The sequence below is a fragment of the Chenopodium album genome, chromosome 1 (assembly GCF_948465745.1).
Source record: "Chenopodium album chromosome 1, dcCheAlbu1.1, whole genome shotgun sequence".
In the NCBI taxonomy this organism is placed as follows: Eukaryota; Viridiplantae; Streptophyta; class Magnoliopsida; order Caryophyllales; family Amaranthaceae; genus Chenopodium; species Chenopodium album.
In genome coordinates, this window is record NC_137834.1 from 3,599,251 (window position 1) to 3,669,758 (window position 70,508).

At 34.0% G+C, this 70,508-nt stretch overlaps 7 protein-coding genes across 10 annotated transcripts; 5 read left to right on the plus strand and 2 right to left on the minus strand.

The window, feature by feature from the left end:
* The first annotated feature begins 2,006 nt into the window (after positions 1-2,006).
* Positions 2,007-6,887, plus strand: LOC145640222 (F-box/kelch-repeat protein At1g67480-like). Of its 2 annotated transcripts, XM_081691525.1 has the most exons (4): positions 2,013-2,160; positions 3,503-3,567; positions 3,801-4,642; positions 5,999-6,887. In XM_081691525.1, the coding sequence occupies exons 3-4, from the start codon at positions 4,137-4,139 to the stop codon at positions 6,624-6,626; spliced, it is 1,134 nt and encodes a 377-aa protein (XP_081547651.1). In that variant the 5' UTR covers positions 2,013-2,160; positions 3,503-3,567; positions 3,801-4,136; the 3' UTR covers positions 6,627-6,887. The 2 variants fall into 2 exon arrangements, with proteins under 2 accessions (XP_081547657.1, XP_081547651.1); XM_081691531.1 differs by lacking the exon at positions 3,503-3,567 and having other exon boundaries at positions 2,007-2,160.
* A 3,038-nt stretch (positions 6,888-9,925) lies between these two features.
* On the plus strand, positions 9,926-17,424 carry LOC145640215 (nuclear pore complex protein NUP54-like). Its single transcript, XM_081691521.1, has 9 exons — positions 9,926-10,488; positions 10,629-10,682; positions 11,175-11,234; positions 11,366-11,476; positions 13,423-13,488; positions 13,594-13,680; positions 13,983-14,084; positions 14,175-14,324; positions 17,163-17,424. Exons 1-9 carry the CDS (start codon positions 10,009-10,011, stop codon positions 17,277-17,279), a joined length of 1,227 nt encoding a protein of 408 aa, XP_081547647.1. The 5' UTR covers positions 9,926-10,008; the 3' UTR covers positions 17,280-17,424.
* On the minus strand, positions 17,387-33,083 carry LOC145640191 (mannosyl-oligosaccharide glucosidase GCS1-like). 2 transcript variants are annotated; one of them, XM_081691495.1, is made up of 22 exons: positions 32,607-33,083; positions 32,320-32,393; positions 31,393-31,644; positions 30,496-30,670; positions 30,057-30,143; positions 29,552-29,620; positions 29,319-29,415; positions 28,279-28,361; positions 26,850-26,957; positions 24,231-24,349; positions 24,009-24,116; positions 23,857-23,930; positions 22,596-22,721; positions 21,222-21,289; positions 19,548-19,697; positions 19,420-19,470; positions 19,175-19,231; positions 18,951-19,097; positions 18,525-18,616; positions 18,246-18,355; positions 18,076-18,139; positions 17,387-17,982 (listed from the first exon to the last, which is right to left on the minus strand). In XM_081691495.1, the coding sequence occupies exons 1-22, from the start codon at positions 32,895-32,897 to the stop codon at positions 17,820-17,822; spliced, it is 2,565 nt and encodes an 854-aa protein (XP_081547621.1). In that variant the 5' UTR covers positions 32,898-33,083; the 3' UTR covers positions 17,387-17,819. The 2 variants fall into 2 exon arrangements, with proteins under 2 accessions (XP_081547621.1, XP_081547624.1); XM_081691498.1 differs by having other exon boundaries at positions 31,393-31,634; positions 32,607-32,651.
* Positions 33,084-35,688: 2,605 nt separating this feature from the next.
* On the plus strand, positions 35,689-37,741 carry LOC145642568 (uncharacterized). The gene is made up of 3 exons (XM_081693969.1): positions 35,689-36,162; positions 36,483-36,553; positions 36,853-37,741. The coding sequence occupies exons 1-3, from the start codon at positions 35,689-35,691 to the stop codon at positions 37,739-37,741; spliced, it is 1,434 nt and encodes a 477-aa protein (XP_081550095.1).
* Positions 37,742-39,416: 1,675 nt separating this feature from the next.
* LOC145632897 (uncharacterized protein At3g27210-like) lies at positions 39,417-41,793 on the plus strand. Its single transcript, XM_081685237.1, has 3 exons — positions 39,417-39,810; positions 40,231-40,311; positions 41,367-41,793. The coding sequence occupies exons 1-3, from the start codon at positions 39,675-39,677 to the stop codon at positions 41,675-41,677; spliced, it is 528 nt and encodes a 175-aa protein (XP_081541363.1). The 5' UTR covers positions 39,417-39,674; the 3' UTR covers positions 41,678-41,793.
* A 3,969-nt stretch (positions 41,794-45,762) lies between these two features.
* Positions 45,763-49,779, plus strand: LOC145632947 (uncharacterized). Its single transcript, XM_081685288.1, has 10 exons — positions 45,763-46,431; positions 46,529-46,653; positions 46,764-46,883; positions 47,222-47,309; positions 47,660-47,751; positions 47,841-47,945; positions 48,732-48,841; positions 49,189-49,276; positions 49,366-49,401; positions 49,520-49,779. Exons 1-10 carry the CDS (start codon positions 45,885-45,887, stop codon positions 49,601-49,603), a joined length of 1,395 nt encoding a protein of 464 aa, XP_081541414.1. The 5' UTR covers positions 45,763-45,884; the 3' UTR covers positions 49,604-49,779.
* A 7,608-nt stretch (positions 49,780-57,387) lies between these two features.
* On the minus strand, positions 57,388-69,901 carry LOC145640250 (pre-mRNA-splicing factor ATP-dependent RNA helicase DEAH7-like). 2 transcript variants are annotated; one of them, XM_081691556.1, is made up of 17 exons: positions 69,688-69,901; positions 69,010-69,040; positions 68,369-68,489; positions 66,558-66,764; positions 65,524-65,793; positions 64,748-64,909; positions 64,512-64,657; positions 64,268-64,365; positions 63,955-64,063; positions 63,260-63,437; positions 62,932-63,161; positions 62,632-62,808; positions 62,134-62,205; positions 61,563-61,739; positions 61,269-61,330; positions 60,953-61,105; positions 57,388-59,238 (listed from the first exon to the last, which is right to left on the minus strand). In XM_081691556.1, the coding sequence occupies exons 2-17, from the start codon at positions 69,013-69,015 to the stop codon at positions 57,645-57,647; spliced, it is 3,762 nt and encodes a 1,253-aa protein (XP_081547682.1). In that variant the 5' UTR covers positions 69,016-69,040; positions 69,688-69,901; the 3' UTR covers positions 57,388-57,644. The 2 variants fall into 2 exon arrangements, with proteins under 2 accessions (XP_081547682.1, XP_081547680.1); XM_081691554.1 differs by having other exon boundaries at positions 66,543-66,764.
* Between the last annotated feature and the right edge of the window lie 607 nt (positions 69,902-70,508).

The following is a 70,508-nucleotide window of genomic DNA, read 5'->3' on the forward strand; positions in this document are numbered from 1 at the left end:
CGTAGATCTCTTGATTCCTCTTTTCAAAGGGCTAGGGTTTTAATATGTTTATAGTATGGGGCCTTGTCGTCTTAAATCCATACTATGTACCTACAATGTTTGGTGACTTGTTCCATCTGAGCCTTAAATTCGACCCTCTTTATAGAGAGAGTCGTAAAGTAAAAGATAATAATTTACGAGATCCTGAACATAAATATCTTATATTTTTTGATATTATCTCCTTATTTACATATATATGACACCTAATAATTAACAAAATTTCGGTGTCAACAAATGCCCCCTCGAGACTCGTTGCGGAGATTTGATATCGGATGCAACTTGGTCTCGAAATTTTCTTGTAGAATTTGAAAGCAAATTTGGCATGCCCCCATGAAATCTACCAGTTTTGAAATTTGGAGAGCGGAGATGAAGAGCGAAAATTGTTCCACTGAGCGTGCCAATTTATAAACCATAAAAATTCAAACCTGCAATACATAATTAAAGAGGTAGAAAATATACGGAAACAATGATTTTCATTGATAGTTTGTGGATTACAACTCTTGTAGATCTCTTGATTCCTCTCTCCAAAGGGCTAGGGTTTTAATATGTTTATAGTACGAGGCCTTGTCGGCTTAATCCATACTTTGTACCTACAATGTTTGGTAGTAGGGAGAAGATGGGGTCTTTGTGACTTATTCCAGCCTAATTAAACCCTAGATTCCTCTTTTATATATAGAGAGAGTCGTAGAGTAAAAGATAATAATCTTTGAAATTTAGAAGATAAATATCTTATAATTTTTGATATTATCTCCTTATTTACATATATCTGACACATAATAATTAACAAAATTTCGGTGTCAACAGTCCCCATTCGCCCCAACTTCACAAATCGCAATTGAATCATTCTGGAGTTCTTTTCAACTGCGAAGCTATAATTGATAGAGTTATAACTTGTGAACTTATGAAGTTATGATTAGTGCATTTTCGAATAATTGGTAAAAAACCCCTATGGTTAAGTCTAATCAAATGTAAATATAGAATATTAAAATAAAATTTGTGCGAATTAAGGGCATGTTCGGCAAAATATAGCTGTGAAGGTAGCTGTAGCTATGGAGGTAGCTGTGAGCTGTGTATGTAGCTATTAGCTGTCAACAAGCTGTTAGCTGTGAGCTGTGTATGTAGCTATTAGCTGTCAACAAGCTGTTAGTTGTGAAGATAAATAATTTACATATGAGTGTTCGGTAAAGTAGCGGTTGACTAGCTGTTACATATAAAAATCAACATTTTATTTTTAAAATTATACATTAAATTTTTAACAGCTACCTCAAAAGCTACCTCTAATTTTAAAAGCTAATCTTTCTAACTTTTCATAAAAGCTACCTCCACCACTAAAAGCTATCTTAACCACTACTTTGCCAAACACCCACATTTTTTGTCAAGTAGTGATTTAACTTGGTCAAACCACTAAAAGCTACCTAAAAGTTACCTAAAAGTTACTCAAAAGCTAGCGCCGAACACGCCCTAAATATAGAATAAAGAAGTATTTTGCTACCGAACGTCATGAGGACATTAGATAAGCATTTTCAATATTTCTTAAAGTGATATTAATTTAGGAATGAATATCAAAATTTCCCGTGATACATTATTTCTATTTTTAGTTATCTTATTCAACATTCCCATAACGTTCATCAACTTCTAATAATAATACTTGGTAAATGTAATGCTTCCTTATTTAATAAGTTCAAACAAAATAATGCAACCTTATAGTTATGGATCGAAAGATATGCCCAATCATCAATTCATCTCATCTAAAAAAAAATCATAAATTCATCATCTCTCCAACCCAAAACCATGTTTTATCCACTGTAACATGACTCGAGAATCTTACTCTATAGTCCTTGTTAATCCTGACGTGTCGGTCGACCATGTCAAAATTTTATCCATGTCTACCCCACGCTCCTTTATCTATTTTTTTTTATTTTATTTTTTTTATTTTAATTTTCCTCCAAAAATTAAAATATTCTCCACTCCTATTTTTGAGGCTCTATAAATTCACACTCCAAATTTCTTCATTACATTCTGATTTCCTCCATATTTCCTATCCTCTACTCTAAAACACCATTTACTCAAATTATTTAAAAATTTCTCTGTTATCATTGTTTCCAACTTCCTTTTTATCAGGTATATATTTATCTCTCTCTTTTAATTAATTATTATTAATTTTTTTTTCTTCTAATTTTCCTGTATATATTTAGATGGGGTTTAAGGGTGCCTAAAATTTGATATTCTAATTATTGTGGGTGAATAACCAATGCCATTGATTTTCAAGATTGCATCTTTTTAATTTCTGATTATATTCATGTTAATTTATCGAACTGTCTGTCCGATACAAGAATTTGAATTCCTACTTAATGTTATTGAGTTTATAATTTCTCCAATATGTTAATTTTTAATTATAAACCCATTATTAATACAATAATACACCATTTTCTAGCTGAGTTGGTTGAGTTGTTTAGAAATGTATTAAAATCCTTTACCTTTTATGATTGGATAATGCCTCATTTGGGCAACTGTTTTGATCAATTTGAGGTCTTAATATGCATTTCATATTTTTATTTATTTTATTTTTTTAAAGGGAAATTTAGATTGTTTAGATTTTTTAAATCATTAATTTTATATGTACAATTTCTTATTAGTTTATGACTATTCATATTAGCCGATCCAAATATTTTGGAGTTAAGGCTTTCTTGTTGTTGCTGTTTTCAACTTCTCATGGCAGGACATTATATATGTTAAACAAAGAAAATAAAAAAAACAAGAAAAAAGGAAAGGGGATCTCAATTTTGTTGAGTTTTATTTAGTACAAAAGGAGAAACTTTAATTGACTAGTTCTTACAATTTTGATCTTTATGGTTTTTCAATGTTTGTTAGTGGGGTAGGTAGCTTATATTAGAATTTCATTTGAGATCTATGCTTGTAATTTACTTTACTGCCCCATGTGCTAGTTTTTTACTTTCTTGCATCAAATCTACCTACCACAACACCCTTAACATTGCATCCATGTTCTTATAATGCATATTGTATGGAGTAATGTGTATAAACGAGATTTCGTCATTGAATACCACCCCTAAAACTATACCAACTATGCTATTTGCACTCGTATATGTTCTGATTTGGTTATTGAGACTTTTGATTTAACCGGTAACCCTATATAGTTTATTTGGACAAACCATGACTCATTGGCTCTCATAAAGAGGTTTTAGCTCGAACTATATGGGCTACGTATAATACGAAGTATAAGTTTGGAATCACCTAACACGGAGTTAACGGTGGAAGGGGAGAAATGTAGTGCTCCTATGTGAGTCTAATTACAGCTTTCTCGTGAAGGGTTTTTAGGACATTTCAAACCTTGTTAGTTAAGACAAATAGGCTTTTTATCATGATTTGTCCATGTTTAACTCATTGCTGGTGAAATACTTAATTGGTTATCTTGTCAATTTTGACCTTGTATGGTTTTTTACAGTTGATCTTCCCTCATAATGGAAGTCGCTGCAGGATAATTCTGGCTACGTTTTATGGCATTGACTGGTATTATTTGCTTTGATTAATTGCTTATGACTCATTTTACCCCTGCCTTATGTCTTTCATGATTTTGGTTGGTTTCTAGACTATGTATGAAGAATTGAGAATACGGGAATTACTTTTTTGTCGAATATTAAAAATGATCACTTTTGTGTGTTAATAGTAATTTGAATGTAGTGTAGCATATGCTGTTATTTCATAACTGTTACTGAGTAGGTTGCAATTGTAACATATGATAGGTGATTGGGCAATGTGTGGAGGGAGAAACTACTCATTGACAATTGGTAGCACCTCTAATCTCTACGGAACAGCAACAAAAGATCTTAACAGTGAAGGTTTTGGCATGGCCAATGGGCTTGATTGGACAAAGCATATACCGTCTTCTGTACAGAAACCCTTATTGATTTCTTCATCTCCTTCTTTCATTCATTGGTCGCGTAAAATTCCTATATGTGATGGGTATCATGAGTTTCTCTAGCTGTTGTTGATAATTTTAGTTTATAACTGGAACTTAGATTTTGAGTGATAACTGGTTACTTTGTAAAAATCAGATAATAAGGTTAAATAGCTGGAACATGCCTGGTTTTATTAGTGAAAAGAAAAGATTAACAGAGTCAAACATGTGCTTTGCAAATCACTCAAAAGACGCTCGTGGGACTAGGCCTCGAGTTGTGGATGATTGCTATGTCCCCATTTTGCCGGGACTTCCTGATGATGTGGCGAAGTTATGCCTTGCACTCGTCCCTCGAAATTCCTTTCCCTCAATGGGTGCTGTGTCTAACCAATGGAGGTCATATATTCGAAGTAAGGAGTTCATTACCATCCGAAAGCAAGTAGGACTGCTGGAGGAGTGGCTCTATTTGTTGACCATTGACGAAGAGGGAAAAGAGAGCCAGTGGGAGGTATTGGATAGTGTCGGTAACAAACACCGAGTTCTTCCATCCATGCCTGGTGAATTTAAGATGGGATTTGGTGTCGTGGTTCATCATGGCAAGCTGCTAGTAATGGCTGGCTGTACAGTCTCTGAAGGGGTGGCATCTCCCACTGCTGAAGTTTACCAATATGATTCCAGTCTCAACAGGTACGTTTGTATCTTCTATGTTTGCCTGTGTGCTTATCCTCTCCTGCTGATTAACATTTGTTATTGAAATATTCGCCCTACTAATTCAGATAGATTAATTCCATCTTAAATTCCATCTTAGATTTAATATGCCTTAAAAACTAGTTACATATTTAAAGCATAGGTTCATCTTAGTGTTTACAGATTGTGTTAACAGATTTAATATGCCTTAAAAACTAGTTACATATTTAAAGCATAGGTTCATCTTAGTGTTTACAGATTGTGTTAACAGTCATGTGCAAATAAATAGTGAAGGGAAACTGGGAAAGAACTTTTAAGGTCGACTGGGGGAGGTAGCATATATAGAACTCATAATAAAAACAATAAAACATCTATAGATTTATGCAATCAACTTTAAAATATAAAATATCTCTTATGAATAAAACTTAATAGAACTACACATAGATGCAATTCGAAATATTGAATAATGTAACAAATTGAAATTTAATGGTGCATCGATATATTTAAAAAATTATTTGAGTAATAAACCTGTTAGCTACAAATATAAAAATAATCTAATTAGTGAAAATGATGGATGAGATCAACAGCCTTAGTAGCAAGCTAGCTGATCGAGTGGTGTGTCGTGTCTTGATGATATGGATGTCATCAACCCTTTTGAGCATGACATCTCTAGCATGTGATCTTTACAAATAATTTGTGCAGTGATTGATAGCATTAAGCACTGTCCTTATATTGTTCTCCATGCTTAGCCTCTTCGACTCTTTTTCTTGCTTATTACCGCTACTTAAGTCATTGCTTGCTTCCAATGCTTGGTTCAATCCCAAGACAGAATCAGCGATCACGCTACTGCATTCATTAAGGAAATTGATTTCATGGTTTTGAGTTTAGGTTGTTTAGCCTAGTGGGCAAGTTTGCTAGACACAGTTTGAACCTCAGTTATGAATTCATTAAGAGGAGGACAAACCCTCACTATTTGAATAGAATTAGGATTCTAGGTTGGCTAGAAGATAGAATTGTATTGCAAGCGGTATGAATCTATATTTCTAAAAACTAAAATATACAAGTGCATAAATATATCTAAGAATATTACGTATGTAAACAATTAAATTTAAAAGTCGAATCACCTATCTAATACATAAAACATTATAACACAATATTATACAAAGTATAAACCCGAGGCATCACCCGGGCCAAGTATGAGTTAACTCTGTGAAATATTATGATCTTGATGCTGATTTTTGTAAAGAAGTTGTTGCTTATCTCAAACTATTATGTGTGTTGTCTGCAATATATCTCATCTTATGTACTTTGAGTCTATCTTTAGTTAAATTAGTTCTGTAATGTCTATGATTTCAGCTGGAGCAAACTGTCAAGTATGAACGTTGCACGTTATGATTTTGCATGTGCTGAAGTTGGTGGGATGATTTATGCTGTGGGAGGCTATGGCATGGATGGTGAGTCTCTGTGCAGTGCTGAGGTATACAATCCTGATACTGACGAGTGGACTCTGATAGAGTCCCTTCGCCGCCCAAGGTGGGGCTGTTTTGCCTGTGGGTTTGAGGGCAAGCTGTATGTTATGGGCGGGAGGTCAAGTTTCACTATTGGACACTCAAAGTTTGTCGATGTGTACGACCCAGATAACCACACTTGGTGTGAGATGAAGAATGGTTGTGTTATGGTTACTGCCCATGCCGTGCTAGGAGAAAAGCTGTTTTGCATGGAATGGAAGAACCAAAGGAAATTAACTATATTCAACCCTAGAGACAATTCATGGAAGATGGTACCCGTGCCAGTAACTGGAAGCTTGAGTATTGGGTTTCGGTTTGGTATACTTGATGGTAAGCTTTTGCTCTTCTCGCTTAAGGATGAGCCTGGGTATCGGACTCTGCTGTATGATCCCGAGGCAGCCCCAGGCTTGGAGTGGAAGACCACCGATATCAAACCCTCAGGTGCATGCTTGTGTAGCGTGACTATGAGGGCATGAATATAGATGGCAGTTTGTCATTTGCTGCCTGACATGTATTTCCTTTTCATGTTGTATCTGTGTAACTTGTCTCATTGCACTTGTACAATTGTTCAAGTTGCTTTCGAGTTTGTATGTTCCTGATGTTTGACGTAGTCTACATGTATAACTTAACCCTTTCGATCTTTGCCGTGGAATTTAGATTTGGTGTGTTTTTTACTGTAAAATAGGCACTCACATGATTCAATAGCATATGTTGCAATTTCTTGTATTTCTTACTAAGATTGCGAGATATGGCAGTCATTTTTTTTTAGATATAACGATACCGTTCATATGTTGATGTGCAAATTGACAATATTGGTACTTAGCCTCGGAGTCATGGGGATGCATAGTCAGGAGTACATGATTTTGAGTTCAGTTTCACCCAAGGAATGAAGGTATGTGTGCATTATAGAAAAGGGGAAGAGGCTGGATTTGACTTTGAGCACTTGATCAGCCTTATGTTATGTGTCCATAAAAAATAATCAACCAAGCCCTCATTAAGCAGCCACTTGAAATTACAAGCCTGAGTCTTACTAATGATGCAATTATAACTCTATAAGTAAACTCCCCTAAAATTAATAATGTAAATGAATTAGTGAGTCGGTGACTATATTTGTAGAATACATCTATACTTAGTATTTAAAAAGACAAACCACAATTACCTATATGACACATGTCATCATAATTTACCCATATGCCACATAACACATCTATTAATATTTCCTCTTTGTAAAATGTTATTAAATGCTAAAGTCTTTGTGCATTTCTAACTTGCAATTTTGAGTAAGAAAATAAATGTTCCATTTTCACAATTAAAAAAAATAAAAAATAAATAAATAAAATAAAATTGTACTCCTCTCTATACCCCTTTTAATGTAAAAGTTAAAATAACAAATTATTTAATGTTAAAATCTTTATGTATTTCTAACTTGCAAATTATAAGTAAGAAAATTAAGCAAATTATAACAAAAAATCACAGACACATACAAGACAAATAAGCAACACATTTCAAGAAAAATAAAATGAGCTACAACCCGTCCGTTCGTTGAACGGGCCAAAATGCTAGTTACTTGTAAATTGGTAATAGCATGCTATAGACAATACATATTCAATTCATATTAAGCCGCAATTAAAATAAAAATTCTCGCAACAAATGTTTTTTGCATTTTAAGGGAACGAGTTTGGGACCACGATATTAAGATTCAACTATTTATGTACAATAATACAATGTTTTAAAGGCTCAAATTCAAAACTTATAATCTATTAACTATTACTAAAACAGAAGTTGCTGACGTCACTATTACCCACGTGTCGCTTTCTCAATAAAAAAATTCCCGCCTAAATGCAATGATGATGTCATTTTTTTAGTAGAGCTATCATATTTAACATTTTTGAAATTTAAATATTGAAAGCTTACATTACAACCAAAACCAATCAATTTATCATTGGAAATTGAAACAATTTTAAAAAGCACACTAATAAATGACCTCCTACATTGAACTATAAATTCGACAAAGTTGAACAGATACTATATCATAATTTTGATTAAAGTAAAAAATTTAAAAATTACAAAATACATGTAATTTTTATTTATATTCATGTATAATAGCGATTTATTTTTAAAGTGTATAAATTAAAAATATATAGGCTTTATATAAATTGTGCAACGCACGGGCTTTAACCTAATACTCTATACAAAACAACTGCTTTACTAATTGATTTAATCACTTGTTGGTTAACGAAAACCATTATACTCTGTATAAACATACTCCATACTTGATAAATTTACAAGATATTAAAAACAAATACTACATACATTTTCATTTTCAATAAATTCATCCATCACTCACTAATCACTTGACAAATTAGGGAGAAGAGAGAATGAATAGCCCGATTATTATTCATCGATAGGTAGAGTATTTATACAAAACCTACGCTCATAAAATAGGAAACAATATTTCTAAAGATATACTAACATAACCATAAACCCTAAAGATATATTCTCAAAATAATATCTTAACATAAATATCCTAATTAAATATATTATTCTCTTAAATGATATCTACGGAAAATATATTATACATATATTTTCCGATATCTCATTTCTTTTTAACACCCTCCCGCAATCGTAACGGCAGTAACATGAACGTTGCGATTGGAAATTCTTCAATTTGTTGAAGTCGAGATGCACACTCTTGTGATACCTCCTTCAATTTTTGTTTCTTCTTTTTCTTCTTTTTCAACGATGAGAACGTTCATCTTTTCGAACTCATTAGTCATCAATCAAACAGGAACGTCATTATTTTCGAACCTGCAAATATAACAATTTTGGTTTTACCAGAGCAAAACCGAGCTCCAATCAAATATTGGTTTGTCAGAGTAAACCACACTCAAATTTCTTATTGGTCTTTCAGAGTAAACCACACTCAAATTTCTGGTCTTTCAAAGTAAACCACACTCAAATTCAAAGGAGCAAAATTATGCTCGAATCAACTCACAAACCTTGTCTCACGGCACAAGGAGAACCAATTTCTTGTCTCACGACACAAGAGAGCCGAAAACTTTTTTTTTCTTTTTTCTTTTTTTTTTTTAATAAATATTGCGTGAAGCATAACACTATTTAATTTCTTCATCTCCAAAGATATGTTATAGTGGAGGAAGTCCACTCACATACTCCCAAAAAATTCTCCGAAAAAAAAAATCACATACACATATATGATGATTAACGTCATAACGTGTACCGACCCAAAAAAAAATGTAAAGAGTATTAATATTGCGTAGTGGAAGCAAAATTTTGAATCCCACCGGTGGGTTTAACACTCTAACCCACCGGCAGGGGGGAAAATTTTTATTTTTGTGAGCGGTCTCAAGATTTAACCTGCTCTTGGTACCATGACAAATTAGGGAGAAGAGATAATGAATAGCCCGATTATTATTTATCGATAGGTAGAGTATTTATACAAAACCTACGCTCATAAAGATATATTCTCAAAATAATATCTTAACATAAATATCCTAATTAAATATATTATTCTCTTACATGATATCTACGGAAATTATATTATTGGGCTTGTTTTGATTGACAAGAATGAGTTGAACTGAACTTATTGGAGCTGAAATGAATTGAATATTTTATAAAAGACGGAAATTAAAACTGAACTGAATTTATAAGAAATGTACGGAAGTGAACTGCACTGAAACCGGCTGTAAGATTTACAAAGTTTATAATCAAAACTCAAAAAAACCCTCCAAAATCCAAAACCAAAGGAAACAAAAGAAAAACCCTTTTCCCTCAAAAACCTCAATCAATTAACATTTTTTACACTCTCTCGCTCTCTTTCTTTCTCTCTCCTCCGCAAAAATGTTCGGAGCAACTTCCTCCGCCTTCGGCACACCGTCGTCAACTCCGGCATTCGGCACGCCGTCGTCAACGCCGGCCTTCGGAACGCCGTCATCAACGCCGGCCTTCGGAGCGCCGTCATCAACGCCGGCCTTCGGAACTCCATCATCGACTCCAGCTTTCGGAACTCCGTCGACGCCAGCATTCGGTGCGACTCCTTCGACGCCGGGTTTCGGAACTCCGTCTTCGCCTTTTCTCGGATCTTCTCTCTTCAATACTCCCTCTCCTTTCGGTCAGAATACTCAACAGCAGCAACAAACGACGCCGTTTTCGCAGCAGAATACCGGATTTGGGTTCAGTTCAACGCCGTTTCAGACTCCTCAACAGCAACAACAACCACAGCAAACGACGCCGTTTACTCTTTCTGGTGCTCAGCAGCTCACCACTCAAATGGCTCCTGTTGCTCCTTTACCTTTCTCCCTCGCCGAGCGCGACATTCAGGTTCGAATTACTTTGTAGGAATTTGCCGCATTTCGTTTTGAAACCCTAATTTGTCGATTTTCTTTAATTTGCTTACATTTTGATTTTGTGTTTGATTGACTATTTGTGTGTTTAATTCTCGATTCTTTTTGATGATTTAGACTATTGTCGATGCATACAAGGATGAGCCTGGAAATTCTAAATACGCGTTTAAGGTTTGTTTCCCGCCTAAAATCACTCTTAAAATTAGCGTTATGGAATTCTTCAATTTTGATTCATAGAATTGTCCTTCAAGTTTGTGATTCCTTTATTATTATCTAGGATTACTGAGAAACGAAATATTGTCATATTTTTAGGCATCAGACTGATGTTTTGTAAACTATCAGTGTGAGCTTAAGTTGTCTGAAAATTGAATTAGTCATATGTATATACATGTACAACTTTTTGGTGTTTATGTTCCGACGAAGATCATTTCGGTTGTATTGATGGATGTCCGGAATAGATGCGAGAAATCTGTGCGTGTGAAGGTGGAACTATGTATATATAAAAAAAATTATACACTAACTCTGTTACTGATATACTTAAAAATTAATCTATTGTTTAGTGTCCTGCTTAGTCTCCTTATAGAGAAAAAATGTATTTATTTTTGCATGTGCTTACTCCTTTTGGTTTTGACGTAGCAATAAATGTTTTTGTTGATGTTTCAGCATTTGTTATTCAGTGTGACGGATCCACAATTCAGAGTTAAGCCATCTGGTGTATCAGATGTAAGTTTTTTTTAATATACTATGTGGTATATTATGATGAGCTATATCTTTTTTCTTTCGGTGTATGTTTTCTATTGAAGCACAAAATGTAGCTGCAAGTTTGTAAAATTGTATTGATTTGGTTGTGGCAGATAATGTGGGCTGAGGCTATGGGGAAACTTGAGGGCATGGATAGTACGAATCGGGAGCGCTTATGGCCTCAGCTTGTAAAAGGCTTCAAAGATCTATCAAATCGTTTGAAGGTAGTCATTCTATGTGTTTTTTATTTATTTATTTATTTATTTATTTTATTTTTTTATACTTCAAGAAGACCAGTCTTGTCTTGTCGATTATAAATACGTTCTTGCGTAAAATCCGTTGGTTAGATTGTTTGATAATGAATTTATGTGTAATTTATCAAGCAAAGTAGCATGGGTGATACAACTCCATCCTTAGTTTTCGAAGGCGTGAAGTGCAAGGCCAAAGCGTGCGCCTTTCACAGTGCACTTAAAGTGCCAAAAAACCTCCAAAATCAATTCTGGATATATATTGTATTCAAAACAACATAACTCTTATACTCCCTCTAGTTCGTAATATACTGTCGATTTCATTTTTCACCGTCTTCATCTTAACAATTTATATCTCTAATTATTTATTAGAAAAATAATAGAAACATTGTCATATTAAAATTACATTATAAGACAAATCTAACAATATGTCATGGCTGTTTTTTTGTATGTATTAATGAGAATTTTTGGTGAAATCTTAAAAATATCTAACAATATCTCGTGAAGTGCAAGGCCAAGGCATTTGCATCTCCTATGAGCACCTTATTTAGTTATATATACGCTTTAATCGGAAGGAAATGGAAAAGTGAGTGTTAGGCATGTGGCCCTGACTAGGCTAATATTTGATCAGGTGGTGTTAGTAACTTCTACATGTGGTCATTTTGTTATGTTCAGTTGATTTTAAGAAACTGTTCTTAAATAGGCATCTGTTGTTTCTCTGAACATTTCATTCCAAAATTCACAAATTATTGCTGAATGCCTTGGACTATGAGATCTTGAAAAACTGGAATTTTATCAAGGTATAAACTCCCCCCCCCCCCCCCCCCTCATGATTAGTTCATCTTGATTAGTTGATAACAATTTCATACTGTATCTTGGCTATGGCAGGTCCTTAGCTCTGCTTATTGAGTTGAATTTGCGTACCTTAAAATGTTATCTAGTTTTTTTCTGCTGTGGACCTGCATTTGTACTCTTCTTATTTGACTCATAAAAATAGTCCTTAGAAGTCTCTAATGGTGTGTTTGGATAGAAGGAAATTGAAGGAAAAGAAGGGGAGATAAATGGAGAGATGTGATATCTTTGATTTGGATAACAAATGAGGAAGTAAGGGAATTGGAGGGGACATAAATGAAGAGATTAAATTATAGGAAAATGATCCCTCCAACAATGGAGAGATTTGGAAGGAAAACTCACCATTCTTCTCTCCCCTCCTCTTCTCCTCCCTCCCCTTCTTTTCCTTCCTCTAATGTTATCCAAACACACTGTAAATATGTATGACTTTCTTGAAATGAAAAAGGGGGTGAAAAAGGACTTGCATTCGTTAGTCAACATAGATTGTCCAAATCTTGCTGTTCCTGATTGATTGTGCTCTTGCACTATTTTGATTTACTCATGAGTAGAATCCATTTGTACTCTTCAACTAATTTGCATCCCACCACTTTGGCTGTAGCTATGTTTGCCGGTAAGATTTCTTAGAAAGGAGACTAAATACAGACATTTTGCTTAGGTGGTTTGGGAAGGGAAAAGAACATGTGAAGCATCTATTTACGTGTTGTGGAAGTTTGGACTTCCACTCATTTGAGGTTATAATGTAAATTGTGTTAAACGTTTACAAAAATCAGTGAAATTGGATGCATTTGCAGTGTTGCAAATATTTGTTGTTCTATGAGTGTTCTGCCTATCCTGCAATCTTGATGCCTTTTTGGCTAGAGCATGGTGATGGATGTGGGTTTGATGTTGGTATGTGATCATTAGCTGTCATTAGATATACAAGTATGACCTTTGTTTTTGCATGTCAAGGGGGATATCCATGCCTCCTATATGTTTCAAAGGAGGTTTAGGAACTATGATCCGCCCCATGCTGCAATCGGATATTTTATTAAGACGTCTTCAATTGATTGTTCTGGTCCATATTGCTGCAGCTTCAAGATGAAGTTATTGTTGCAGATGCAGAGAGATTGCGGATGACTCAAGGCAATGTGAAGACGGTACTGTTTATCTGTCTGCTTGTGTTCATTTTGGTATGATCATTAGTTGTGAAATAGTTGACATTTTTTTTTTTTTTTTTGGTAATGTCATTCTACATTATGCAGCTTCAAAGGCATTTCCAAGCTGACACTCTACCACGTATTGAGAGATTGAAGCAGAAAGAGCAAGGTCTTCAAAGACGTTTATTAAGGGTGGGACTTATGATTTTTATTGGTTATTTTGGGAGATGGTGGGGAGAATGAGGCTTCTGCTGCCATGTATGCTTATAGCTCAGAAAAGTTTCTGATTAATTTGGTTTATCTTTATAGTCTATTCTTTTTGGCTAAATAAGATGTTTTTACTGCCTGTTGTACAATTCATTCAAAGAAACTTATGTCCAGGCTCCACTTATCTGCCACTTTTGTTTGCTCATATGCAATAATAACCAGCAACCATCTGTAAAATGCAATAATCCTAAATGCTGATACTGTTGTTTGCTCATATGCTTTATTAGGTAATGAGAATTGTGGAGGCTCTTGAGGGAAAAGGTTGTCGTATGCCCCTATTGAAAGGGGAAGTTGAATTGGCTGAGAAGTTGGCTGCTATAGTTAGACAGGTATGTGGGCTTACTCCCCTCTCATCCCCCACATCCCTGAAGATTATTAAAGTTTTGAGGTGGCTTTTTCCTGATAACTTTCAACTGCAGCTCAAAGGATCTGGGGCAGAACTTTCAAGGCGAGTACAAAACCTGCTTACAGTATCTCGTGTTCAGGTGAATTCCAATGGTGGTAGTATCTCTGTATACCTTCCAGGTTCAACTAAAATTCACGAGCAAAGTCTCACCGACATGCAGGAGGTTAGCATTAAAGGATCTCTTATTTTTCTGGAGTTTATGTTATGCATGAGTGGTTTGAATGTTTGATCTATGGAACAATTGCTCCTTATAGGATGACCTATTTCTGAATACTATATCAAATATACACACGAGCAAAGTGACTGCTGTGTGATTTTGTTATGAACTGGCTTGACTTGACAGTTCTAGTGATGTTGATTTAATGTGAAATGATGGTGATTATGATTGATAAACTGGTAATGTCAACAAGTGACCGATACACACAAGCATTCGAGAGGCTTGCACTCTCCCAAAATACAAACGAAAATTCAAAGAGAACTCTCATCCACATTCATCTGGAATGACCTATATCTAATTTTCTGCTGTAGCTAGTCGTAACAACTTATTATGCACTACCTATAATGCCCCCCTTAGGTCGGTTCATTACATTACTGGCTGCCCAAACTTCCACCTTGTCTTCAAGGTGGATGATAATTAGATGCATTTGCTCGATGTTGGCACTGGAGATCACCAACTCACCACTCTAATCGGCCAAAATAAAAGCCACACTTCAGATTGTGTTGTAGCTCTTCTTTGTTGAGTGTTATAGGCTGTCCTGGGGAAGTAGAAGATTTTGGATGGTCTGGGAGAATAAATTGTGAGGTATTTTGGTCTTAAGTTTTATTTTCAGCTGGAGATCCTTAGAATGCTCTAAGGCTTTCGCGTTGTTGGTGATTGTTTTTTTTTCCTGATAAGTTTAGGGGTTATTGGCAAGCAATGACAAGATTATATGCCACAAAAGAGAGCTTTTGGTTGATCTAAGATCTTCAATCTGAAGGCTTACCCCTACTTAAGTGTTTGATTACAAGAATTTCTTGAATGTTCTATTATGGAATATATGTAATATGAGTTTGGTGGGTTTACATTTGAAATTCAAGGATACCAAATAGGTTTATTAAGGCAAGTTGAAGTTTGGAAATTTGGTTCTCAGGAACTTCATGCTTTTAGATATTTTTTAAGATGGTCAAGGGAATGTCAAAAGCAAATATCTCTATGGTGTAACTGGGTTTTAGATGGTGACATCTTGGATGAAAGAGGTGAAGTTTTTGGTTTTAGTTTTAATGGGATTAGAATTTTTATCTTCTAACCAAAGGCTACACCTCAAAGCAAATGCAGAGGGTTTAGATATCACAAACCAAAGGTTATGAAGGTGGTTTGGGGGAATGTTATATGGATAAAGATGCTTTGTGGGGGTTATATGGTTTGAGGTATCTCGCCTTAAAGGTGAAGGCTGGAAAGGTGCCTGTAGGCCATTATTGGTAAGAGGTGCTTGTTTGGTAAAGGTTGGTTGGTTGTCATATCCGAAAATACATTTTATGGTAATTACGAATGATTGGGAGGCTAGGTAAATAACTTCCCATGTTATGCGGGAATTCCACATTCCCAAGGAATTTGCAATTTCTCCATTTTGGAAATTTTATGTCAACCAAACTAGGTCTTTGGTGCTACTTCATAGATATTTTTTGCATGATTTCAATTGTTGTTGTTAAGTGTGTTAACCACATTTTTTTGGCTATCAATTAATGTAGTGACTATTCTAATTTGCTTTTATTTTATTCCCTCAATAATTTTCTTATCAGTAAATGAAATCATCGTGACTGTTAGTACTAAATACCAAGAGATTAATCTTAAAGAGGTGATCTAGGAGGATACAAAAATCTGATGATACAGATTTTCTGAAACCTGAAAGAGAGCTTTGGGGCGTTGGGAAAACTCTGGTGCTATTTTGAAGCATAAACTTTTGAGCCTTTAAAACCTCTGGTCCTTGACCTATAGCTACGGAAAGAGTTTATTAATCACCTCTCTGTATCTTCTTTTGTTTCTCTGTGGTACTTATTCTAAAGCTTTGTTGGGGATCTACTTCGTTAAACATTGTAAGGGAAAATATGTTCCTGTGGAAGGGAAATAAAGGGTGAATTTTTTATTGTTGTTGCATGGAGGATGAATTTATTACTTGGAAAGAAATTAGCTTGTGTTGCTTTAATGGTTGAAATTGGTTGAGTCTTAAGAATCCTGAGGGTTTTTTAAGAGAGCTTATTTGCTTCAAAGATTCAAATTTGATGTCTAACATAGGATTTACTAGTGTTAAGAAAAGCATGCCTTTAGTGCTGTGGTATTGTATTTTGATTAATAAGAAAAGTACACCAAAAGTTAGAATAGTCTTCTAGAAAAATAGAAAAAGAAGTTAAGAGTAGTCTTTTCTCAAGACTAGAACCTATCTTTTATGAAAAGAAAATACTACCTCCATTACATATTATGTGTAATGACCCAAAAGTTGCACATAATTTGTAATGGAGGTAGTAAAATTTACCATCAACAAATGAATCTATACCTTGGTGGGTAGGCACATGATGTTCAAGAGCAACAAATAACAGCAGCTTCATTAGGTTCTGTATGATATTATGACAAGACTCCACTTCCTCAAAGTGTGTGCAACTTGTGGTTATTGTACATAAGTAACTCGATTTTCTGGGGGGCATTGTGCTTGGTGGTATTGTCTTTGGTTCACTGCTTTTAAGTCTTAAGATCTGTCATAGGCTCACCGGTTGCACTAATTTTCAGTTTTGTGAACTTAGTACGATGATATGTTTTTGGATAATTTAGAACTTAATTTTATGCGCTAGTAAATTAAGAGATTCTCCATATTAATTGTCTACTTTTTAATTTTAATTTTTTATATAACAAGTTATCACAAGTTTCATATCATTGTCGTCTCACACGCAGTCTTCATTGCAGTTTAGCTTCTAAACCATATGCATCAGCTTCTTTCTTTTTTCTTCATTGGTACTATTGATTTGGCAGGTTTTACAGCAGCAAACTGATGCCATAGCAAGACTTGGTAATGTATTGAAGCGAGACATTCGGGATATGGAAATTATTATGTCTGAAGATACTGAAATGATTGAAGATGGTAGTTGATTAAGAGCCTTCTTGAGATGGACGGGTTTGCTTGCACCATTTTTTTTTAACTGCAGATATTGTAACATGTACGGAGTAGTTTTTATTATTGTAACTTTATATCAATATTACAATGGTTATAATCGTACTAGTGAGTAAAATGTGATTATAGTACATACTAGAGAGCTGTTTTCTCTATACATGTATGATCAATCCAGAAGAATCCAGCTTGCTTTGAATCTCGAAAGTGCAATAACATCACATTGATCAATCCTGAAGAATCCAGCTAAAGTAATTGTAAAACCAGAACCAGATTCTGTGCTTCATAAGTCTTACTACAGCTTGCTCATTTTAATTGTGTAATTAATTGATATGCGCAATTGTCCAGTTAGCACAATGCCTGTTTCCAAATCTAAAAAGTTTACACTACAGTTTTGAATTTCACAATGAAACAATAATACTAGTGGCGAAATATTATCAGTTAACATAAATGAAGCACAGTGTAAACTACTGCAAAATTTTTGTAGTTGATTATATTTCCTCTTCAGAATCTCTGGCTGATCATGAGTTTGACATTCCCCAACTACTGCTGTAACTTTCTGACATTATTAGCACCACAAGTGATGACCAACCTGTAAATTGCCGGACACCTTTACCCTTTCCTGTCGTCTGATCATACTGCTCCCATATATAGCCAGTCTTGTAATAGTTTTGAATGATATTTCTGCCACGTTGAATACAAATTATTACGATTATGTACTACTTTAGATGTAGCAATTGAGCATATTGGCATTACATGGGTAAACATTACTAGTACCTTAGAAGATTGCTTCTTAAGTCAGAATAAATGGTTTTAGCTCTCAATTTATAGGGCCCATCAGCTGTGAATCGATACAGCCATAAAATACAAGTGTCACACCCAAAAACTAAACTTCATGTAAGCATATAGATATTCAAAATTTAAATTTCTGTATCTTAATCAAGTACCTTCAGAGTAGTGGTGGAGAGAAGAGAGAATCATGTAATTCATGTTTATCCAAATTGTCCCTCTCCAGTACGGTGGGTCATGCTCTGTATTATATTTCATGTATATGGAGCTGGACCAAATCAAATAAGTTGCTTAGTCAGAATTTTTGTTGTTTCAAAAAGAAAAAAAAAAAAAAAAAAAAAAAAAAAAAAAAATCTAAAAGTATCAGAGTGAGAAGTGCATGAATTTGACAGCAATAGATCAAGAAAACCGGTCAACATATGTGAAAGGATTACCACCTTGATTTGGAAAGGGAGCGAATCCCATAATTGGTCCATAATAAGCTTCTATTTGAAATAAGATCGAGCTGTTTCCCTAAAATCCACGACTCCTGTAACATAATTGTTACTCTTATCAGTAGGGAAAAAAACTACTTCAGAGAAATGCATTTATGAAGTAAATTATGAGAATAACTGTGAGCATCTTAAACCATCCAATTTGGAGGTAATTAAGTGAGGTAGTCCTATCTAAAATCTTCTTCCTTGGAGTACGTGTCAGGTACCTAATAGTTGACAACTTGACGGATGGGTAAGAAACTCTCATTCAACCAAAATTTTCATTTTAAACATGGTCAGATGTTAATACATGTAACATGTACACTTTTCTCATAACTGATAAACACCTCAAACCATCAAAATGATATATCAAGAAAACCTGCAACTTACAGGAGGTATAAGTTTTCCCATTAGCGGAAAAAAACTGACATAGCCAAGGTGAGGTACAAATTGAAGTTTTGGTTCCTCAAGGACTTCTCGGACCATCTCTTGTCTGGCATGATTTCCATTCATCTTCAATTGCGAACGTAAACGAACCTACAAAAGGAAATATACCACAGTTACAAGCTATCAACAAACAAGTAGCTGAAAAAACATTTAAAATAGAAGCATACCTTTTCAGTGTGGTTGCCAAAATCAAAATATGCTCCAAAAGCCTCATCAAGATGCATCTGTATAGAACATGTCTAGAAACGTCACAAAGTATATATAGAATAACAAAATTCTCCAAAAGCAAGCTGAAGCAAAAAAAATGTAATGCTAAATGCTCATGGCCCTTACACGAGAAATAAGAATGGATGACAATCACGACATGCTACACTAAAATAGAGAATTTCAGAATGTATTAGAATTTACAGACCTTGTTGAGAATTTCAAAATTTGACAGCTGATTGACAGTGAAGCCATACTCCTGCAGTGATCCATTCATGAGGTTTACTAATCTAACAGACAAATTCCAAAGCCTGAAAATATTTCACACCGTTGTACCTTCCCCAATTCATTTGACATTTCAGTAACTTTGACAATGGTCTGTAAGCAATCTGCTGCAAGAAGCATCCAGCATCTGAGATCCAAGTGGCGTTCATCTTCGTTGGGATGAGAAGCACGTGGATAATCATCCAACCCGGATGACAATGTCTGAAAATTCCACAAAGTAATAATATTACAACATGAAATATACAGCAAAAAAGCTTGCAAGCAGGTTTTTCATCCTAACCTGCATTTGTGTAAGAAGGTTTAAAAAATAAAAACAATATACAACAACAACAACAAAGCCTTAGTTCCAAACTGATTTGAGGTCAACTAACATAAAAAAAAAAAAAAAAAAAAAAAAAAAAAAAAAAAAAAAAAAAAAAAAAAAAAACCATATGCATGAGCAAAAAAAAAGCAGCATGTCCCTACAATCGAAAACATAATACAATCTTGGCTGACCGCAAAAAAATAAAAATAAAGGAAAATGCGATACAAAGCCCTTAGGGCTACATATAAGCATTAAATACACTCTAGAAAATTGTTTAAATTTAGAAAATCATGACAACACACTAATTACACTAATTTACGCGTGTTTTTGTCATGAATTCCTAATTTTATATAATTTTTAAGAGTGTATTTAATGCTTATATGCAGCCCTAAGAGCTATGTATAGCATTACCCAAAAATAAAAATAAAAACCTTTAAAAATTCAACCAATTTTCAATATTACTCAAGCAAGTATAAGAGTTTTTCAAAGAGGAAGGTATTAGGTATACCATAAACTTCATAGAAGTCACACGCACGCACCGCACACATACACACATTGTCATGCCTAAGACAGGTTGAGGATAACCATGTGCATAGGAAAGCCATTAGAAACACTTGTTATGCTCCATGCAAACAACAAATAGGAAACAAAGGAAGAATTCACACGTAGAAATGACAGTCACAAGTTAAGCTAAAATTAATAAAGTCCTATTAGAAACTCAGTAAAACAGGCCCGTCAGAAGGTCTGGTTAGCTAGGAACTACATATACTTGCGAAGCTCATGCAATAACAAGAATCTGATACTAATCCAAGATATCTTTAGGGCATCCAAACATCACTTTTTCTATTATTTTTCAATCGCAATGTTTTCACACTATTCAAAAACACTCCTTTGACCGTCTTATGTGATTTATACATAAGGAAAAATATAATAAAGTAGGATTTTATTAGATTTATCTAGATATATACTTCCTCCGGTTTTCAATACTTACTATACTTCCCTAAAATGGAAAGTGTCACAGCACTTGCAACATATTACAATTGGAAGGTTTTTTTTGGGTGAGAGTTGTACTATTACTCTTAATTAAAGCTCATGGCCCACTTAATTATAATCCTAACAATCTATCAGCCTCATTTTAAGTGTGGTAAATCATGTGGTGACCCACTTTTTCTCAAGTACCGTAAAAACCAAAAAATGTGTGTGTTGCAAGTAATAAAAAACTGAGTAAGTACATTTTAAAAGTATTTAACTTTTAAAACTTTCCCTACAATACAATTAAAGATACTAAAGGTATAAAATACACATTGGTTGATTGGCCCCAATGAGACTGCGTTGCAATTTAAAAAGAACGGAGGAAATATAACTTTGAATAAAAGAGAGGCGGATTTAGTATAAGTGTAAACAGTGACTACATGTCATACTTTTGGATTCAATTCACGATCAGTAATATTGTCTCTACCATGCCAAAAGTAGCTATTTGGGTCTTTTCCTGCAAACGAAGACAGCAATAGTGAGCAAATATATTACAACATGCAGAACTGTAGAAATGCTTAAGTTAGATTGGATGAGAATTGAGAATGTTTATAAAAGACATAATACGTACTACACAATAAACAAAGAGCATCCACAAGAAGGAAAAAAGAGAGAAAAAGAATATATATGTCAGAAAAGGATGGTAGCACAAACCTTTATACTGATTCATTAAAGCTAAAGTTTATTACACCTTCAAACATGTCCTACAGAGTATAGAAGCTTGTTTTTTTTTATACTCCAAGTAGTTTATGAGACTGAGCAATGCCCCAAATTATCTCAGTGATGACATGATTCAAATCCTTATTTATATATAATTTTGAAAAGAAAACATGTAATACGGGAATAGCTTAGTGGTTAACATTTTAGTTTTTCACTTCAGGCAACTATTGTACAATAGTACCACATGGCATGTAAGCTTGATTAGGAACACATTATTAAATAGTAAACTTTGGAAAATTCTTGAGTGATTTTCTATGGGGAGTCATTTTCAAATGTTCCTTCCTTACACTAGCTTTAATGATAAACATGTTCGGATGTTCCTAATTTCAACATATGATCAAGGCATATGTAAACACATTTTCCTCTATAATATCATTCTTCAGCCCCCAAGATCAACACTATTCAGACCCAATACTCACGTAAAGGATGGAGTACATCCACACACACACACACTAACAAAAAAAAAAAACAGAAAACACACAAGCATCAAGTAAACGAGTTGAAGAATATGACAGATAACATACAAGCATCAAATAAATTCAGTTGAATTTCTCCATGATACAAGAAGAAAAATATCTTCAACTGCTCCTAAACTCCTAAGACAGTGAAATGCAAACCAATCAATAACGTTTTGTTAATTGGAATGGCAACATTTAGCAAATTTCAGTAAAGATTACCGGCAAGAACAATTTGATCATTGACAATCCAATCCCTATTAACTTTGACTTTCAGTAAAAATCGGTAACTTCAAAGAAGGATTATTCCAGACAATCAGTAAAAATAATACAAGTTCAGCAAAAATAATTTAAGTTCTGCAAAATAAGGTAAAGTAAATAGGGCCTATATGTCAAACACAACATACATATGACACATATATGACCTATCTACACAAAGAAATGCAACAAATCACATAGTCACATGAATAAGCATAGACATCCAGTTTTCTTTTTAAATGCCAGCAAGTTCCCCTCCTTGGAGGTTGTTTTTTTTTTTTTTTTTTTTTTTTTTGGGGGGGGGGGGGGGGGGGGGGGGAGTAAGCGTACCTGATTGTGATGCATTGAACCACTTAAACCATGCATCAAGACGAATATATGCATGCTCTAAAAAGGAAGAGATCTCACTGCTTTCAGCTGCACTGAATTTACCCATCTTGATGCCAAAAACCAGATCTGATAGAAGCATCATATAGATTCAGAAAGTGGGAGGCATGAATAGGAAACTTAAGTCAGATACTTTGATTAACTACCACAAGTGCAGCTTAACAGCATCCTTTATTGTTTCTTACAAAACCATGGCTGCAATCCATGACATATTTTTAAAATTCTTTGAGCATTTGAATATCATATATAGTCTTTCATAGAATTTCAAAAATAATTGAAAGTTCAAAAACAATTATTCATCAGCAAATGATTACCACATGAAAAAACCTCAGTCAACTCTAGCAAAACACAGTTAGAGAACTCCAAAAACTTACTGTGTATGTCCTGATTCATCCTATTCATCTTAAACTTAGATGTCTACAGAATAAATATTGTGCATATGAAAAGAGCACACAAGCAAGAGGAAAACTTTGGCAAACTGTGATGGATCAGGCCACCCATTCCAAGCCTCATATTCAAATATCCAACAGAATAAGCCAGAAGAAAGGCAAGATGGAAAGTACACTTCATTTTACTTGAGATTCTGTTATGCATTGCACTGGGCAACAAGAAGAGGGAGCCAAAGAATCTAGATTTTAGGAAGCTAGTTACATGCAAACAAAAAAAAAACCTCTTTGTTCTTTTATTCTATTACTCAAGCTGGAAGAAAGTTAGGTAATGGAGCGTTAGCCAACGAGATTTAAGGATCACATGAAATCCCAAGATATACTAGATTTATTGATGGCAATGTTATAAGCCTCATAACAAACTCAAGCATTATGCTTGCCAAGATTCATCCATGATTACATTTGTACAAACTTATACCAAAGTTTTTTAGTGATGTACTTGTGAATTGTGGAATTAGACTATTATACTCTATAAAATCTGTAGCCTAAAATTTAGCTTTATTAATCTTATTGTCACAACAGCATAACATCTTCATAGCACAAAACACCTTACAATATTCATAGGCACCATAATAGCAGTAACATCTAACAGCTTAGAAATCAACAACAATGTCAAACCCTCAATATCAATAGGATAGGGTCAGCTACATGACCAATCATTTCAACTCAGCAAACAAAGTTGTGAAATTAACTGGCCACGACAAGCAAAAACCATTTAAGTAGTTAAAAATATAAGCTGATTCAACAGAGAAAAGTACCATGTAAAGCCAGAAATAATGTAGGGGGATTGCCATTTGTTGGGTGCTGGAGAACAAATTCTTCAGGTACTTTGCTGCAGAAAAAGGCCAAGTTGAATAACAAATTTCATGAAAGCGATAAAGACAGTAGCTAAACAAAATGTTTCAGTCACCTTAAAGCTTCAGCGCCCAAAATCATTTCACGAGGAATCCAACCATCAATATTCAATAGATCTAACCAGTGGCCAATGACGTCCAAGCAAATGCGGACATCCCAACGCCTATTATGATACACAGATCAATCAACAAATACAGTAGCACTGTCACATAATTCACAGCGACAATCGGATAAAACTTTGAATTCGTAGAGACCCAAAAGGCAGCATGTATCTTACCAAATCAGTAACTGATGAAAACCTTCATCCCACAAGAATCCCCGTGGGAAGACACCACGACTAGGAACAGCTGTGTAGAGCTCTGCCGGCCAGTACAACAAATAACCATCACCCTTTATCTGCAAGAACAAAGATGGTATGCATGACTACATTGGAAAAAATTGACATGACCCAAGAAAAGATGACTTACACTGATTGCATTTTTGCACGTAAGCACTGTATGTAAGCATTCAGAAACCACATAATCGGGACAGAGGGGAATGGCTATAATGATAAGCACATTCAAATGATAAGCCATACACAAAGTTTTAAGGAACTAGCCAAGCCATATTGAGAACCAAGAAAAGTCATGTAATGAACTTTAATCAAATTACTCCCTTTTTCCCAAGATATCAATCAACTTTGCACACATGTCAATGCACTAGTTTGACTTTGCTTTAAATAATTAAATATTAATGAAAACTATTTTTAAAATGGGTAATGCTATATGCAGCCCATAAGCATTTAATATACTTTTTTTTTTTTAGTATTAAGTTGGGAATTTATCGACAATTCACGAGTAAATCGGTGTAATAAATGTTTATTTATTGTCAATTCTTTCCAATTTTAGCTTCTTATATGCAGCATATATTTTTTTTTCCTTTAAAAATTATATTATGAAAATTTATATTAATACATATCTAACAACATTTTTTATGATAAAACACGTTTTTATCATGTTAGTAAAAATTATAATCAAGCTAATACATGAATTACAAAACCAACGTTTTGGGACGGAGGGAGTAGTATGGAAGGGAAACCATTATTGACTACTAAAGGCGAAAGTGGTGAATCATTAACAAGCTTAAGATTCAAGCTTATTAAAAAATTTAGCAACTATAAGACAGTTAAATTTGTGGGTATGGAGTACGTTATTGAGGTGGAATCTTATATATATCCTTGTGAAATAGATATGTTATGTTTGTTTAAAGATGAAGGCCTTTAATTGGTTCTCTTTTGACTTATTCAGAGACTCATGGTTTCGACATAATCTTTAATGTTAGGGATAAATTGACGAGGAGATCCCCCCTCCACGTCTTTCGGAAACAATCTTTTCAATAGACTTTAACTGGTAAAGAAAAAGGTTATTTGCATTCAAATCTCCCCAACCTCACAAGGATTTATGTAAAATTCACAAAGAAATACATGAAAAATTGTTTGCTTGCTGACAACTAGTCTTTTAGTAAAGTAAATTTTGCCAACAACTACCTTTTAAATGACCACTTTTGAGAACAACTACCATTTAAATAATTTTTTTTTGAAAAAACTACTACAAAGTCACAAAAACTTTTAGTAGCACTATCTTTCGACAAAATTCTCCGGTTAAGGGAGCCTATTATATGAAATTTCATTCAACTGTGGTAGATTAAACAAGGGATTTCGATAAACGAACACAATTATAGGTAAACCGTCTTTAATTTCGTATTTCAGTTGATTTGATATCTCAATTGAATCTTAAAATTAAGCCGTGTTCATGGTCAAAATATTGAATGTGGCGCAACAAAAGTGATATTACCTAACTTAGGGTTAATCTAAAGCAATGTTGTCATTTAATTTGGGTTTTTTGGAGGGGAACTTGATAAAATAGGCCCCCAAAACAGAGATTTTTACTGGAAAATCTAAATGTAATAGTGTTACTCAAAATTTTTGTGTTTTTGTAATAGTTTTTTCAAAAATAAAATTCAAATAGTAATTGTTTTCAAAAGTGATCATTTAAGTGACAGTTGTTGACAAAATTTCTTTTACTAAACCTGATCTCTATGATGGTAATATATGTCGTCTTTATCACCTATCACCGACGTCATGAGCTTGCTCATAGCCAATATACAGATTCTGGTTATTTCACACACACAGAATCATACTACCAATATCAAAGTGAATACTGCTCCGAGTTGTCAATTTGTGTAGTTAGTGGTCATTTAATAATTAATCTGATATACTGCATGCCTCAGTTTCACATTGTACGAGATCTACCTCTCTCATCTGTCAAGAGGAAATAGGATTTAGAGAGCTGACAATTTATCTATTGTGTCTTTATAGTGCATATAACCAAGAACTGAACACCCATTTATCTCATTAATATTGTCCACCTCATCTACTGTGACTCCCAAGTCCTAACACTGTTGAGTATGTAAATTTCAGTTAAACATTTCTGGCAGGAAAACGGAAACAGTTTACTTTAATCCTATTTTACTCAAATAAATGAAATGGTAAATATAAGCAATATGCACAGCAATACAAAATTAAACCACAAAAACACTTTCTCTACACACACGTGTTCTTTGTTCTCACTAAGAACATGGAATGAACATGGAAACTTCAAAATATCCAAAGCATAACAAGCATTAAAGACTTAAAGCACATCCTTAGATGCATATATTCCTTATCTCTAACAAATTGAATATGAATGGATTTGTAACATGATCATTGTCCCCAGTAGTGACACATGTGGAATTCAACTGCCTCTTAATAGCATGATCTCTAAACCAAGACATTCAGAACTAGAATTTTTGCCTAATCCTTAACGTTTAAAGAACAAACGTATCATAAGAAAAGGTACAGTGTTGACAGCTAACTTACATCAGTATTCTTAGGCACAGAAATTTTTGATTGCCCGTAAAAGTAACCAATCCCACCGATCAAATTTGCAATTGTGGCTTTACCAACAACAATAGCTTCTGAATCAACCTGGACAAACGGAAACAGACTTTAGAAATTTTTTATGTTATTAATTGAGAACAAAACATGGATTCAACTTGCCATTGCATATCACCACTTTTGAAGTTCTTCCTAGTATATTTACATTACTTCAAAAATTAGCATTTGAAATCATAGAGATTTGGAGATGTAATCCCTGAGTTGATCGTTCACCTTTCACACTTCCTATTCAGATTTTTTTTTTTACTTGCATTTCAGATCAGACATTTGAAAAAGATATTGGCCTAAAAGTGGCTAGACTTCTAGTTTCAGTTTGTATAACATTAGATTTGAATTCAAGAATATCATAGTTTTAACCAATGTTCTTAATACATATTAAGGTATGAGAATCCTAAGTAGCTATCTTATAACATACATAAAATGTGTTTTCCAAATAGCCAACTCTATTTTAACCCTGATGACCGTGCTTGGTATTTCTATTAATCCCTTCATTTCTTTTCTTTTTTTTTTTTTAGTGACATACTACTTCCACGCAGATTTTAAGAAGTATATGGGGGGGGGGGGGGGGCGCTAAAATATCATAGTAGTGAGGTTTGTGGGAAAATTTAACTAGTGAGGAATGTAAGATTGGAGATCACGAGGGAAGAGAAATAATTTAAATTGTTGTAGTATGGGGACCAAAGGAGGAGAGAGATATATTTAAAATGTCAGAAAGTTTTCAAATTAGGGAAGTGCTTTCATTTATGCATCCCTAATTCTGTCATCACTTGAAAAACCAATATGTTATTTTTTTACCCCTAATTCTGTCATCTCTTGTAAAACCAATATGTTAATTTTTACTGATATTGTATCCAGAATTCTGTATCAGATCTGAACAAACTCTGAGTGATAATCCTCCTCAATTTCATGAACAAGGATCAACATTAGATTGATCATCATCTGTCCAAAAGTATACAAGGCTCAATCAAGATCAAAGCTCAGTATTCAGGTCTATATTTCTAGAGAGAAGTATGTATCTCTTATGAAACTACTCCCTCGTTGTTAAATACTTGCTCCACTTCCAATTTTCGGCCGTTTTTAAATACTTATTCCATTTCCTTATTTGGAAAGCTTTTACAATACATAATTCATTTCTCTCAACAGTGGACCCAACATAAATCATATTTTATTAATTCCATGGAGAAATGGAGCAAATATTTAGAAACTGAGGGAGTATAAGCATAGCTGTATCTAGCTAGAGGAGATGTAATGCAAAGCTCAAGCAATATTGCAGACAAGTATAATAGGATACATTGAAAAAACTCAACTTCAAAATAGTGAATAAGAGGAGAAGAAATTACTGTGACGATACCTTCTCAGTCAAATCGAAGCATCTTTGAAATTTATCGTCATATTCATTCTTCTTTTTCACTAGTTGTTTGGTCAAGTTTTCTCCTGAAAATTCATATATTTTATGCTCAGTACTTGCCCAGATTATATAAGCAACTTTGTAAGAATAATATCACAAGTAGAATACACATCTCTCATATCAGTCAATCCAACACTCGTCCAATTTTTATAAACCTCAAACATTTAACCAACACATATTAATTGGAACTTTTGAAGTCATGAAAAAATATGAAGTGATTTTTATTTATATTTGTTAATTTGACACCACATTCTGCAAAAAAAAAAAAAAAAAAAAAAAAAAAAAGAAAGGGGCCCTAGATACCATTTTAATTTCATTTCTTTTGCAAATCTTATGGAAAGTATTGTTTAAAGAAAAAATAAATCTCAACAAGATTCTTTAATTTCAAAAGTAGTGTTGAATAAGCCTTCAGTATCAAAAGTAGATATTGGTTAGAATTCTTAGGAATTATATTTCAATAACTTTACTGTCATTCTACAATTTCAATAAAATGTCATTAAAAAAAGACTGAATTCAAACCTTTAACCACTTTTCTCTATAATCCTTGTCATCAATAAATGAATTAATTGTGTTCTTCGCACAACATTTTTCAAACAAAGTGAAATTTATCTTTCCAATATTTATCATATAAGAATGGCTTTAGCCATTATACTGTTCCTCCTTAGCTCAAAACTCAAAAACAATACAACACTTATTTGAGGAAGGATTATAACAAATAAGTGGCAAAGTTAGACAAAAGTTATATATCAAACCTATAGGTAATATGGAGTGATCATGCTACCAGATAGAACCTTCCTTTTGATATAATAAAATAAGAATCCAACATGCATAATTTCTTCTATGATACTAAATACAGATACCAAAACTCACAAATTCACATTTCACAATGTACTTCGAAGGAAAATGGTGTGACCAGTAGGTGGTAGCATTCAATAGTTGGCATAAAAGAGAAGCAAGAAAAATATATATTATAAAGAAAATACCTGTAAGGCTACTAATGCGTTCATCTATCCGTGAATTTTTCATGTCAGTTCCTGACACAAAAGCAAAGTCTGCTTTGAAAGGAACCATTGCAGAAATCTGCAAAAATAAAATAGATTAAAGTAAATAAAAACCAGGCAATTTTTTCTGACAGAACAATCTATATCACAGCACAGTAAATAATCAACATATTCCTTCTCAGAAAATATTACATCAACACAATCCATAAAATCACCTGAAACACGAGAATATTAGGAGATTGACCGGGATTGTCGGGAAGCTGCATATAGCCAAAGCTTCTGATCTACAAGATAAAGGCAAAAGCAACGGTCATCTTTTCTTCGGATAAGAGCAAGTGAGAAACAATGTTAGATCTTTGACTCTTCACGAAATAATTGTTTCCTTGTCATCTGAGGGAAGAAATGAGGATGCTAAAGCAGTACCATCAAAGGCCCAAGCAAAGTGATATTCTCATAGTGTTTCAGTGGGTGCTTAAGGTTCGCAATGTGCTAAAATAGAGTTCTAAGACCTACATGCTACAAATCTGAAGGATACCATCCCTTGACCACAGAAGCAGCAAACTAAGTTCTATACAAAGTAGCTTATAGCTAAAGGCAGCATCTAACTAAACACAAACCATGTACAATACTAATTTCATACCTTAACATTCACTCTACCACTGTGATTAAGTAAATTTCACCACATTCATAATTTGGAGCAATGAAAAGCCTATTACATACCTGATGTGCCAGAGTTACTAGGACAAGATCAGACAGGTTGTGTATGTGTGGTGTCTTGAAACCAGAATAATGAATTTCCGGATTGTCCTGACATAAGGACAAAAGATGAGCACTACTTCAGAAACAAATTTTTGTAGAGAGAGAGAACATCATTTAGAAAGCAACACATGAAGGATGAAAATATGTAAATGGCTAAGTAACCAAATAGTTTACAAAAGCATCAAACCAATGCATAAAGAAGAATTGAAAAAGGTCCATATCCTGCTTTTTTTTAGCATAACAGTATCAGAAGACCAGTCATGTGAAGCACGGAATAGTTATAGCAATACAGAATTGAAACTATCATGCATGCATAAAATAAAGTCACAACAGGCTAAACCAAAAAGGAAATAAAAAAATTAGCATATCCAAACATAGTCTAAACCATATGATAACATACAGCTGATTCTAGATGCAACTGCCAGCCTCCAACATCACTTCGTGATCCTGATGCCAGTAATGAGCTTTCATGAACGTCCAAAACATCTCTACTCATGCTGATGGCATGTCCACCTTCATCAGCCATATAGAAGAAAAAATGACCAGTTCCCCAACTGTCCTCATCTGAGCCTGACCTGTGTCCCAAATATGAATGTGAATAATACAAGTCATGGATTAGATGCAAAGAAATTAAATTCTTTACAGTAGGCAACCCATGTTATAAAGTCATTTACAGAACATACTTACAGAAGGAACTGGCAAAGAATTAAATGATTCACAAACTACACTTGCAAATAAAGTAAATACTGAAACTGTAAAGACTAAAAAGACATAAAAAGTATAAAAATAAGTTTGTTAAGTATCAAAGGATTCAAACAATAACTACAGGACAAGAACTCGGGAAGGCGTAGACAGGGGATTATTCCCTATCCGTGTTAGGATGAAAGAAATCAGTATCTTTCTGAATTTCCCAGACATTTCCTCAACTCAAATGAAACATTGTGCAATATCAATATTTTTTCTCACCTCTCAAACAATACATATGCTGCCAAAAAACCATGAGATTAAGATCTGCAGAGAAACACATTTGCCGAATTTTCTAGTCTAGATTTTTTTTTTTTTTTTTTTTTTTACATCAACTACACATCGGATCAGGTCTTTAAAGTTTGAACCTAAATAATTGGTTGCCAGCTTACCATCAATTGATTCATACAAATTGAGTAGATAAAAATTAATCTGGGTCAGATCATTTAGCTATTTCAACTCAATTTTGCAAACCAATCCAACATAATTTAATAGCAAAGCTAAATTAGCATACTTCTTAAGCAAGCAGCCATAACCAGATGAGAACATTTACTTCTTGCTCTGCAAATCAATTCGAACAGCCCAATCCCCTCCATAACCACTGCCTTTTTCTCTCAATTTTAAGAAACTGGTCTCCAAGGTCAGCCCCTGATCAACTATCAGCTGCCTTCCATAATCTCGCCCATTGTGATGAGTCCAACCATAAGTGTTAAGGTTATCGGAATCTTGGCAGACATGCCGCATGACATACTGTCCATCCTTGACACCAATCCACATTAATCCCGCAATCAGTGACTGCGGAGTCCTGCCATTTACAACCAGTTATTATCACTCACAATTTCACATGCAAAATCAAAACTTAACATTCAAGTAAAATTTCAATCATACGTCAAATGACCAATCCAATAGAAAGGAAAAGTAGTCCTAGCTGAAACACATACCAAAAAAAAAAAACAAAAAAAAGCATAAAACAGGGAATGAGCCATTTGAACTAGTATCTCATAAACCAAAGTTTGTCCTAGCTAGTAACTACTAAGCCAAGATCCCGAGATTTCATTGATAAGTTGATGAAAACTTCTTCAACGTTCAACCTAACAATATAGTCCTTCGAAACCTAATCAATTTATACATCTCAAGTATGACTATTGATAATCATATGAACAATAATCCATCGTCTAAATAAATACTACTCGTATAGTTATAATTCGCAAGTATTCATTGCATTTCAAAATATAAAGCATATCTACAAATTCAAATGTTCGACAAAACTAAACTAAAATTGCGTTGAGAATGTAAATCCACATACTATTCTATTAACATGAAGTAATGAAGTATACACTACTCCGTACAAGCTATTGACACACTTTTGTTAGAATAGTATAAGGCTAACAAATTATACATTGGTTCTGTTAGGCAATTAGCGGATAGTCGATAGTATTAGCGGATTACTAAACAAAGATTACAAATCATACTAACTTACCTTGCTCGAATACCAAGATAAACATGAGGCCGATAAGTTCCCCAATACAAACTTTCCTTGTGTTCGCCTTGAAACTACAATCAGCAAAACAAATTCATATCCTCAAATTCCAATTGATAATAAACATAAACTTAGAAAAATTAAACGCATAATTGCATAAAAGCATTTGATACATTTTGCGTTAATTTATGAATGCACGACAAAATCACACGTCGAATGGTGTAATTAATGTATAATTTAACTATCATTTTCCATTGAATATCATCTTCCATTTGAATGAAACTAACCTGAGGAAGATCCATGAGTTTAGGAGCAGGAAATGGAGTGATAACCCTAGGTTTCCGACTTCCATAATCAGTAGAATTCACGACAAAATTATAAACAAAATACGACGAAAATGCAAAGACGAAAACTGCGAAGAATACGAGCAATAATTGGAATTTGGAAAAGCTGCGAGGCTTGATTTTCTCTCTCCTAAGCTTTGATTTCTTATCGGTGTTGATCGGATGATGATCTTCATCAACATTGATGGAAGATTTAGGTCGATTTCGAGCATTTTTTCTACTATTTCCTGTCATTTTACGCCCTAAAGATTTTTGGTGGATTAATCTGAAATTCTGAGAATTAGGAGATAAGTTATCTGGAGATGATCGACTCCATTAATGGAGGATGAAGGTTGAAGGTGAGAGAGAGTTGAGAGAAATTTTGTCGATCATAGGAATTGGAGAGGAGCTGAGGAGCACGAATGATTTTTGGACACTCCAAAAACGTCACTGAATAAAAGAGTGTTTTGACTTATTTTGTTTATACTGTGGAGTTAGGGCTTGTTTATATTTACTTAATTTTAGTTTAATTCAGTTCAGTTCGGTTTAGTTCAGCTCCAATCAGTTCAGTTCAACTCCTAATTTTCCTCTCTTATAAAATATTCAATTCAGTTTAGCTCAGCTAAGTTCAATTTAGTTCACTTCAACTCAGTTCAATAATGTGAACAGACCGTTAGCGAGTTTATTTAATTTGAAATCAATTAATCCAAAAGATAATTTATGTTTGATTTTTAACTCACTTTAATAAGTTGGCCTCTTACAAGTTTAGCCAGTTCACTCATGACCTTAAATTCATAAAGTGAGTTCCCCACCAATCGGTGATTATTAACCTTTTTTTTTTGTACAGAAATTATTAACTTAGATTGGTTGTGCATTGTTCTCTATGCCTCTATCCTATACGAGTATATATCAAATCATATGATAAAACCCTAAAAAATCTACTTCCTATAATAGAGAGTAAATTTATCTTTAATTTTCTTTTTTTTTTAAAAAAAAAAAATTGCAATGATTAGGATAAATTAATGTAAGACTATTAAAAGTTTCCTACAGTTTTAAAGAAGTTTGAAGCCTTAAAAAATTAGAAAACAAAATGTAGAGTAAATGATTATACTTAGATTTTTTTAAAAAATAAAATAAAATTATCTTATCAAATGTAGAACAGTGTGATTAGGATGCTAATTCCTAATAATCCTACGATGATTTGAACTACTATTTTATTATATATATTAACCCCTTCATTACAAGATTTGATGTATTTCATATTGATCAAATAACTTCAAACTTTCATTTACCTTTTGTAAGAGTTTGAGAAAATATGGCGCAAAAATATAAGGAAAATTTGCAAATTGCAGCCATTTAAAGTTCGTATTTTGCAAATTGGAGCCATTTAAAAAAAAATTGCAAATTGCAGCCCAAAAGTTCATATAAATTGGAAATTGCAGCCCGATTCAACTTTTTCATCGGTTTACAAGTTGAAAAATCTTCGCTTAAGGTTTTAGGGGCCATTTTAGCCTTTAGGGGTCCGAATTGAGCTTGGAAATAGCAAAAAAATAACACAAGTATATCGATTATTGGGAAACTGTAAATATGAGACACTTACGTTATTTTTTTGCTAATTCCGAGCTCAATTCGGGTTCCTAAGGGATAAAATGACCCCTAAAATCTTAACCGAAGAATTTTCAACATGTAAACCGATGAAAAAATTGAATCGGACTGCAATTTACAATTTATACGAACTTTTGAGCTGCAATTTGCAAAAAAAAATTTAAATAGCTGCAATTTGCAAAAAAAAATTTAAATGACTGCAATTTGCAAAATACGAACTTTAAATAGCTGCAATTTGCAAATTTTCCAAAATATAACCTTATAATGTTTTTAATGGCTTGTCAGAAGAAATTAAGGCTTTGTGAGCATGAGGTTGGTACTCTACACTTAACATTTTTTTTGAGGGGACTCTACACTTAACATTACTCATCTCAATCTTTTGTTTCTTCCTTTATTTTTCTTGAATTTCAATGGTGCTGTTTTTTAGGTAAATAATTTCAATCTTGATTAGAAGCATTGATTTTATCATGTGCGATTTTTTTTTATAATCTATATATGTAATACATCTCATATAATATGTTTTTGAACAAGAATTGTTCTTGTTTATTTAGACAAGTAGAAGACTTGCATATTATAACATACATGTAATATGATGAGATATGTAATATAATGAGATATGTAATATAATGAGATATATGATGTAATACGAGTAAAAACATATGTTAAGAGAGATAATTGCATATATCATTAGTAGTTTAGGATAATGAATGGCAACTCCACAACCTGATGCTGCTGCGCTTCCTGGGCCTTGTATGGCTCCTCACTATCTGCAAACCTTGTTCTGTTTTAATACTGTATAATTGTTCGGTTTCTTGGTTAAAAAAATTCGGCTATTTCACCAAATGCCACTGAGTACTTAAAAAATTCACCAAACGCCATTAAGGTTTTCAAAATTCACCAAACGCCATTAAGGTTTTCAAAATTCACCAAACGCCATCGAGTATTTAAAAAATTTACCAAATACCATTGACTAACGGCCATTAACTCCGTTAGTCATTAAGATTAAATCTTGACACGTGTCATAATATGATTAGTTCATTTTAATTATTTATTTTGATTAATAAAAATAATATATTTTTTTTCTTCATTTTCGTGGCAAAAAATTGCTCGGGTATAGTTGTGTGTTGAAAAATAGTTCGACTAGCGTGTCGTTATTTTTTAACCATCAAAATTGATCGGGTAAGGTTTTGTGGCTCATTTTGATCCTTTATGGATTCAAATTAAGCTTAGAATTGACAAAAAAAATAACGTAAATGCTCCGCTACGGGGTATTTACGTTGGTTTTTTTTTTTTTTGCCAATTTCGAGTTTAATTTGTACTCATAAAGGGTCAAAATGACTCCTAAAACCTTACCCAAACAATATTCGTCACGAAAATTGAACAAAAGTATTATTTTTATTCATTAAAATAAATAATTATTGTGTATTAATTTTAAAAAGTAATGGCATTTGTGTTCCTCTTTTGTATGGATATCTTATCAAGAATGCTAACCCTGGCTGAAGACATAAACCAGATTAAGGGCTTAAAGATCTCAAGGCAATCTCCATCTATCTCCCACCTCTTCTTCGCAGACGATGCTATGCTTTTCTTCAAAGCAATTGAGGACTCCTGTCGTTGTGTTCGAGATATTCTCCACCGTTTTGGGAATGCTTCAGGGCAGAGGTTAAACCTTCAGAAGTCCTTTGTAAAGTTTCCCTCAGGTATGCCAGAAAATGTTAGATGTTCTCTTAAAGGAATTTTGACTATGTCTGGGACCACAAATGTGGGAGTGCACTTGGGCGCTCCAATTGATATCCAGGGGAAGAAAAAATTATCCTTCCAATATTTAGTGGACAAGGTAATGGAGAAGATTGTCTCCTGGGCCTCCTTACGTCTCTCCCAAGCGGCAAAACTGGTACTTATCAACACTGTCTTGGTGAGTATCTCGGCTCATGTCATGATGAAGTGTCTAAAGCTCCCACAAAGCATTGCCAACAAAATAGACTCCCTCATTACAAAATTTTGGTGGTCGGACAATGAAAAAAGAGGTATGCATTGGGTACGAAGGGAGATCATCCAACTCCCGAAAAGTATGGGGGGGCCTAGGTATCCGGGGCATCTCAAACCTCAATGAAGTCTTACTTTTCAAACAAGCTTCAAGAATGCACCTTAACCCTCAACTCCTCATCTCAAAGGTGCATACTAGTTTCCAACCATGTGGCATTTGCAATATCACAACATCGTTAAGAAGGGCAGGGAATCCCTCTATGGGAAGAGCAGGCTTACAGAAGGTGGTTTCCGCTTTCAAGGAAGGCTTCGCTTGGAAGGTTGGCAACGGGGAGAGTATAAAAGCTATTAGTACACCTTGGGTGAAAGGGCAAATCCCAATTGCAAACTCAAACCAAACCCTAAGGGCCTCTATGGGGTGGATGGTAAGTGACTTCATCGACAGGAATACTGCTTCTTGGAACCCGGGTAAGATTAGACAATGTTTTGATTGGAGTAGTGCCAAAAATATTCTTTCTATGGAGCTCCCGGCTGAGCCAAAATAAGACTACTTGTATTGGAAATTCCACTCCTCTGGCAAGTATAGTGTTAAATTAACTGGCTATTATTTCCTCTCAAGAAGCCAAGTGACTAACAATTTCTCGTTCTCCACCGAAGATGAAGACTTTGCAAAGATAATCTGGAGGTTGAATATTCAACCAAAATGGAAGATCTTCATGGGGAAACTCATTCATGATGGCATAGCGGTAAAGGTAAATTTGGCTAACAGGGGTTTACATATTGATGCAATGTGTGACTTTTGCAGTATGGATTTAGAGGATAACCAACATGTGTTCCGCTTCTGCTCTCTAGCAAAGGCAGTTTGGGAGACCAATCCCACTGTTATATGCTCTGATTTCACTGGTATCCAATCTTTACGGAGTTGGATCCAACACTGTATCCTGCTCTTTTACAGCGAGGATGGTAGACATAGCAACCGAATCACCATATTTATTGCAGTATTATGGGGTCTTTGGAAGACTAGAAATGCAAGAGTCTTCAAGGGCATTAATGTAACCATTGCAACGGTTACAGAAATGGTTAGTCTTGCAACCCAAGAAAATGAGATCTTCTCTAAAGAGGCTAGGGGGCAAGACATAAATGAGCTTGAAGAAAGAGATAACACGGCTACCTTGCCACCAGGTTTTAACCATGTCCAGTTAGGAGAAGAGAAATCTGGGTTTAGGAATTTTATTTTGCAGATTGATGGCTCCTGGGAGAAGGTGTCTCTAAGGGCAGGCATAGGGTGGGCTATCACGGGTCCAAACCAATCCTACACTTTTGATGGTGGAGGCAAACATGGGACGACATCCTCAGCCTTACAATGCGAAGCTTGGGCCTGCCTTGAGGCGCTAAAGTGGACTGCATCACAAGGAAAGGAGGAAGTACTAATACTCTCTGACTCGATCCTTCTACTGGAAAATCTGAAGGACTCTCGGGCAAGGACATCACCATTACTTGGATGGTAGACGACATCAAGAAAATTGGAAAGCGGTTTAGAAAGTGTACTATTATTAAGGTAAAGAGAGAACAAGTACAACGCGCTAATGACATAGCCAAAGCTTGTCGGTGTTCTCTTTCTAACTTAGACCTTTAGTTTGTTGTTGCTCCTTTGCCTTTGTCAAAAAAAAAAAAAAAAAAAAATCAAAGTAATGACATTTGGTGAAATAAGAATTGCATAAACGGAAAACTAACGTCCATATGCTATTAGTGGCACGAGGTGTCATTGTATTGTTTGTAAGTGTCATTTGATGAATTTTGAAAACTTTGATGGCATTTGGTGAATTTTGTAAGTACTCAGTGGTATTTGGTGAAATAGCCGTAAAAAAAATTAGTTTAGGATAGATAGTCCGTTATTCCAAGTAAAATAGGATAATCTAAAATTTGTTGTAAAAGTGTAGTCATAATGCCATATATTTACCTATTTTGTCATTGAGGACTTGTTCAAACTTGTCCGTTATTTTCTTATTTTCACAATAATCTTTACAATGAAAGCATGAGCAACAAACACTTAGAGTCTGTTTTCTTCAACTTAATTTCAGTTCAACTCCAATCAGTTCAGTTCAGTTAAGTAGAACAGACCCTTAATTTTGTTTTTGTTTCTATTTTTGCAGTTCGCTTTGTATAATCCATACTACAATCCTTTGTCACGCACGTCTAATTCAAGTGGCCGTGATGCTGCACTACTGAACGAAATAATGGCAAAATTCTTTCCCAAATCATCAAGTTGAACTAAGCCGCACAGATTGGTCTCCCTTGGGTGATGGCATAGTCGGCATTACAATGCAATTACCCTCGTTGAGTAATGAGACTTCTTCAAGAAAAGCTATTGATGAGTATATATGTAATTTTCTTTATGGTCCCATGCAAAAGAAGAAGCTAAGACTCCCCATTTTTATTGAAATTTGGCCCCCAACAAACAATAACTTTATGGAAATGTACAAGAACAGTACGAGTATGTATAAACTTTGTGTAACACTTGATAATTCAAACTTTGATATACATTTTCTTTAAACAAGATAATAAATTACTAGTGACCTGAATCAATAACTGTTTGATTTTTTTTTTCTTTATACGGAGTACATGTTATTTTACACATCACTACAAATTTACTATGATCTTTCTGTTTTACACGTTACCAGCAAAATTATTTGTCACCATAACCTTGAATTTAAATTAAAGCATGACTCTTGAACTTGCTAAGAGCATTATATTACTCACCAATTTCGCCTTACTCGCTTTATACTCGCTACATGATCATGTATGGTAGATGGTGATCAATATTTTTCGGTTTTTCCTCATGACCATTTCTTCGCATTAGTAGTCGTATTAGGTAAAATTAGGGGTTGAACATGTTTTTTTAATACTACTCAAAAGCTAGAGACAAGAGAAGATCAGAAGATCTTCAAATTTAGTTAGTAGTAAGTGTCACACATTTATACTTGTTATTTAAGTAGACCAACTTGATTGATACTTCCTCATAAATAAGTGACCAACTTTAGGATATTATACACTATTCAAAAATGGACCCATTGGTGTGATTATGGAAACTAGATCAAACAAATTAACTTCACTTTCAAGACTAATTTCTTCTTTATTTCTCCCCAAAAATTATGGTGTACTGTAGTAATGCTGTGTTCCTTACCTTTCAAGTGGAAGCCCACTATTCCCATCTTTAGCATAAAGCTACCCTTAATTATTTGTCCCCTTTCTTTTTCTTTCTCCTTGCTCTAAAGTTCAAACCAACCACCCACATACCCCCTAAACAAACAAATTTTCAGTTTTCAGATTTTTATTTTTATTAAAAAAAAAATAAAGTATTTTTTGTCTTGTTTTTAATTAAATTTCTAAACTTTACTCTTTTTTTTTTTTTTTCTTAATCTCTTATTTTGAAGAGAAATTATGAAAAATATGAAGAGGGTGTTCTTGTATTTGGGGATGAGTTCATGTGTTTCTACCAAAACTAATGAATCTCCTTCTAATTTTACCTTGGAAAAAGCTCTCAATTCTGTTCAATCCCCTGTTTGGGAACCTGCTGGTAATTTACTTCTCTTAATCTTCTTAATTACATAGTTTAATATTATCAATGACGATAAAATTTTATTTCATGTAGCCGACCCCATCATATGCTTCGAATCTTAAATATTGTTGTTGAATTTCGCATTCTCTAGTTTACAATATTTTTTTGTTATTATGATCTCAGTTAGCCTTAGAATAAAGAGATGATTATATTTGGACTTATAATATTTAAATTCTGAATATAGATAAAGTTATACGTAGTCTATAAGTTTAAATTTGTTGGATTTTAGGAAGTGTGGAAATTTATAGGATTTGACGTATTTTCGAAACTCGAGTCGTTTACTTGCTACATAAGTTGGAATTAATTAGCTAGATTTAATAATTAATCATCATGATTAGTGAGGTTAATTATACTGCATAATTATTATAAATGTTGCAGGTAGTAAAGAGGAGACCTTTTATGATTCAAAGCCTTGGCTAGATTCAGATGATGAACAAGATTTCTTCAGTATCAATGGTGGTAAGTATTGCAAGATTGTACGGAGTATTTAACTTAGTTTAATACTACTAAAGTAATTCTTAATATGCATTATCAATTAATTAATTAATTATTAATTTAATATATGTGATATTTAAGGGGATAAAGGGAGGTTAATCTTATATCCTCATGATTTCATGAATCGTTACTGTATATCTTTGCATATATTCCTGAAGACAAAGGAATTTGAATATTACAGTTAATTACTACCTTTGTTTTATACTTTGTATGGAGTATTAGTTACTTGTGAACTATTGAAATACAGAGTATTGATTTTGAACATGTATTTTACTAAATATACACGGAGTAAAAGTCAAAAGTTTTTTGGATTATAATTAAACTTTTAGGTAGATTTTTTTTTTTAAAAAAAGGGTAAAATTTCAAAATATAAACTATTATATAATCATTGCTATTAAATGATTAATGTTCAAAGTTATACATCGACAATTACGATTACAAAAGGTTTTCATATTGCAATTAGTAAGGAGGAAGTATAAACAGTTTTGTAGTAGGTAAAATAATTAGGAATTAGTAGTTTTATACCAGTCTAAAATTGATAATTTGGAATCATGGATGATGTTTCATAAGCTCGAGTTGATACCGAATCACGCAATGATTGCTCCTGCGAAAAGGGAGTATGAATGAACAATTTGGGGGCAGCCCTTTCTTCATTTATTTTAGAGGCCCACCTTGCAACTACAAGTCAAACTACTATAAATTCAACACATTGATGAATAAGGTCGAGCCACACTAAGGTGGGCTCGCCGTGTGTTTCTATCCACCTTATCTTTACTTATTAAGAATTACTCTGTGTATGTGAAATGTTAGGTAAATAGAATACAATCGGGTATTTAAAATAGCTATTTTTTTTACTCATACAAAACCTATGTGAGTATGTGACTCTATCATATACCTATCACTTATCGCCTTTATGGCTCTATTATATACTCGGGTGTATCATGCATCTACTTAGGTGTGTGTAATGTGTATGTTTCCGTCATTGTGGCATTGTGCATCTAACACCTTGTGATGTTCAGATACGCCTCCGTATAAGCTAACAAACAAGAACGAAGATCAACACCAAGGAAAGAGGCTGTCCGAGCTATTCAAGGACAGCAGCTTCAGCAGGGACAGCCTAACAAGTGCAAAGGCACAAGCAGCAAGTGAAGAAGGAAAAGAGACGCCAACAAGTTCAAGTAAAAATACTCCTAATAATAAGATGGACAAAGCAGATAAAAAATCTGGGGGTAAATCTGTTAAGCATTGTTTACCAAGTTTAGTTAGAAGTTTAAGTTGTGGTGATCGCAAAAAGAGGCCAAATCCTGCTCATATTGCTGTTGCAGGTTGATGAACACAACACACAAACATAAACATAGTTTGTCTTGATAATTTATATATGTATGGATTTGTAAAGAGAGTGATAAATATTTATCAAAGTAATTAATAAGAGTGCTTTGCTTCTAATCTGTCTTAACATTTTTGTAAGTATCTGTCTTTATCCCCTGCCGTGTCCCGTGGGTACTGGGTACTCGTCTCTAACTCAAATAGTTCATCATCATGCTTTATTGGGCGTGTTTTGTGTTTTGTCGATGCACATCTATGACTATTCTATTGAAGCCTCTAATACACGCAAATCTCATTGAAACAAATTAAATAAAGGAAATTTTGACAATTACCACCTTCTGTTTAGTCCATTTTAGCAATTATCACCTTGTATTTTATTTTTTTTTTGAAAATTACCACCTTCTATTTTCAAAAACATCAAAAGTTACCACCTTCTTGCCTCCTTACTACCACATGACGTCATTTTGGTTTCATTCTTTCCCTTTCCTCCCTATTTCCCTCACATTTCTCATTCCTAACTCGATTCTCATCCCCCCTTTCACTTTTTTTCCCCCAAACAATAAAAAACACTTCAATTCACTCCTCCTAATCAAAATTGACGAACAATTATTGGTGGTTTGGGGGAAAAAAAAGTGAAAGGGGAGATGAGAATCCAAATAAGAATGAGAAATAGGGAGGGAAGGGAAAGAATGAGCCCAAAATGACGTCATGTGGTAATTGGGGGGCAAGAAGGTAGTAACTTTTTATGTTTTTGAAAGTAGAAGGTGGTAATTTTCAAAAAAAAAATACAAGGTGGTAATTGCTAAAATGGACATAACAGAAGGTGGTAATTGTCAAAATTTTCTTAAATAAAACTTCACTCGAATATATTACGTACTCCGTATAATTTTAAAAAATTTCTCAAAACGTGAATAATTACAAGACTTAAAATAGGGAAAAACTTTTAAATTAAAGATTGAATATTTATATAGAATTTAAAGTTTATTTAAACAATTAATATCAGACAAATCTAACTTAGTTTTCATTTTCATTGTATTTAATGTACATTGCTGAGTATTATACTATTATATTAATTAAATTTTTGTTGATGAGACGTAAGAACGTAACATTTATAGCTAATAATCGTTTGGTCATGTTGAAGACACAAAATTTAAGTTATAAAATTGGAAAATTTTATTGAAGGAAGGAGTTCATACGTAGTATTTAATGTGTAACAAAACAATTAAGATCACACAAATCTAATTATTGTACTTTGTAGTTTTCATTATATTTAATGTTCATTAGTAATTATAAAATGTTTTGTTGATGGGACGTAACAACATAACGGTTGGAAATAAAGAAAGGAAATTCAAAGGGTCAGATATGGGCGTCCGATTAGGTGCCCGACCTGGCGAGACCCGCCCGACCGGGCGCGAGAAGACATCTGGAAAAAGGGAGTGTCTGCCCGATCGGGCGTGTGTTTGTCTGTTAGACTCCAACGGTTCCCTTGGATTCCTTTTCTTGTTTGATTTCTTGTAACCCCCCATTTAAGAGGTTGATTATGGTGTTTTTCATCACCATAATATTTCTGATTTCTCTTTTTGGTTCACAAAAGATTCCTCCGTGATCTTTCATCTTCTTCTATCATTCATCTCTATAAATTGGAGGATGTTTTTCTGATTTTTAGATACACATGAAATACATATCAAACACAAGCTTGCTTAAACACATACTCTATATTGGGTATGAGTTACTTGGCTCCAACCTTCCACCCAAAAGTGTCTTTGTGTGGAAGTGGTGTGTTAACCTTAGGGAACGTGCCGGCGAATACAATAGTGCACCCCAGTTGCGCCGGAATTTCGTTTTCAAGTCAGTGATTTGCATCACGACACACCGTACTCTTCCATTGTCTCAAGATCATCTTTTCGATGTTCTTATTTTATAATATAACCTTGAAAATACTTCTTATATTACAACAATAACAAGTAAGACCAATTACTTTTTCTTTTTTTTTGAGTGCAAAGTAAGACCAATTACTAATGAGAGTGAAGGATAACTCAAATGGTTAGAGCTTCCCTCTCGGTTTCAAGACATTTTGGGATCGATTCTCATTAACCGCCCTTGTGACACTCTAAGTATCAAAAAAAAAAAAAAAAAACACCAATTACTAATAATCGTTTGTCATGTGGAAGACACACAATTTTAAATATCTCCCTCCTGCTTGATAAAAATTACATTGCCCTTGCTAATTATTATCATTTTTGGATTGGTAACTTTTATTTTCGGAGTATCACAACGTTCATGCGACCCCATAAATTGTCCATATGTGAATATTAAAGCATGCCAATAAATGATAATAATCAATTCAATCATTTTAGCCAAATCCAAGCATATAAAAATACTTTAAATCCAATTGATCTACACCTTGTTAGAACCAACAATAGTAACATTTTAATATTAGATCAGCTTACCATTTTCTTCTAAAAGGGAAGTGTTTAGCTTCTTCTAATTTAAATTCCCGGAAAAGTTTATGGAAAATTCAGATTCCTTTTAAATATAGAATGTTTTTGTGGAATTGTGCTCATTCGATTTTGCCAGTGGCTCACACTTTGGCGAGTTATATGCCTCCAATTTCTCCTATATGTTCAAGATGCAATCTTTTCTCAGAATCTCACATGCATATCTTTAGGGATTGTTTTGCTTCTTCTATCTTATGGAATGATATCTTTGGAAAAGTTTATCTTCCAAAAAATTTTGGTTTTAATATTTTTAAAAATTTGACTTGGAAGATTTGGATTAATTATAATCTAAGTTTGGATAGGAAATGGAAACTGATTTTTGGTACCGCTTTGTGGCACCTCTGGTTACATAGAAACAATACCATTTTTTAGAATAAACAAATTGGTCCGATTTCTCTTTTTACTAAGTTCTATTTCGACTATAAGATTTCTAGCTCCTTGTTACAGGTGAATAGCAAAAGGAAAAACAATGAGTCAAGTTCCTCCGCCACAGTTTGGGAAGCGCCTAGGGATGGCTATTTTAAAATAAATACTGATCATGGTGCTTGGCTCAACTCAGCTGTCTCTTCTGGAGGGGGTGTCATTAGAAGGTCTGATGGTTTTTGGTATGTGGGCTTTTCCTGCAAATACGATGCTATCTCTCCCCTTCTTACTGAGTTGTATGCCTTGAATGACGGTCTCTCGATTGCTGAAGATTTAAGGGTTAAGAAAGTGATCGTGGAAACTGACGCCAAGGTGCTTAGGGATATGCTCATGTCAGCAGGACCTAATCCTCATCACGAGTTAGCTGCAGCAATATGTGATGTTGCTACTGTTCTTTCCAAGTTTGAAGTGGTTGTGGTGACTCATATCCCAAGAGAGGCTAATGAATTAGCTCATCGCCTTGTTGTTTTTGGAAGAGAGATGACGGTTGGATACAAAATTCACTACTTGGTTTCTGATTGCGTTTCTGAATTGTATGAAGTAGAAAAGGAGCGTGTTGCAGAGGCAGCAGCTGATCACTAGTCATGTGGGTGTTCTTTTCTTAGTCTTGGATGTCTATAGCTTTTGGGTTGGAAGTATGGTTGAAAATAACTGTTAGTTTAATTTCTTGGTGGCGGGAAGTTTTTGGGTTCACTACTGTTGTACATATAGCTCCTTGTTTTAGCTTTAACTCGGATGTATTTATAGCATGTTGCATAGGCGTTTTTTGCTGCAATATCGATCTTCATTGTACTTATTATGGGATGTTCATTGTAAATATTAAGGCTATAGCCTTTTAATCTATATGTCTACTAGTTATGTTAAAAAAAACAATAGTAACATTTTAAAGATGATTTGTGTTGAAAAACACTCATATAAGTCTCATTTAGATACTAAAATAGATGATACACAAGTCGATTAGGTTAAAATCAGTAAAGAGCAAACAAAGAAAAACAATAAAACACGAATTATCAACTAAGCTAGCTTAATTGGTTAAAATTTTGAGGGATAGTATCATTATTACTCAAGACACGGGATCAAATTCCGTCTTACAGTCGCATTTCATATTAGCACGTGGGAATCACGTGGCCAGTTCGAAAGAGAGAACACTAAAACGTACTGTAGAACCCTAAACCCCTGAACCTGGTACTTGGTAATGTAGGAAGTTGGGATTTTACAAACCCAAAACGCTCAAACTTTCACCATTTTGCAAAGGGCAAACCACAATAATAATCAAGAGATAGAAAGAAAATGGCAAAGGAATTCACAAAATCATCCAAAATCAGCCTTAAATTCAAAAGCAGAAGCAGTAAAAATGGAGACAACAATGGTGAATTTGATAAACAAGAAAAGGGTAAAACAGGTTTCAGCAAGAAATTTACAAAAGAGAAGACTCAAATTCGATCAAACCCATTAAAGGTATCATCTTTGGAATCCAGCAAGAAGAAATTTGGGGAAAAAAGGAAGAAAGTTGAGGATTTTTCAGGAAAAAGCAGCAAAAATTTGGGGAATAATTTTGATAAGCAACTCAATAATGATGATAACAAGTATATCAGAAAAAACCCATTGAAGTTTTCTTCTTCAGAATCTGGTAAGAACAAATTTGGGGATAATAGGAATAAATTTGAAGAGAATTCGTCAAAAGTTTCAATTTTGAGAACTGAAAGGAAGAAATTTGGGAAGAAAAATTCTGAGGATGATTCAGTGGAAGCTAAACCAAAGAAGAAGAAGAGAGTGATCAAGATTGATCGTTACGACTTTTCGAATAAGCGGCTTGATGATGGAAATGTGCTTAATGGTAAGTGAAATTGCTGTTATTTATGGTCTAATTATGTTTGTATAAGTTCAATTTATATCCCTTATTTTAGCTGAATTAGATTATATGTGAATTTTAGAGATAACCAATCAACAGAAGAAGGAAGAGAAAAAAGAAGAGGTTGACAAAGTGGAATTGTCAATGAATGCACAGTTCAGGGCAATTAAACCAAGTCCTTCAATCCTTACATTTGTTGAGGACAATGTAACTTCCTTTGCTAATTTTGCTTAAATTGTTTGTGGTTTAGATTATTGATTGTTAGTTTTGTTACTTTGATTGATTTTCTTGTGATTATTGTTTGTAAATCTGTTTAGTTATTGGGTCGTAGACGCGATATTGAGCTAAGAAGGGCTGGCTATAACACTGAACTCCCGGCGCCATTGGATAACATACCCTTCTCCACAAGCACGGATAGGGAAAGAATTGAAGAAAGTGTATGTTCACTTACTGGGAGATGCATTTTTGCCTTAATTTCCTTTTTCATTATTAAGTTCATTTGTTGCTGCTGTATATGTATGGATAACTTTGCTTGTTTCAATCATTTTATAGTAATGGTTGTAGATGTTACTCTAGCCTCTTAGCTATAGCATTGGAGCAAGTCTGGCAATATGATAAATTTTGTTTGCAATATATCTTACTGATGATATAGATGAACTTTCTAAGCCTTGCAAGCATTATATCAATTGAAAAACCCACAGTGGATCCTATTAGCCATCAGACTATCTTATGTTTTTCCTTCATATTTTCCGATGTTCTGACTTTTTTATTTCAGGTATTCAGGAATAAGATGGAGTTTTTCGCAGCTGCGAAAGTTTCTTCATCATTTCCCCTGCCTGATCTTCCTGAGATTGCGTTTGCTGGTAACTGATTTTCATCCTGTGTAAATTCTAGTTTCTTACTGTGTCTAGTATGGTTGGAAATCTTGGCATTGATGTTGACATGGACAATAAAAGCTTCTTGAGTTCTAAAGATGTTTCCCCATGCTACTGCCTTTTTTCACTAACCATTTTGTGCAATGTGCAATGAAGGATGATTTTGCTACCTAATTTTCTTATACTCAAATTTGTAAAGATGCTATTCATCTTGGTCACTTTTTTGTTTTGGCATAAACCTTCATTTTTGCTTGATGGTACTTGACTACTTCCTTTGGAAAAATAAAGAAGAATAAGGCACCAAAGATGATATTGTGTATTTTCTCCCTCCTGTTTAGGCAGGTCCAATGTTGGGAAATCGTCTCTACTTAATTCACTTACCAGACAATGGGGAGTTGTTCGGACTTCCGATAAACCTGGTCATACTCAGGTTTCATTTCATCAACTTAAGACATTTTGCTTCATGCTGTAATGTTTGTATATAGTCTACTAATAGTCAAGCTGGCTTTTGTTCTGCAGAGTATAAACTTTTTTAATCTTGGTACAAAGCTCAACTTAGTAGATTTACCTGGTTATGGTTTTGCTTATGCAAAGGAAGAAGTCAAGGAGGCTTGGGAGGATCTGGTAAATATGCTACTGTACTTCCAAACTTTTCTTTTGTCAAGTTCCAGAATCACATTACTTTTTTGTCAAGTTCCAGTATCACATTATAGAGCTTATATAATATGTGTTGTACTTGGATTACCAAGCTGCATCCTAGAGTGGGAGAGTAGGAGATGACAAATTCTTAGCAATTGTGAAGGTTTACAGTTTCTACTGTGACTGCGTTTTATTATTTTGTCAAGTTCTATCACTTGTCAATCAAGGATTTTAAAACTTCGTCCTGAATATTGTTCAATTCATTATTATTGCGAAATACCTCCCTGGGATGCTCTACTTAGTGCTGTATGTGATCTTGGTAATATGCGCCTGGCTTATACCTGTTTTTCTTGCAAGAGCATGCTATATCAGCAAATGGCATACTTCCTCCATTCCAGTAAAACTTGTAATTTTTAGGCAAGAGGAGCGAGGAAGTGGTGACTATAAAAAGTAAGAAATACAAAAATATGCTTAAACAAAGTTAGAGGTGATCAATGCCAGCTGGCCATGTATAATTAGAGTCTGGGTTAAAATAGAAAAAAGGGTAGTGTTGTAATTTTTCTTGAGACATCCAATAGTCGCAAGTAGTGTAGCGAAACCTTTTGTTATCTAATTTCCGTTAATTCTGGTAACAAAAGGTTTGATGTAGCTATATAGTTGTTTCTCATGTCAGGTAATAAGTGTTATGCTTTTATAATCTGCCATTACCATTGTTTTTCATTACATAATTTGGTTTGCTGACTTGAGGTAATTTGGATTTATATATTGTAGGTAAAAGAGTATGTTTCCACAAGAATTGGGCTAAAAAGAGTTTGCCTTCTCATTGACACCAAGTGGGGTATGAAACCAAGGGATCATGAACTTGTTCATTTGATGGAAAGGTATGTCTCTCTTTCTCTCTTGGTGCTTGGAAGGTAAAAGATCTCAACTTAACCAGTTTCAGTCAAAACTTGCATGGCTCTTTAAGTTCAGCGATACTAGTATGTTATCGTTGCAAAGCTCTGCTAGCATTACTGCATTAATAAACCCTTTGCATAGAGTATGTTGACTAACACTGTTTTAAATTTCAAATTCATACTTTAAAACTTTGGATTTGCTATTGAAAGTGAAGACTTCTAGCATAATGATAAGTTAAAGGCCTTGAACTAACTTGTCAGACTAATAGTGGCCTTTGTTCTATAACATGATTTTCTTCAACTTGTATCCTGATAATATTTTCAATTTTCAGGTATCAGACCAAGTATCAAATTGTCTTGACAAAAACAGACACGGTGTTCCCCCTTGACGTGGCTCGTCGTGCTATGCAGATTGAAGAGGTGAGCACTTTGAAGTATCAGCTTCCCATTTCCCCCTACGACAGTCTTTAATTAACATTGTATAAAAATCCGTTTCTTTGTGTTTGCAGACACTCAAAGAACATAGATCCATTGTCCAACCTGTGGTATGTCTTTCTTGTACCAAGTCCATATTTAGTCTGTGTTTGTGAATGTGAGATAGAAAGGAATTGCATATTTTTGGTTCTCGTATTGATATTTGCCATTATTCATTGCCTGTGGCAGATGATGGTCAGTTCAAGATCTGGAGCTGGCATTAGATGTTTGAGAACAGCACTTTCGAAAATAGCGCGATTTGTTAAGCCTTGAACAATTTTGGATGGATGTTGGGACTTTTTTTTGGGAGCAGATTTACATGTTTAGGTTACTTCAAGTAGGCTTGAAAGTGCAAGACTTGGATGACACCTTTCAAATTGAGAACAATCAGTTAAATGTAATTTTTTCATTAATTCATAATGAAATTTGGCAACTGGAATTCAATCAAAGGTATATTAGAAAGCATTTAAATAGTACAATAATAAGTGGCTTGTTGATGCATATTAAAAAGCTCTATCTGTCGATGATCACCAACCAAAGTAGATTGTAGATATGCTACACTATCTCAATTCACCAAACGATTTTGGTTAAGGTGTTATTTAACATCATGCACAACTTCTAATGCAATATTGTAAACACTCTTTTGATGTACTAGAGAAAAATACAGAAGTTAAACATTTGGGAAAAAAACATAAATCATTAAGGAAATAGGGGAAGCATGTCGCTTATTTTTATTATCAATATAAAATTTGAGAAATCTATTATCAAGATTGATCTTCCAAAGAACACAACTGCACAATTCATTCTTTATGTAAGCACAGTTGGCTTGTATGAAACTCAATTATTTAGTTTTTGTTTTTTTTTTTTGAACGGTGGCTTTGATGAAACTAAATTATTTGACATAGTTTAAGCTGATAATACTTTTTTTCACCTGTAAATGAATCTTTCAACTGGGACTGGAGTCGTAACTCGTAATCCAAAACTACTTGCAAGACAATCGCTATGAGACAGAGCATAAAGGTAGTAGCTAATATAGATCCGTAAGAAGAGGATGAATGAACAACTTTAGGTACAAGTATTGCGTGGCAAAATATTACAAGTATTATAGCTATGCTGTCACAAACAATTACACTAAGGTTTTCCATGATGTAAAATTAATATCAATGTCCTAGATTACTCAGTAGACTTGATTAAAAAAAATGAAACTCCTCGATCAGACACAAAAGGTGCAAAAAATCCTCTACATGTAAATACATTGGAGAGATTCAACTTCAAATTCCAGGAGCAGCTTGTCATGAGCAAAATTCGCAAACATAACATTGATTTTCTATTAGAAAAATATTATTGATACACCTATTGTAAAGCATCCTGCAGCCACCCAAGGACTCAGCCTTTCACCTGATGCACATAAACAAGGAACACATGTCAGGAGCTATATGGCATTTCCAGCAAAACTCGCCATAAGCACACATCAATGAAACCCATTGTATTACAATCAAGGAGAAATCAAGCACCATGCTTGGCAGCAAAATACGGTAAAAGAACACAGCTTTTCCTGAATATTGTAGGTTCACAACTTCATCACATATATAAGCATGAATGTGCTTAAAAAACCTTAAAACAAACAAAGCCAAAGCTCATATCATTCACTTAGTATTAATATCTTGCAAAAGGAGGGCATTATCATTATTCATTGCAGTATTTTTGGTAACTAAAGTACCTCGATAAACCTCTATTCTCCTACATTTAAAGATCAACCTTGAGAATTGAGATGTAAATGAGATAGTAGTAGGCATCTATTACATTTTACCACACAACGAGGAAGTTCAATCATGAACATGTTTGATATAAACCTTCAAGACCATATAAACCAATATGAAAATTTAGAATCATTTACAAGTCAGCATTCAGTCTGAAGAGGTAAACTGTGTAATGAAGGAGGTAGAGTGGTACAGCCATTGCGTTATGTATTTAATGAAATCACTGGTGGGACAGTCAGCAAACTTTAAACAGAGATGAGCGAAGGATTTAATATGCAAAGGATTCCGTCAAGCCACAACTACAATACTAAGAAATAAAAAGGATAAGTCATCACTAACAATTACAGCCACATTCAGCGATACAAAATAGAACTTTTAACAAGCTTACCAATCCTAGCAGCCTTCCAAAAGAACCCTCGAAATCTGTAAGACCAGAAAATATTAGATGAGACCAAATACAATGACACCTAAGAAAAGTGAAATTACAACAAGACTCCCTAAATAGTATCTTCAACTTGATAAGTTAAGGTGTTATACAGCTTTAACCCTGAAATGAAACAACACAATTTGAACATAATACAAGGTTACAGTCATGATTCAGATTTTAACTAAAAATATCCTTATTGCCTTATATAGAATGATGGCATTATAAACCTTACTAAACCTCCAAAGAAATAGCAAGCACAACATGCCTTGCACAAGTAATATCCCAGAGATTCATCTGGTTCTGCAGTAAAGGTTTACAAAATAGTTTCTAATATGAAGCTCTATCTATTAAACAGCATACACACTTCTAGTCTCACATCAACAAAAGAAGATCCTCCTTTCTTCTTCTTTTTTTTTCCCCCTTCCCCCCCCCCCCCCCCCCCCCCCCCCCTCTTTTTTTTGGAAGAAAATACATCTGTATCAGTTATTGCTAAGCCAATATATAAGACAAGGGCTTCACAAAAAAAGAAAAGACGGGGGGGGGGGGGGGGGGGGGGGGGGGGGGAACAGAACAAATATTAGGCTGAAGAAGATAATGGCAGTAATGACTAAAGAGCACAAGATTCAGCTACTTGATACTGCATTGGGAAATCTGGAAACAATGACAGGTCACACAGATTTCAGTAGACACACTAGCTAGTAACTACAACAGCCAACTTACCTTTCATGTGTGAGATATAAGCTAATATGTATTATCTACTCAAAAAAGAACCACAATAATATGCTTCTGGGTCATTGACATGCTCCCACATATCATCCACTTCTTATTTAATGAGGATCAGGGAAAAAAGAGGCCATTTATCCACCAATCCACAGAGGCATTTGTCCATATTCCATAAGCACAAGTGATAACTCAAGAAGCTAGTAATGACCTTAATACAATAAAAGGTTTAAAAATCATGAAAGTGAGTTCCCAATGTTCCAGTATACTACCTCCGTTTCTTTTTAGTTGACACGTATTCCTTTTTAGGAAGTTTTTTTTTAGTTGACACGTTTCCTTTTGGGGGTAACTTTTTTACCTTGCATTTACAAGCTACCCCACTTGCTTTTTCATTCTCTCTCAATCTCTCTCCTCTCCTTAATATATGTGCCTAAATCAAACGCGTCAACTAAATAAAAAGGAGAAAGTAGTTCACTGTCCAATCATGTGTGGAGTTTCAAGTATACAAGTACCCAGAGAAGCATATGCCTAACGGGATACATGACGCATGCAGCATGCCAAATTACAATAACAATTTTCCTAATCTTTCTTTGCTTAATCCAAGGGTAATTTGTGTCCAGCATAAAGAAACATTTTGTTGACAGCATGGAGTACAAGCTTAGTTCCATTATTAGTTGGATGATCAGCACACAGTAAATAGAAGGTAGGACTATAAACGATCAACTATAGCTTCCTAGAAGCATGAGAATAAAAATGGTATCCCTCAATAAGTGGCAATTCCTAATCCCTTGGCTGCTAACCAAACAAAACAAAAGGCATTCTAACAATTTATACAGAAACCAATTCCTAAAGACTGCAGCTTAGCAAAGTAAAGGCCTAATTTAAAATAGAGATTACTACATCTACCCACTGGATAATCTACCCATATAAATGGACAATTAAAATCTATTTTATGTTACTTAGATTCCAGTAACTATTAATGTCTATTTTACGTGGGTAGATTACCCAATGGGTAGATGAAGAATGCTCCATTTAACACACACACACACAAACTAACATTCTTAGCTAATTAAATCATATTAAAAATTAGTAGAGCAGTAGAGACAATAAAAAGTAGTCCTTCGAACTAAAAATAGTTGCCACACAATACTAAACCCTCAGTCCCCTAACAACTAATGATAAGCCATGATTTCACTAAAAGACCCTTACTAAAAGTCATATCATTTTCATACTCTTCCCATCATTCCCCAAATCAGACAATCTATAAAAATTATGTCGACCATTTTCGACATCCTACAACGGCACACTAATACTATTTGGGAGTTGGGAAAGAACACAAAGTATTCTGTATCATATATTAGAATCAACTCAAATTGAAAGGACATTCCCCCAAAACCGAAGCGTATTACAAGCAACTTATAATGATCAAAAGTCTCCAAGCTTCAGATATTCATAATTCAAACAATGCAGTCGCTCAACTAAACAATGAATAAAAACATTCACTAGCATTAATTCCTCAGGTTTCAAAATTAACTAATCAAAGAACAAAAAATAAATTGAAAAAGAAATATGAAATCATACCCAGTTCTCTGTTCAAGAAGGGCAGGAAAATGCATCTTGATATAAGTGCATGTACAAATAACTAAAAGCACCACCGTCAAGAAAGAGTGAAAATTGAAAAGCGCCGACTGAAAATTTCCCAAAAAAAAACCAATTACAAATTCGCCAAAAATTGACCAAACAATCAAAATAATGCTATCAATTGAATAGATTAAAAAGCTAAAATTGAGTAATTTACCATGATTAATGCTTCCTATTTGTGCTCAGAAACTCGTTTAAAATCTTCCCAAAAAACCCTAACCAGAGAAAATCAATTGTTTCGAATTAGAAGAGAATTGAATCGTGTATACACATCATAGCATCAATATCAAATTGAAAAAACACAGCGAAGAGAAAGAGAGAGATTACCAAAGATTAAATTGGAAAGATACGAGAAATTGCGAAGCGAAGAACCCTAGATTCAGAGAGGGAGGATGAGATCTCCGGTGATCGGTGACGACGGAAAAATCAAACAAATCAAAAGAAATTGGTCGACTCCTTTTGTTGTAAGTTTCCTTCTCACTCAATAATACGAAGTACGGAGTTTTTTTTTTTTTTTTTAAAAAAAAAAAAAAACCAATACGAGTAATAAAAGTTAAAAACCCACCCAAACACAACTAGGATTAGAAAATTTTATTTATTCAAGCTTAACTAAGGACTAATGTAGTTTGTTTCAAAAAAAAAAAAAAAAAAAAAAAAAAAAAAAAAAAAAGGACTAATGTAGTTTTTTAATTATAAAAAAATTGTTTTGAGCGAGCATAAAAAAATATTTAACCAATTTAGATATTGATAATGCAACTTTGTTTTTAATAATGCAACTTGCTTTATATATCTATGTTGAATACATTTCACGATTTTTGGTTTTTTTGGTAAAATAAATTAGTTTTAAATAGTTCTAATAATAGTTGCGCAGTAAAAAAGATTACCAAAGTTCAAGTTAGAATATCAATTTTTTTTTTTTTTTTTTTCTAAATTTTTTTGGCTTTGTTGCAAGATAGTCACAAAAAAAAAACGTGGAATGTGTTTTTGGAATATTATAAACCCATTGTTGCAAAAAAAAATTACCATTATGTTGTAACTCAAACTATATTGAGTTTACTTTTTTCTTTTATTTGAGTAATTATGTTTAGTTTACATGATTTAATATGATTTTCAGATTTGACCAAACTTTGATCTAATTTGTACACTAATTCATTACATAAAAAAAATTATCAAATAAGATATCATAGACACATATATTTTCATAAAATTTTAAATTACAAAAATAAAGATAATTAACGATAAATAAATGCAAATGAAAGATAAGATTGAATCTTAAATGATTATGTCTGAAATAAGTTGAACTGAATGTAGCTTCAATGTGGGAGAGATTATGATAAATTACATCATTATAGACAATATAATATATATATATATATATATATAAAGCTAAACTTTTAGCCAGGCGACGAGACAACGACACTTGGCGTTTCAACTTTTCACCAAGTGTCGTGCCACGTAGGATAGAGATATAGATTTCAATTTGTAGGATAAAACAGGTAGTTTAGAATTTTATTTTCAATCAAACTTGGATAGAATTTTAGAATAAAATTGTTAATTTAGAGTTTTATTTTTGATAAAGTACCAATATTTCATATGTACAAATTGAATTATAATTTTATTCAAAAAATAATTAGATTATAACTACTAATATATAAAGCTAAACTTTTAGTCAGGTCATGAGGTAGCGACACTTGACGTTCTAACTTTTCGCCAAGTGTCGCGCCACGTTGGATAGATTTAAATAGTGTTCATAAGATAAAAATCAGTACGTGTCGCGCCACCTTGGATAGATTTAGATAGACTGTTAGTTAAAAATTCCATTTTCAATCAAATTAGGATAGAATTTTAGAATAAGTTTGTTGTTTAGAGTTTTATTTTCGACAAAATACCAAATAATAAACTAATAATTAAGCCACGACAAGACAACATCATCATTTAGCGTTTTAACTTTTCGCCAAGTGTCGTATTACGTTGGATAAATATAGATAGATTTTGTGGCAAAAAAAGTTAATTTAGAATTCTATTTTCAATCAAATTGAATTATAAAAAAAAAATTATCTTAAAAGTCCATAAACAACCCGGGCATCGCACGGGGTACAAAACTAGTATATATATATATAAAGGGGAGTTTTTCCCTGAGTTTTTATAGAGCCACGTAGGATTTAATTTTCTAAGCGCGCCATGTAGGATTATAAATTTAAGTGATAGCCAATTAAATAAGAGATTATTAATATCTTTTACAATTAAATAATTCAAATGTCACGTAAGCAAAATTGGCGAATGAGATTTTAAAGTTTAAATTAATTAAATACAAATTAAAATATTATCTTTTGAGATTATGAATTTTATCTATTATTTTAAAACTAATATAATAACAATTTTAATCACATAAATATGAAAAATATATTTTAAGAAAATACTAACAAACCGTGCATCGCACGGGCTTCATCTAGTATTTACTTATAGCTTACCAAATTGCAAATTATACATACAACTCTATCTAGTAGAACAATTGTCAATTGATACTCGAGGTACGAGTAATAGCCTGTATTTTAATGGAAACTTTGTCAACACAAACCTTTTAAAAAACTGGTTTTTGCAACAAACAACAGTTTAAATTTTTTCTAGAAAATTCAAATAAACAAATTTTTTTTTGTGAAATGAAGCCTAATATTCCGACTATTGAGTAACGTTTTTGACGTTGGCATGTTGGCTAGAGTGTGCAATTCGCATGCTTCTTTTTTTGAATTCACACACCTACTTTTCTATAGACCCTTCCCTAAAAATAAATAAATAAATAACTACGATAGAAAATTTTAAGTTCAATTGGGTACTATCTTTGATAGATTCATGTCGATGAAATTGAAATTTGAATTCAATGGGGATTGTTTATTTGATGATGTGTTTGTTGGTAGAATTGAAATTAGGGTTTAGGCATTACCTTGTTTGATTATGATTGAAATGTAGTGGATGGGTAACACATGATTTGCAAATTTAATCAAATTGAAGAAGAAAGAGAGAAGCAAGCGAAGAAAAATGGAGGATATTGGAAGAAAAGGGGAGAGGGGTAGTTCACGTGACCTACACGCATCAGTCAATGTCGAAAAACATTGGTCAATTGTCGGAATATAGACTAAGGTTTAACTCACATACAAAAAAATGGTTTAAGTTATGAATTTGCCAGAAAATTTGAAAAAGTTTTTTTTTTTTTTTTTTTTTTTTTTTGCAAAACTGACCTTTTACATTTAAAATGTATGTTTTATTTTAATTATTCATGTATTATAATATTCTTAATACTTCGTACTTTTCCCGTTCTCCTAATACGAAGTATTACACCATGGGAGGATTCATGCATCTCAATGCAGATTATCACCCTTAAGCATCTATGTGGTTGAGTGTTTGGTAGAAGGGTGTAAAAAGTGTCAAAAGTTCAATTGGTACAATATCACATAAAACGGAGATAATGTCTTATTAGCGATAGTATAATTCAGAAGTTATTTATAAACCAATTATTTTTTATTTTTTTAACAAGATGAGAAATTGCTTTCTTTATTATCAATTATGCCATAACTGTTCGAGAGGATGAATATTCATGAGATCTTAATTCAAGTTTCTGAACCTACAAGAGAGGGGGAGTGATGAGAAATGCTACAGAAATTTGAAAATTGATACTCAAAATGCCATTCCTAATAAAACAGAATGACATTTGCCTTTAATTGACTAATCACTATATCTTTACATTGTATATGGCAACAAGTTAAACATTTTACAAACCCATCTTTTTGGGTCTTAGGTATGTGGTAGCTCGTCGTGAACCTGGCATAGCAATTTTTTGGTTTTCTTTATCACGTTTTTCCCTCTCTTTTTCCTTCCTTTTTTTCTCCGCATATTCTTGTTCTTTTCTCAAACTCTCCATTTCTTCCTCCATAGCTGTCTTCTCTTCCTTCTGTTTCTTCTTATGCTCCAACAATGATGTATCTGACTCTTTAACTGAGAAGAACATCGGCCCTAATTCTGCTAACCAATGCGGCTCCACAGCAGTGACACACTGCATGTACTCTTTTGAGGTCAAAAGCAGCTCGTGATAAACAACATACTCTGGCGTGTACCCCAATCCATAAAGAGCACTGGTTGGATGTAGATGGCATGGTATGCCATTCCTTGTATTAACATACTCACCAATCCCCTTCTGCTTTGCAGAGTTCTGGAAATATGCAGAACATATGGCTTGTCTAACCACATCCCAGTCAGGAGATGATGTAAGGGTTATCTTCAGTTGTTTCAGTATATCCATAAGTTGTGATCTAACCTCCCTAGCCTTGCGTAAAGCTTTAACCTGTAGAAAATGATCATTGCACCAATCTCCTCGATAGTCGTTGCTTTTCCATTGCTGGTACACATTGAGAAGTGTCAAGTGGTCTGATTCAGGGACAAAGAACTTTTCCCTAGCCGCATCACTCTCCTCTTCCCTGTCTTTAGGACGGAAAAATACTTTAGGTACTGAAAGCATGGAAACAATAGTTAGCACCTCATCAAGGCAATCTAGCTTTTCACCCATCAGTAGCATCTTTGCCAGTGGCGGGTCTAATGGAAATTCCACCATTTTCCAACCAAGATCTGTCAAGCTCCCAACATTGTTAAGGGCACCCAGCACCCACAACTGGTACATGGAATTGAGGATGTTCTCTTGTGGAGGTGGGTCCATGAATTCGAAGTCTAGCAAGTTCTCAATTTTAAGAGATTTCAAAAGCAAAACTATATTTCCAAGATTTGTCCTCTGAATCTCAGGTACAGGACTATGAAGCATCTCATTCAGATATGCACTTTCTGTATAAAGTCGGTAGCAAGTGCCAGGACCAGTTCTACCAGCACGTCCAGCACGCTGGTCAGCCGCAGCACGACTCACTGGAAAAACTTGAAGAGCATCCATACCCATCTTTGGATTGTAGACCTTCATTTTACTGTATCCAGTGTCAATAACATAAAATATACCATCAACAGTTAGAGATGTCTCGGCAATGTTGGTTGCTACAATGCATTTTCGCGCTCCATCTTCAGCTCTTTGAAAAATTTTTGCTTGTAAATCAGCAGGGAGCTGTGAGTAAATGGGAAGAATTAGGAGCTTTGCAACTTCCTTCTGAGTTGAGGAGATTAGTTGCTCCATGCGCTCAGCAAGAGCATAGCACGCCGTCTCAATCTCATCCTGCCCAGTCATAAAAATAAGGATGTCTCCGGGAGGGGAGGTTATGTGTATAGTCATTGCTTGCTTCACAGCAGCTTCAACATAGTCTTCACAAGGTGTTTTACTGTATAAGGTATTGACAGGAAATGTTCTCCCAGGAATATGGAATATCGGGACACTGGAAAGGCAGAAACATCAAAAAATTAGTTCTAAAAAGTCAAACAAATTTTTGTATATATATATATAAACACAGAAAGCTTAGCATCTATTAGAAAAAGCAAAAATCCAGCCATTAGGTGTTAAGAGCCTTAGCCAATCAATGTTTATTATGGAGGTTCATAAGATTATGATTTGTAGTGGAAGTCTGCACATTTCTTCTGGCCTAAGTTGCATTTATTAAAATTAAAAATTACAACTGAGGACAGTAAATACTCTGAGGACCTGATTGATTGATTCTTCCTCTTCTTCTACTTAACAGTCTTTTCACATGCCATGATGCAGCTATTGTCTGACTTTTATATAAGCCTCTGATGTCTCTTAAATTTTTTTATATGTGAGGCATATTAATGAGAGGGAATTAAAAGAGTTGCTTTTGATCTGCTTCGCTTGATTAAATACTTACACCAATTTACTATCTGACAACTAGACAAGAGTTCATGTAATCAACAAGTCTGGGTTTGAACAAGTAAATCCTTCTACTACAATCTTTTGCAAGCACTCACTTTATACAATTTCAACTTCATTTGGAAGGTCACATACTCACATATCAAACACTCATCGAAACCGAAAGGGAATTTGATAGGATCTTAAAATGAGAAGGATGAGAAGGAACAAATATGTGCATATATTTTTTACTATACGTGCATTTTTTTTTTTATATTGAATGTGCATAATTGTATTTCAAACTGCTAAATTTTTTATATTTTCTGGAAAAACGAAAATTATGCACATTTGTTAAAAAATTATGCACATCAAATTTGACTCACATTTTTTTTTTTTGCACATTTAGTTAAAAAAATATGCACATTCAGTACAAAAATTATGCACAAAAAAATCCTTCTCATTCTTCTCACTTTAAGAAACTTTTCATTTGACCCTACCCCCTTTCCACAAGATTCGCAACTACCTTCCGTGCTTCTTCAATCTCCATCAGCCTCTCTTCCCCCATTATCAGTGCAATAGCCACCATAAATCACTCAACACATGCTAACTTTGGATCTCTTACCAGTTACCACAGTCTCCTGTCAGTGAGGCTCTGTAAGTACTACAGCTAACTACTGGATATTGCTGCAGGACCTAAAGATCACCCATCTTTACAACTCAACAGATGTACACAACCATCATCTCAAAGGGTGGGGAGAAGCGAAATTCACAGAATTGAACAGTTTTCCTTCCTTTGATTTAAGGAAACAAACTCCTTACAAAAAAAAAAAGGAAGTGCATATTATTTAATTCATAAGAACAACAGAAAAACAAAGTACACAAAGAGGACAAGGTGTCCTCATTATAGTAACCAAAATTACCACAACTAAAGTAGCCTAAATTCTTTAAATTTTGTGTCCTACTTGAATCAGATATAAAGTTGCCCCTCTTGTTCGCTCTACTTTCCCAATCCTCTATCTTAATGCTCTCACTTGGACCAGCTACCCTTGCTGAATCAAAGGCCGTATTGTATTAATTTAGGGCTTCTTTCCTCTTCTATGTACTCTCACCTATTATTTGCTGCTAAGTGTCTAACTTTAAGGGGAAAAAAATGTATATATATAGTGGCATGACCAACAGGAGTCATGTTGTCTTGGTTCAAAATCTGCTTAATATGGGCAACAAAAAGACTGTACGAGTACTGAAAGATTAAATAAAAATAATGCGAATTATAGATAAAGACACATTACCTTCCAAAGAAATTTGAAAATTTCTGCGCATTAAGAGTTGCTGAAGTCACAATCAGTTTAAAATCTCGACGTCGGGCAACCACCTTTTTTAATATGCCAAACAACACATCTGTGTTAAGTGATCTCTCATGCGCCTCATCCATCACAATGACACTGGGAAATAGTTACAGCCTTAATTTTAGATAAATGTACTCAATTGCAGTATACTAATAATTTCATAATCCCAGTTGCAGAGCCATTTAAAAAATATCAAGATTAGAATTTCACTAATATATTAAAAAGAGACTATAAAGGCAAGAAACACTAACAATCTTACCGATATCTTTCAAGTTCAGCATCTTTCAATGTTTCACGCAGAAGTACTCCATCTGTCATGTACTGCAAATTGAAGAGGGAAGTGTATAATGAAATGGCCAAAACTTGATTTCACAAAGAAGGTTTTTCTTTTTAATGCAACACATTCTGTATAATTCCAGAATGAAATACACATACGAAACACAAATGCATTAAACATGACAAGAAAATACGTCCCAAAAAGATATCAACATCTTTTTGGGACATAATTTCTTGATAATAAGCATGAAATTCAACATTAAATTGGGTGACAAACCTTAATTATGGTATTGGGTCCAGTAACATCCTCAAAGCGGATAGCATACCCAACTTTGTCTCCCAGCTCAGTTTCCATCTCTTCACTAACTCTTTTTGCAACACTCATTGCAGCAACACGCCTTGGTTGAGTGCATCCAACAATGCCATATGAAGTGTAACCATCTTCATGCAAATACTGTAAAACAAGTTCATATCAAGAAACATATTAACAAGGTTACTTTGCCTCCTAAATACCCATCCACAGATCCAGTGTCCTAGAGAAAACCTCCATTTTCCTGAGTTCTATCAAATTTCTATTTATTCCCTCGATGCCAACCTTTATTTATAATTAAGCATCTCCTACCCTCACCATGTGAGACCCTATTATTTTCATGAATCTCTTAATGTAGATCTCTTTCTTCCTAAGAGTGAAAATATCTACATGAGCGATCACACTCTTGCATTCTCCTTGATTTCAGTAACCAATGGGGAATTCAGGAAAACAGAGACTACAACATGCATCTTTCTCAAAATAAGATGTTCAGTACAGCATACTTCATTCTCAATAAAGATTAATGAGGAATAAATACCTGTGTTAGTTGAGTTGTCTTTCCTGAGCCTGTCTCTCCAACAACAACGACAATCTGATTCTCTCGAATAACCTGCGATCAATTCAAAGGATTGTATCCAAGTTCAATATGAGCAATAACAAACCAAAAACAGATCAAAATCATCAAATCACCATAAAAGTACCACAAGATTCCATCATAGAGACAAAAATGGGTATACGAACAAAAATACGTGAGACAACAACCAAGCCCAGATAGAACATGAGATGGAAGACTAAAGACACAATATGTGATAAGACATTCTACAACTATTATTCAAAATTTGCTATCATTCAACCAATACTGCTCTTTTTACATGTATATGTCATCCCAAACACAAATCCTCCGGTCACCGCCGAGCCTTGTTAAATTAAATTATGAGCATTGGAGGAGGATGGTTAAGGAATCATAATTCAGAAGTGAACACCATGAAATAGTTCCATCAAAATGCATTTGCAAACATGAAAAATAACATGTTACCTGTAAAAGCTCATCCCTAACAGAGTATATGGGAAGATATTGTCTCTGCTGTGCCAGAGTTTTCGTCATTGCAAATTCACTCACAGCTTCGTCTTTCTTTAAATGCTGAGCAAACTTTGCATCTTCTTTGAAATCAATTTCCCCATCTTCACCAACCTTAGCATCATCAGCATCAACCTGAAATTGAACGCATAATGAAATAATGTACCTTGACAAAACTGGATGCAAAATGAAAGAATGTACTTCGACGAAATGACATGTATAAGAGATCCACATTGCTAAGTATTACAAGACACATACCTGTTCAGCTGTTTTCTCAACGCCAAGGATATCCCCAAGTTTAGAACCAGCAAGTTCCCAAAACCGTTGGCGTGACTTATTCATGCTTTGTTTTTCACGAATTTCCCGCACTAAAGCAGATCCTTTACGAGATATAATAGCCATATCTGAAGTTGGATCCTTCAAAGGCATAACAGGTTCTGCCTGCTTAGTAAAAACCACTCTACCATCCAAAAATGGAGGTTTTGTATCTGTGTCAAGCATAGGGAAACAAGCGCTTAGGTAAATAATTTCCCATTCCAACCGGGGGGGGGGGGGGGGATAGATATCATTTCTAATTTTGACTTACCATGAACTAAAAGAATAACCTTGTTCTCTTCTTCATTGTCAAATTCAGTTTGAACCTCAGTACCTCGAACAGCGCCTGATCTCATCAATTGTCGATCTTCCCATTGTTGCTTGTCTGCACTAAGCTGTGAATGCCTCTTGCTTTGAGCACGTGACATCATAGTTCCATCACTTCTCATCTATAGAGAGACTATGATTAGAGAGAGAGAGATAATGGAATACAATTTGAACTAAAAATCACTAATGAATCCTCAAAACATGACCAGGATCATCAGGTAAATAACCATTTAAGAATCAGCAACAAATCTTAAATGAAAATTTTACGACCTACAACTCCAGACACTTAACATTGTAAGCACCATAACTACAACCACCAAATAAAATAAAATACTCCAGATATAATGAAAAGAAAAACCAAAATCATGCCATGTCAATATCATATCACAAAGGGATAAGATAATTATGCAAATCTCAAATATCACACCAGAAAAGTTTTGTTTAGATTGAGTTATTTAAGCAATTGCATGTATAGATCCCAGAGACATAACATACACCAGTCACCCTGTGCAAAAGCTAGAAATTATGTGGTTTGTTATTTTAGAGTTCTCAATCATGTATAATATAAGAGTAACAGAATGCCAGAAGAAAAAGGCAATAAACAACCAAAATTAAAAATTAAATATCACTTGAACATACCAGCCTTTTTGCCAATTGTACTTCTTTCTTTTGGTTTGTAGCATCATCACCAAGATAGAAGGATGAATTGTCAATGTCATAAATATTGCTGCCTTCTTCTCTATCATACCTGTATTCAATCAGAACTAAATGTTAAAACAGTATCACCCACCACATATAAAGTCGTTCAAAAAGTGAACTGCAAGCAAAGGATGAAGATACAATCAAATAAAAGAAAATGGACTAAATCACACCTAATGAGATAATACGAAATACTTTGTATATACACATAGCAGCTGCATACAAATGTATAACATATATAAGCCTCACTCACCAGGCGAGATCTGAATTGTATTCCATTTGCAATCGCATATCTTCTGTGATTTCAGGATTTTGGTCTATAGCTGTGGCACTTCCATCAGCATCCATATCCTATATTAAGAATAGAAAAACAAAGAGAATGATTACCTCCAAACCTCAAAAACAGAGAAAGGGAATAGAAAGATACTGAACAAATCTACAGGCTACATCACTCACAAAAGGTACAACATATGAACACTGGTTTCAAAATATTATACCTCAAGATTTTGTAAATCGACAGTAGAGCGCCTTTGCTTATTTGATCTCCCTTCATACCGAGAACTAGAAGATCGCACAGAGGAGCCAGAAGCTCGAATAGGGACAGGTGACGGGGAAACATGATCCCAAGGGGAAGCATAAGCTCCTTCACCAATTTTAAAATCAGTGTCAATTGAAGTAATATGTAAATGAAAACAACAATCTATAAGCAATACACAATGAGGTGAGAACATACCAGAACGCGGTGTTTGCCAAGGAGAAACCAATCTCGCATCAGGGGATGCTCCAATGAACATAGGGGATGGTGAAGGCTGATACCGGTTGCTAGAATTATGTTGACTATCATGACGAGGAGACTCATCCCACTCCCATCTCCCATCATCCCAATCTGACCTACCTGCCAATTTGCATGTGAAAAGACTGAGAACACTATTTTCAGAAATATTGGTTTGTGTAGCAGACCCCATTTTTGAAATTAAAACTTAGATTGTTGTTGTTTATTAGATCCAAAAAATATTGAAAAATCTATGAAAATATGAACACTATCATCTATAAAAGGTGTTCCACTATACTTTTAAAATACAAATAAAGAAAACAAATAATCACAATAGAGGTGTTAATTATGTGGTATCAGAATGCTACATCTACATTCTTCAATATGTGAGAAATGTATTACTATGAACTCACTGCAAATCATTTACTCCCCTTGATAAGCATTTTTAAAAATTAATGAATTACTATAATTTTGATACTTGAAATTTGGAAGTACACACAATGGAAATGAAGAGAACAAAAACCTCAACATTATAACTAATTCTACTTTTTTAATTTCTTTAGCATTTTTCTTACTCATCGAAGACCAAAATCAGGTAATCAAGAGTCCATGACATGCCTTCCATAAATTGTTAGGCTTTTAAAAGCACTTCCTCCCCATATATATATGAGGTAGTTTTATGAGTGCTTTGACTGGGTGACAACAGGTGAGATTCAATAATAAAAGGCTATACATACCAGGCGTTCTCCTAGATCCTTCATATCTGCCTCTTTTCCTGTCATATTCACCATCATAGCCTCTATCATTCCACCTACTACTAGAGCCTCTGTCATACCGTTCATGTTCTGCACCACGACTCCGGTCTTTGCCATGTCTATGTGTACCTTTAGTCCTTTCACTTCTAGAGTTATCTTGAGAGCTATCCCTGTCATTTCTTGAATAGACTTCAGAACGGATGCTTCTTTTAGAGTGATGCATGTCATCGTGGTCTTCACTTACACTACTTTCTGCAAAATAGATATCAAGAAGAATGTTAACAGAAAATCAAGCCACATGAGGACAACATGATAAATTCCTTGCCAGCTTTTTCTCATTAAAACTAATAATCGTAAGTCCAGATATTGTGGAGGAAAAATTGTTGAAATCAAAATAGTAAAACATATCTTTTAAAATATTTGTCTTTCGTATTCGTAGTAAAGGCATCGGACGTAGTTCATGTGTAATGGACTGAATTTTCTGGCTAAATATTTCTGATTTAATAATGCAATACTAAAGATGAAAGCTTTAAGATTGATTGATAATGGTGCAAGGGTTACAAAAGATAGGTTAATAGCTTAAGGCTATTACTCTCAAATAGTGAGTTTAGCTCACAACTCTCCAAAATGGCTTTAGGCCATGACTCTCTCTAGGTTTCCCTAATAAATTTCTGCCTACCTTCTTCTTTCTACCCTCTCTCTATTTATACTAAAGCTAAGGGCTATAACCTAATTATCAGACTTCCCAAATTACCCCTCCTAAAGCCAGTCTATTAATCACGCTTTCCCAAAAAATGCCAAGGGTTTTCACATTGAGGCTCCTCTCTGGAAGTTAAGAAGTAATAAAGGATTTATTCGGGACACATGAGAGAGTAGTTTATAGCAATTGCACTCCCAAACTCATGGTCAGAGAGTACCTATACCATTAAGTTTCTACATGCTTCTCCTTTAATGAGGGCATATTTTTATAAACAAAAGTAAGATAAGAGACCATACAGTACCTGATTGAAAAGTACCACTCAAAGCAGCATCACGGTATCTCCTGTTGGGCCGCCGTTTGTTGCCTCCGTGTTCCACAGTCTCATCTCCATCAACATCTGTCACAGTTGACTTCTCCTCTTCATCAAGAGATGAAGCAACAGAAGTGATTCTTTCTTTGGGAACCTTAAAACCGCTATCTTGTTTTGATTCACTTCGTTTTGCAAGTGCAAGGACATCTAACCCTGATAAAAGAAATTACAGAAACATACTATTGCTCAGATATAAGATATATTTCTTGCACAAAAAAAAAAAAAAAAAAAAAAAAAAAAAAAAAAAAAAGAGGGGGTAAACTGAGACAATTTGATATGAATCATGAAAACAACTTGGGGCCAAATGAAACCACATGCAAGGGTATAGTGATTTCATTAAGGCTTTGTTTGGTATAACTTATTCAGTCTAAAATAAAGTGGCACTGTCTGAACTTATTTGAGTACATCTGAGCTTATTTTGTATGATATAAAACAAAATAAGATGAAATAAGCTGAAATCAAACAGATCCTAAAGCAAGAAACTGTGTTTTTAAGGCCAAGGTAAAAGGTTGGATAATGGGCAAGGTAACAGGCCCTAAGCATTTCCTTCTCTCTCTTTTTTTTTTTGGCAAATCAAGCATAACAAGATTAAAATCCATTGCCCACAAACCAAAAAAAAAAAAAAAACAACCCCCTTTCTTATTTTCTCTACCCCCTAGCTCTTTGCTCCCCTTTCCATTGTGTAAAGCTCAATTCCTCAAATGAACTCGGAAAAATCTTCAGAGGGTGCTAATAAGTAATAACCATTCCTACAAAAGATAACTCTATATGACTGCAGGCAATAAATGCATCAGCTTATTAACAATCAATCAATCAAAGTCTTAATCCCATAAGTAGAGTTGGTATCGGCTTATTAACAGAATAACACAAATTTAAGGCCAATAAATGAACATCTTTGTTAGCTAAACGAGTATATGTAGGGAAGTACTTAGATCACGGAGTCCTGAATTCCTTAAAAGCAAGATTTTTTATACTACCTCGGAAAGTTCGACTCACTTACTATTCATTTGGTCAAAATTAAATAACTTTGATCACATATTATAATTTATATCATAGAAATAATTTAGTAAGAGAGATCTCATTAGATTCCCTTTATTATAAAATTTTCAAATATCAACTTTTTATAATTTTCACTTATACATAGCTGAAATATTCATGGTCAAATATGTTCATTAGAGACTGCATAAATGCAAAGTGAATCGAACTTTCAGGAACGGAGGGAGTATATAAAAATCCATCAGCTAGCTCTGATAATAAATTACTCATTAAAAAAAGGTTTTGTTGTGATGATGAGAATTAATGAATTCTGATGCCTGCATTTACTAACAATGATGTTTTAGCTTTTTCTCATGAGTCATGACTCTGCAACACTCTACTGAAATCAAATTTGAATTTCGCAAGTGACAAAGTGATAAAGAAGTCTATGCATCATACGATCACATCAATAAACTTGGAGATCCTTCATAATAGTTTGACATTGACACACCATCCACAACACCCAATCAAAGTATAATGTATGCATAAACTGCAGGAAAAAAATATATTATTTAAAAATATCACACGATAGTATATGAAAGAATAAGACTATTTTATCTAGATAAATGAAATATAACTCAAACAATCAAATGATGGCAAGAATTTGGAAGTAATGAAAAGATTTCCAAGAAAACTTAGTGCAGTAAAAAACGACAAATAGTATGATAGAAATTTTCGGAAGTAAAGATTTAGAATTCAAGCAAGAAAAAGACATATAGTACCTAAGAGAGATTTCTCAGGACGCTTAAAGACAACACGCTCTTGCCCTCGCTTTTGAAGTCCTCCAGCAACACTTGGTTGCTCCCCTTCCATAGTAACGATTGTACTATCAATGTCAGGTTTCTACATAACATTCAAACATTTAATAAGCCCAAATTCACTAAGTTGAAATCAAGGAGAAAGTATATACTAATTATGAAAATAGTTAGAGAAAAAATCAAGAATAAGTTTACTCTTGATCTATGATGACCGAAGAAAGTGAGTTTAAAAGAAGTAACACTGGATAGAAGTGAATGGAGGAAGAAGGTATATGTGAATGGCCATTGGAAACTCTTGGTTCATGAACCCGACCCCATCCATTGTGAATAAGGCTTTGGTTTAGAAGTTGTTAAACATTCTATAATGTGAAATGCCATAGAATCCAATAGGCCAATCCAATTCTTACAACATTTTCATTATTGTGCTTCCACAAGTTTCCTTATCTTTCACCTCAACTTCTTGATCGAATTCAAGTAATACAAATATACAAGCCCATTTCTACACTAACCCATTTAAAAAGGCGGTAGTTACATGCAAATGAAGAGTGTAGAATGTAAAATAAACAGAATGCTCGTAACAAATAGCAATGACAGCATATACTAACCTCCATTATTGCAGAAACTTGTTATGGAGAGCTGGAAATATCCAAAAAAAAAAAAACAACATAAAAGGGAAAAAGAATCATCAGTAATCTATCTTTAGCGTAATTGGAAACAGTTAAGGAAACACAAGTAGTTCAAAACATATAACACAATCAAGCCCGTCCCGAGCCAGGGCAGGAGGAAGAAGAGGTATAATCTCATAGTTGAATCCTAACATTAAAGGGTTCTGCAATACATTAACAACCAAATTTGATTCAATTATCAAATAAAACTCATACCTTTAGCGATAATTGATTCAATTATCAATTAGGATCATAATTTTTTTTCTAACAATATAATCGCTGGTTATGATCTTTCACAATCTTAGTAATTAAAACCAATAGTTAAGATTTTCGAACCCTAAAGTTACTACACTGACTAGTCCAATCCTAACATTAAAGGGTTCGGCAATACATCAGCAACCAAATTTGATTCAATTATCAATTAATTAGGGATATTGGATTCAATCACATAATTTTAATTTGTAACAACATCATGGGTGGTTATGATCTTTGATAATCTTAGAAATTAAAACCAATAGTTGAGATTTTGGAACCCTAAAATTACTGCACAGACAATTAATTAAATAAAATAAAACCCTAGACTGTGAAATTGATTAGAAAAAGAAACAACAAATTTACCTGAGAAGGTGCTTGAATGGGGGATAAAGGTATTAGAAGTGCGCTTCAATGGAGAACTCGGAGAGAGGATGAGGAGGTGGTAAGGTTACGTTGATCGAATTCCAACTTTCCAAGATAAATTCGATTGAAAAGAAAACCTAATACTACGTATTTGAATCTCTACTAATTTCTCCTGCATATCTTCATACTTCAATTTCGAGGGTTTTTGGGTAGATTTTTTAGTTTCTTTTCCTACCCATTATTTTGAGAATATATCTTCAGGGTTTATGGTTAATTTAGTATATCTTAAGAAATATTGTTTCCTATCTTATGAACGTTTTGTATAAATACTCAACCTATTGATAAATAATAATCAAGCAGGATAAAACCCATTCTATTCTCTATTTCCTATAATTTGTCATGGTATCAAGAGTAGGTTAAATCTTGGGACCCACCGGCGGGATTTAAAATTTTGCTTCCACTATGCAATATTAATACTCTTTAAATTTTTATTTTTTTTGGGTTGGTACACATTAATCATATGTGTATGTTTTTTTTTTGGGAGAATTTTTTTTTTTTGTGGGAGTATGTGAGAAGACTTCCTCCACTATAACAAATCTTTGGAGATGAAGACATTAAATAGCGTTATGCTTGACGCAATTTTTTTTTTTAAAAAAAAAACGGCTCTCCTGTGTCGTGAGACAAGATATATTTGGTTCTCCTTGTGCCATGAGACAAGGTTTGTGAGTTGATTCGAGCATGATTTTGCTCATTTGGATATGAGAGTGTGGTTTACTCTGAAAGACCAATACAACATTTGAGTGTGGTTTACTCTAGAAAAA

What these genes read in the sequence shown, in the direction of transcription:
- LOC145632947 (XM_081685288.1), top strand. Translation starts at nt 45,885, where the DNA reads ATGGCAAAGGAATTCACAAAATCATCCAAAATCAGCCTTAAATTCAAA. An exon ending in TTACATTTGTTGAGGACAAT is followed by an intron (nt 46,654 to 46,763) that starts GTAACTTCCTTT and finishes AAATCTGTTTAG; the next exon opens with TTATTGGGTCGTAGACGCGA. An exon ending in GGGAAAGAATTGAAGAAAGT is followed by an intron (nt 46,884 to 47,221) that starts GTATGTTCACTT and finishes TTTTTATTTCAG; the next exon opens with GTATTCAGGAATAAGATGGA.
- LOC145642568 (XM_081693969.1), top strand. Translation starts at nt 35,689, where the DNA reads ATGGCATTTGTGTTCCTCTTTTGTATGGATATCTTATCAAGAATGCTA. An exon ending in TACTTATCAACACTGTCTTG is followed by an intron (nt 36,163 to 36,482) that starts GTGAGTATCTCG and finishes TAAGAAGGGCAG; the next exon opens with GGAATCCCTCTATGGGAAGA. An exon ending in AGGAAGGCTTCGCTTGGAAG is followed by an intron (nt 36,554 to 36,852) that starts GTTGGCAACGGG and finishes TTTCCTCTCAAG; the next exon opens with AAGCCAAGTGACTAACAATT.
- LOC145640191 (XM_081691495.1), bottom strand. Translation starts at nt 32,897, where the DNA reads ATGACAGGAAATAGTAGAAAAAATGCTCGAAATCGACCTAAATCTTCC. An exon ending in CTGTGCCTAAGAATACTGAT is followed by an intron (nt 24,350 to 26,849) that starts GTAAGTTAGCTG and finishes TTGTTCTTGCAG; the next exon opens with ATAAAGGGTGATGGTTATTT. An exon ending in TTGGCAACCACACTGAAAAG is followed by an intron (nt 19,098 to 19,174) that starts GTATGCTTCTAT and finishes TTCCTTTTGTAG; the next exon opens with GTTCGTTTACGTTCGCAATT.
- LOC145632897 (XM_081685237.1), top strand. Translation starts at nt 39,675, where the DNA reads ATGAAAAATATGAAGAGGGTGTTCTTGTATTTGGGGATGAGTTCATGT. An exon ending in CCCTGTTTGGGAACCTGCTG is followed by an intron (nt 39,811 to 40,230) that starts GTAATTTACTTC and finishes TAAATGTTGCAG; the next exon opens with GTAGTAAAGAGGAGACCTTT. An exon ending in TTTCTTCAGTATCAATGGTG is followed by an intron (nt 40,312 to 41,366) that starts GTAAGTATTGCA and finishes TGTGATGTTCAG; the next exon opens with ATACGCCTCCGTATAAGCTA.
- LOC145640215 (XM_081691521.1), top strand. Translation starts at nt 10,009, where the DNA reads ATGTTCGGAGCAACTTCCTCCGCCTTCGGCACACCGTCGTCAACTCCG. An exon ending in AGCCATCTGGTGTATCAGAT is followed by an intron (nt 11,235 to 11,365) that starts GTAAGTTTTTTT and finishes TGGTTGTGGCAG; the next exon opens with ATAATGTGGGCTGAGGCTAT. An exon ending in GTCTCACCGACATGCAGGAG is followed by an intron (nt 14,325 to 17,162) that starts GTTAGCATTAAA and finishes TTGATTTGGCAG; the next exon opens with GTTTTACAGCAGCAAACTGA.
- LOC145640222 (XM_081691531.1), top strand. Translation starts at nt 4,137, where the DNA reads ATGCCTGGTTTTATTAGTGAAAAGAAAAGATTAACAGAGTCAAACATG. An exon ending in TATGATTCCAGTCTCAACAG is followed by an intron (nt 4,643 to 5,998) that starts GTACGTTTGTAT and finishes CTATGATTTCAG; the next exon opens with CTGGAGCAAACTGTCAAGTA.
- LOC145640250 (XM_081691554.1), bottom strand. An exon ending in GAGTGGTACTTTTCAATCAG is followed by an intron (nt 65,794 to 66,542) that starts GTACTGTATGGT and finishes TCTATTTTGCAG; the next exon opens with AAAGTAGTGTAAGTGAAGAC. An exon ending in TCGATTTACAAAATCTTGAG is followed by an intron (nt 64,366 to 64,511) that starts GTATAATATTTT and finishes TTCTTAATATAG; the next exon opens with GATATGGATGCTGATGGAAG.